Here is a 72,089-nt window from a genome sequence, read left to right as displayed (position 1 = left end):
CTTTGCTTGTGAAAGTTCATCTTCTCTCTTCATGTTAGGAAATCTTCTTTCTTGATTCTTCTTGTAATATCATTTTGGTGTTTTTAATTTTGTAATGTGTAAATACTGTGTTGTAGTGTCTGTGTCCAGTTGAGAAATTTGAAGTGTGTTTGATGATTAGTATTAATGTTGTATTTCGGAGGCATATTTCTCCATGTGCGGTTCTCTTCTCTCTTGATTCTTCATGTCATTTGTCTGAGTATTGTGGAAAAGAAGTGTAATTAGGTTTAAATTTTTATTTGTAGAGTGATGTAAAATTGTGTTCTGATCTGTTTGTGTGGGTGGAATTGTTGTGTAGAGTATATTGTGTTTTGTATAGAGACTTTTCTTCATGAGGCAAGATCTTCTTTCTGAATTCTTCGTCTAGTGTTAACGTAAGTGGTTTCATTTGTTGGGTGTTAGTGTTGAAAAGGTGTTGTATTACAGTTATCTGTTGAGAAATATACGAGTATGTATGGAGGATATGTGGTATAGATGGTTCTGCCATTTTTACATCATACATAGAGTTCTATATGTATCTGGAGACATAGAGTTGGGTTAAATCTGTAATTGAACTTTCTCCATAATTAACAGCTTGCACATTTGTTTCTGGAAACATGGTAACAGTGTATTTTCTCCACATAGAGAGTTTTCTGTCTCATTTGCATACTGACATGATAGGAATTCATATGTTTAGGTTTATTAGGTATTTTTCCCATTTTCATTTGAGTACTAATATTTGCCAGAACTGAATACATCATAAATAGTAATCCGTTTCAATACCGAGGTGTCCCATACTTTAATCCATCCATGAACTTAGCATATAAGGAGCGATATTAGTCATGTTTTATTAGTAATATCTTCTCATCCGGTTCAGTTATTTAGTTTATTAATCGCAGTATGCAACTGCACATATTCAGTTACTCTCTAGATAAATTCATGTTCACTCATTTTGAGAACAGTCAGTGGTAGGTGTCATCACCTAATATGTATAAATTTTACGATGGGAGCTAATGGCTTTGTAGGTGTCAGTGACCGTCACCTATCCTCCATTGCATTTTGTGAGTCAGTGTACTGAAGTGTGCTTAATTTATTGTTTGTGTTGTATAGAGTCTTTGCTTGTGAAAATTCATCTTCTCTCTCCATGTTTGGAAATCTTCTTTCTTGATTCTTTATGTAATTTCTTTTCTGGTCTTTTTAATTTTGTAATGTGTAAATACTGTGTTGTCGTGTCTGTGTTCAGTTGAGAAATTTGAAATGTGTGTGATGATTAATATTAATGTTGTGTTTTGGAGGCATATTTATTCATGTGTGGTTCTCTTCTCCATTGATTCTTCATGTTAATGATCTGAGTATTGTGTAAAATGAGTGTAATTGGGTTTATAGTTTCATATGTAGAGTGATGTAAAGTTGTGTTCTGATCTGTTTATGTGAGTGGAATTGTTGTATAGAGTATATAGTGTTTTGTAGAGACATATTTCTTCATGAGGCAAACTCTTCTTTCTGCATTCTTCATGTAGTGTTAATTTAAGTGGTTGGATGTGTGGTGTGTGTGTGTTGAAAAGGTGTTGTATTACTGTTATCTGTAGAGAAATATACGAGTATGTATGGAGGATATGTGGTATAGATGGTTCTGCCATTTTTAATTCATACATAGAGTTCTATACGTATCTGGAGACATAGAGTTGGGTTTATTCTGTTTTTGAACTTTCTCCATAATTAACAGCTTGCACATTTGTTTCTGGATACATGGTAACAATGTATTTTCTCCACGTAGAGAGTATTCTGTCACATTTGTATACTGACATAATTGGAATTCATATGTTTAGGTTTATTAGGTATTTTTCCCATTTTCATTTGAGTACTAATATATGACAGAATTGTATACATCATAAATAGTTATCAGTTTCAATACCGAGGTGTCCCATACTTTAATCCATCCATGAACTTAGCACATAAGGAGAGATACTAGTCATGTTTTATTAGTAATATCTTCTCATCCGGTTCAGTTATTTAGTTTATTAATCGCATTATGCAACTGCACATGTCAGTTAATCTCTAGATAAAATCATGTTCGCTCATTTTGAGAAAAGTCAGTGGTAGGTGTCATCACCAAATATGTATCTATTTTACGATTGGAGCTAATGGCTTTGTAGGTCTCTGTGACCATCACATATCCTCCATTGCATGTTTTGTGTCAGTGTACTGAAGTGTGTTTAATTTATTGTTTGTGTTGTATAGAGGCTTTGCTTGTGAAAGTTCATCTTCTCTCTTCATGTTTGGAAATCTTCTTTCTTGATTCGTCAATAATTTCATTTGTGGTGATTTTAATTTTGTAATGTGTAAATACTGTGTTGTTGTGTCTGTGTTCGGTTGAGAAATTTGAAGTGTGTTTGATGATTAATATTGATGTTGTGTTTTGGAGGCATATTTCTTCATAAGTGGTTCTCTTCTTCTTTGATTCTTCATGTTATTTGTCTGAGTATTGTGTAAAATGAGTGTAATTTGGTTTATAGTTTCTATATAGAGTGATGTAAAGTTGTGTTCTGATCTGTTTGTGTGAGTGGAATTGTTCTATAGAGTATAGAGTGTTTTGTAGAAACATATTTCTTCATGAGGCAATATCTTCTTTTTGCATTCTTCATATCGTGTTAATTTAAGTGGTTTGATTTATGGTGTGTGAGTGTTGAAAAGGGGTTGTATTACTGTTATATGTAGAGAAATGTACGAGTATGTATGGAGGATATGTGGTATATTTCGTTCTGCCATCTGGAGACATAGAGTTGGATTTATTCTGTTACTGAACTTTCTCCTTAATTAACAGCTTGCACATTTGTTTCTGGAAACATGGTAACAATGTATTTTCTCCACATAGAGAGTTTTCTGTCACATTTGTATACTGACATAATAGGAATTCATATGTTCATTTTTATTAGTTATTTTTCCCATTTTCATTTGAGTACTAATATATGCCAGAATTGTATACATCACAAATAGTAACCCGTTTCATTACCGGGGTGTCCCATACTTTAATCCATCCATGATCTTAGCATATAATGAGCGATATTAGTCATGTTTTATTAGTTATATCTTTACATCTGGTTCAGTTATTTAGTTTATTAATTGCAGTATGCAACTGTACATGTCAGTTACTCTCTAGATAATTTCATGTTCACTCATTTCGAGAACAGTCAGTGGTAGGTGTCATCACCTAATATGTATCAATTTTACGATGCAGCTAATGGCTTTGTAGGTCTCAGTGACCATCACATATCCTCCATTTCATGTTTAGTGTCAATGTACTGAAGAGTGTTTGGATGCTTGTTTGTGATGTATAGAGTCATTGCGTGGAAAGTTCTTGTTCTCTCTTCATGTTTGGAAATCTTCTTTCTTGATTCTTCTTGTAATATCATTTTGGTGTTTTTAATTTTTGTAATGTGTAAATACTGTGTTGTTGTGTCTGTGTCCAGTTGAGAAATTTGAAGTGTGTTTGATGATTAGTATTAATGTTGTATTTTGGAGGCATGTTTCTTCATGTGCGGTTCTCTTCTCTCTTGATTCTTCATGTCATTTGTCTGAGTATTGTAAAAAATAAGTGTAATTGGGTTTGTAGTTTAATATGTAGAGTGATGTAAAATTGTGTTCTGATCTGTTTGTGTGGGTGGAATTATTGTGTAGAGTATATTGTGTTTTGTATAGAAATATTTCTTCATGAGACAGAATCTTCTTTTTGCATTCTTCATGCAGTGTTAGTGTAAGAGGTTTTATTTGTGGCGTGTGAGTGTTGAAAAGGTGTTGTATTACAGTTATCAGTAGAGAAATATATGAGTATGTATGGAGGATATGTGGTATAGGTGGTTCTACCATGTTTACATTGTACATAGAGTTCTGTATGTATCTGGAGACATAGAGTTGGATTTATTCTGTTATTGACATTCTCCATAATTAACAGCTTGCTTATTTGTTTCTGGGAACTTGGCAACAATGTATTTTTTCCACATAGATAGTTTTCTGCCACACTTGCATACTGACATAATAGGAATTCCGATGTTTAGGTTTATTAGGTTTTATTACCATTTTCATTTGTATACTAATATATGCCAGAATTGTATACATCATAAATAGCAATCTGTTTCATTACCGGGGGTCCCATACTTTAATCCATCCATGAACTTAGCATATAATGAGCGATATTAGTCATGTTTTATTAGTAATATCTTTTCATGCAGTTCAGTTATTTAGTTTATTAATCGCAGTATGCAACTGCACATGTCAGTTACTCTCTAGATAAATTCATGTTCACCCATTTTGAGAACAGTCAGTGGTAGGTGTCATCACCTAATATGTATCATTTTTACAATGCAGCTAATGGCTTTGTAGGTCTCAGTGACCATCACATATCCTCCGTTTCATGTTTTGTGTCAATGTACTGATGTGTGTTTGGATTCGTGTTTGTGTTGTATAGAGTCTTTGCTTGTGAAAGTTCATCTTCTCTCTTCATGTTTGGAAATCTTCTTTCTTGTTACTTCATGTAATTTCTTATCTGGTGTTTTTAGTTTTGTAATGTGTTTATACTATGTTGTGTCTGTGTCCGGTTGAGAAATTTGAAGTGTGTTTGATGATTAGTATTAATGTTGTATTTCGGAGGCATATTTCTTCATGTGCGGTTCTCTTCTCTCTTGATTCTTCATGTCATCTGTCTGAGTATTGTGTAAAATAAGTGTAATTGGGTTTATAGTTTAATATGTAGGGTGATGTAAAATTGTGTTCTGATCTGTTTGTTTTGTGGAATTGTTGTGTAGAGTATATTGTGTTTTTAGTATAGAGTCATTTCTTCATGAGACAAAATCTTCTTTCTGAATTCTTCATGTAGTGTTAATGTAAGTGGTTTTATTTGTGGCGTGTGAGTGTTGAAAAGGTGTTGTATTACAGTAATCTGTAGAGAAATATACTAGTATGTATGGAGGATATGTGGTATAGATCGTTCTGCCATTTTTACATCGCACATAGAGTTCTATATGTATCTGGAGACATAGAGTTGGATTTAATCTGTTATTGCACTTTCTCCATAATTAACAGCTAGCACATTTGTTTCTGGAAACACAGTAACAGTGTATTTTCTCCACATAGAGAGATTTCTGTCACATTTGCATACTGACATAATAGGAATTCATATGTTTAGGTTTATTAGGTATTTTTCCCATTTTCATTTGAGTACTAATATTTGCCAGAATTGAATACATCATAAATAGTAATCCGTTTCAATACCAAGGTGTCCCATACTTTAATCCATCCATGAACTTAGCATATAAGGAGCGATATTAGTCATGTTTTATTAGTAATATCTTCTCATCCGGTTCAGTTATTTAGTTTAATAATCGCAGTATGCAACTGCACATATTCAGTTACTCTCTAGATAAATTCATGTTCACTCATTTTGAGAACAGTCAGTGGTAGGTGTCATAACCAAATATGTATCAAATCAATTTTACGATGGGAGCTAATAACGTTGTAGGTCTCAGTGACCGTCACATATCCTCCATTGCATGTTTTGCGTCAGTGTACTGAAGTGTGTTTAAGTTATTGTTTGTGTTGTATAGAGTCTTTGCTTGTGAAAGTTCATCTTCTCTCTCCGTGTTTGGAAATCTTCTTTCTTGATTCTTCATGTAATTTCTTTTCTGGTCTTTTTAATTTTGTAATGTGTAAATACTGTGTTGTTGTGTCTGTGTTCAGTTGAGAAGTTTGAAGTGTGTTTGATGATTAATATTAATGTCGTGTTTTGGAGGCATATTTCTTCATGTGTGGTTCTCTTCTCTATTGATTCTTCATGTTAATTGTCTGAATATTGTGTAAAATGAGTGTAATTCGGTTTATAGTTTCTTATATAGAGTGATGTAAAGTTGTGTTCTGATCTGTTTGTGTGAGTAGAATTGTTTTATAGAGTATATAGTGTTTTGTAGAGACATATTTCTTCATGAGGCAAAATCTTCTTTCTGCATACTTCATGTAGTGTTAGCTTAAGTGGTTTGATGTGTGGAGTGTGAGTGTTGAAAAGGTGTTGTATTACTGTTATCTGTAGAGAAATATACAAGTATGTATGGAGGATATGTTGTATAGATTGTTCTGCCATTTTAACATCGTACATGGAGTTCTATATGCATCTGGAAACATAGAGTTTGGATTTATTCTGTCTTTGAACTTTCTCGATAAATAACAGCTTGCACATTTGTATCTGGAAACATGGTAACAATGTATTTTCTCCACATAGAGAGTTTTCTGTCGCACTTGCATACTGACAAAATAGGAATTCCGATGTTCAGGTTTATTAGGTATTTTTCCCATTTTCATTTGAGTACTAATATATGCCAGAATTGTATACATCATAAATAGTAATCCGTTTCACTACCCGGGTGTCCCATACATTAATCCATCCATGAACTTAGCATATAATGAGCGATATTAGTGATGTTTTATTATAAATATCTTTTCATCCGGTTCAGTTATTTAGTTTATTAATCGCAGTTTGCAACTGCACAAGTAAGTTACTCTCTAGATAAATTCATGTTCACCCATTTTGAGAACAGTCACTGGGAGGTGATATCACCTAATAAGTATCAATTTTACGATGCAGCTAATGGCTTTGTAGGTCTCAGTGACCATGACATATCCTCCATTTCATGTTTTGTGTCAATGTACTGATGTGTGTTTGGATGCTTGTTTGTGTTGTATAGAGTCTTTGCTTGTGAAAGTCCTTCTTCTCTCTTCTTGTTTGGAAATCTTCTTTCTTGAATCTTCATGTAATATCATTTTGGTGTTTTTAATTTTGTAATGTGTAAATACTGTGCTCTCTTGTCTGTGTCCAGTTGAGAAATATGAAGTGTGTTTGATGATTAGTATTAATGTTGTATTTTGGAGGCATATTTCTTCATGTGCGGTTCTCTTCTCTCTTGATTCTTCATGTCATCTGTCTGAGTATTGTGTAAAATAAGTGTGATTGGGTTTATAGTTTATTATGTAGAGTGATGTAAAAGTGTGTTCTGATCTGTTTGTGTGGGTGGAATTATTGTGTAGAGTATATAGTGTTTTGTACAGACATATTTCTTCATGAAGCAGTATCTTCTTTTTGCATTCTCCATGTAGTGTTAATGGAAGTGGTTTTATTTGTGGTGTGTGAGTGTTGAAAAGGTGTTGTATTACTGTTATCTGTAGAGAAATATACGAGTATGTATGGAGGATATGTTGCATAGATTGTTCTGCCATTTTAACATCGTACATGGAGATCTATATACATCTGGAAACATAGAGTTTGGATTTATTCTGTCATTGAACTTCCTCGATAAATAACAGCTTGCACATTTGTATCTGGAAACATGGTGACAATGTATTTTCTCCACATAGAGAGTTTTCTGTGACATTTGTATACTGACTTAATAGGAATTCATATGTTTATTTTTATTAGGTATTTTTCCCATTTTCATTTGAGTACTAATATATGCCAGAATTGTATACATGATAAATAGTAATCAGTTTCTATACCGAGGTGTCCCATACTTTAATCCATCCATGAACTTAGCATATAATCAGCGATATTAGTGATGTTTTATTAGTAATATCTTTTCATCCGGTTTGGATATTTGGTTTGATAATCGCAGTATGCAACTGCACATATTCAGTTACCCTCTAGCTAAATTCATGTTCGCTCATTTTGAGAACTGTCAGTGGTAGTTGTCATCACCTAATATGTATCTATATTACGATGGGAGGCAATGGCTTTGTAGGTGTCAGTGACCGTCACATATTCTCCATTGCATGTTTTGCGTCAGTGTACTGAAGCGTGTTTAAGTTATTGTTTGTGTTGTATAGAGTCTTTGCTTGTGAAAGTTCATCTTCTCACTTCATGTTTGGAAATCTTCTTTCTTGATTCTTCAAGTAATTTCATTTGTGGTGTTTTTAATTTTGTAATGTGTAAATACTGTGTTGTTGTGTCTGTGTTCATGTGAGAAATTTGAAGTGTGTTTGATGATTAATATTGATGTTGTGTTTTGGAGGCATATTTCTTCATGTGTGGTTCTCTTCTCCTTTGATTCTTCATGTTATTTGTCTGAGTATTGTGTAAAATGGGTGTTATTGGGTTTACAGTTTCATATGTAGAGTGATGTAAAGTTTTGTTCTGATTTGTTTGTGTGAGGGGAATTGTTGTGTAGAGTATATTGTGTTTTCTAGAGACATATTTCTTCATGAGGCAAAATCTTCTTTCTGCATTCTTCATGTAGTGTTAATTTAAGTGGTTTGATGTGTGGTGTATGAGTGTTGAAAAGGTGTTGTATTACAGTTATCTGTAGAGAAATATACGAGTATGTATGGAGGATATGTTGTATAAATGGTTCTGCCATTTTAACATCGTACATGGAGTTCTATATGTATCTGGAAACATAGAGTTTGGATTTATTCTGTCATTGAACTTTCTCGATAATTAGCAGCTTGCACATTTGTTTCTGGAAACATGGTAACAATGTATTTTCTCCACATAGAGAGTTTTCTGTCACATTTGTATACTGACATAATAGGAATTGAATAGTTTAGGTTTATTAGGTTTTTTTCCTATTTTCATTTGAGTACTAATATATGCCAGAATTGTATACATCATAAATAGTAATCCGTTTCAATACCGAGGTGTCCTATACTTTAATCCATCCATGAACTTAGCATATAATGAGGGATATCAGTCATGTTTTACTAGTAATTTCTTTTCATCCGGTTCGGTTATTGGGTTTATTAATCGCAGTATGCAACTGCACATATTCAGTTACTCTCTAGATAAATTCATGTTCGCTCACTTTGGGAACAGTCAGTGGTAGTTGTCATCACCTAATATGTATCTATTTTACGATGGGAGCTAATGGCTTTGTAGGTCTCAGTGACCGTCACATATCCTCCATTGCATGTTTTGCGTCAGTGTACTGAAGTGTGTTTAATTTATTGTTTGTGTTGTATAGAGTCTTTGCTTGTGAAAGTTCATCTTCTCTCTTCATGTTTGGAAATTTTTTTTCTTGATTCTTCATGTAATATCAGTTTGGTGTTTTTAATTTTTTAATGTGTAAATACTGTGTTGTTGTGTCGGTGTCCAGTTGAGAAATTTGAAGTGTGATTGATGATTAGTATTAATGTTGTATTTCGGAGGCATATTTCTTCATGTGCGGTTCTCTTCTCTCTTGATTCTTCATGTCATTTGTCTGAGTATTGTGTAAAATAAGTGTAATTGGGTTTATAGTTTAATTTGTAGAGTGATGTAAAATTGTGTTCTGATCTATTTGTGTGGGTGGAATTGTTGTGTAGAGTATATTGTGTTTTGTATAGACATATTTCTTCATGATAAAAATCTTCTTTCTGCATTCTTCATGTTGTGTTAATGTAAGTGGTTTCCTTTGTGGCGTGTGAGTGTTGAAAAGGTGTTGTATTACAGTTTTCTGTAGAGAAATGTACGAGTATGTATGGAGGATATGTTGTATAGATGGTTCTGCCATTTTTACATCGTACATAGAGTTCTATATGTATATGGAGACATAGAGTTGGATTTATTCTGTTAGTAAACTTTCTCCATGATTAACAGCTTGCACATTTGTTTCTGGAAACGTGGTAACAATGTAATTTTTCCACATAGATAGTTTTCTGCCACACTTGCATACTGACATAATAGGAATTCCGATGTTTAGGTTCCTTCGGTATTTTTCCCATTTCCATTTGAGTACTAATATATTCCAGAATTGTATACTTCATAAATAGTAATCAGTTTCAATACCGAAGTGTCCCATACTTCAATCCATCCATGAATTTAGCATATAATCTGCGATATTAGTCATGTTTTGCTAGTAATATCTTTTCATCCGATTCGATTATTTGGTTTATTAATCGCAGTATGCAACTGCACATATTCAGTTACTCTCTAGATAAATTCATCTTAGCTCACTTTGAGAACAGTCAGTGGTAGTTGTCATCACCTAATATGTATCTATTTTACGATGGGAGCTAATGGCTTTGTAGGTCTCAGTGACCGTCACATATCCTCCATTGCATGTTTCGTGTCAGTGTACTGAACTGTGTTTAATTTATTGTTTGAGTTGTATAGAGTCTTTGCCTGTGAAAAATCTTCTTCTCTCTTCATTTTTGGAAATCTTCTCTCTTGAACCTTCATGTAATTTCATTTGTGGCTTTTTTAGTTTTGTAATGTGTAAATAATGCGTTGTTGTGTCTGTGTCCAGTTGACAAATTTGAATGGTGTTTGATGATTAGTATTAATGTTGTATTTCAGAGGCATATTTCTTCATGTGCGGTTCTCTTCTCTCTTGATTCTTCATGTCATCAGTCTGAGTATTGTGTAAAATATGTGTAATTGGGTTTATAGTTTAATATGTAGAGTGATGTAAAATTGTGTTCAGATCTGTTAGTGTGGGTGGAATTGTTGTGTAGAGTATATTGTGTTTTGTATAGACACATTTCTTCATGAATCAAAATCTTCTTTCTGAATTCTTCATGTAGTGCTAATGTAAGTGGTTTCATTTGTGGCATGTGAATGTTGAATAGGTGTTGTATTACAGTTATCTGTAGAGATATATACGAGTATGTATGGAGGATATGAGGTATAGATGGTTCTGCCATTTTTACATCGTACATAGAGTTCTATATGAATCTGGAGACATAGAGTTGGATTTATTCTGTTTTTGAACTTTCCACATAATTAACAGCTTGCACATTTGTTTCTGGAAACATGGTAACAATATATTTTCTCCACATAGAGAGTTTCCTGTCACATTTGTATACTGACATAATAGGAATTCATATGTTTACTTTTATTAGGTATTTTTCCCATTTTCATTTGAGTACTAATATATGCCAGAATTGTATACATCATAAATAGTAATCCGTTTCAATACCGAGGTGTCCCATGCTTTAATCCATCCAGGAACTTAACATTTAATGAGTGATATTAGTCACATTTTATTAGTAATATCTTTTCATCTGGTTCAGTTATTTAGTTTATTAATCGCAGTATGCAACTGCATATGTCAGTTACTCTCTAGATAAGTTCATGTTCGCTCATTGAGAGAACAGTCGGTGGTAGGTGTCATCACCTAATATGTATCAATTTTACGATGCAGCTAAAGACTTTGTAGGTCTCAGTGACCATCACATATCCTCCATTTCATGTTTTGTGTCAATGTACTGAAGTGTGTTTGGATGCTTGTTTGTGTTGTATAGAGTCATTGCTTGTGAAAGTTCATCTTCTCTCTTCATGTTTGGAAATCTTCTTTCTTGATTCTTCATGTAATATCATTTTGGCGTTTTTAATTTTGTAATGTGTAAATACTGTGTTGTCATGTCTGTGTCCAGTTGAGAAATTTGAAGTGTGGTTGATGATTAGTATTAATGTTGTATTTCGGTGGCATATTTCTTCATGTGCGGTTCTCTTCTCTCTTGATTCTTCATTTCATCTGTCTGAGTATTGTGTACAATAAGTGTAATTGGGTTTATAGTTTAATATGTAGAGTGATGTAAATTTGTGGTCTGATCTGTTTGTGTGGGGGGAATTGTTGTGTAGAGTATATTGTGTTTTGTATAGACAGATTACTCCATGAGCCAAAATCTTCTTTCTGAATTCTTCGTGTAGTGTTAATGTAAGTGGTTTTATTTGTGGCGTGTGAGTGATGAAAAGGTGTTGTATTACAGTTAGCTGTAGCGAAATATACGAGTAAGTATGGAGGATATGCGGTATAGGTGGTTCTACCATTTTTACATCGTACATAGAGTTCTATATGTATCTGGAAACATAGAGTTTGGATTTATTCTGTCATTGAACTTTCTCGATAATTAGCAGCTTGCACATTTGTTTCTGGAAACATGGTAACAATGTATTTTCTCCACATAGAGAGTTTTCTTTCACATTTGTATACTGACATAATAGGAATTGAATAGTTTAGGTTTATTAGGTTTTTTTCCTATTTTCATTTGAGTACTAATATATGCCAGAATTGTATACATCATAAATAGTAATCCGTTTCAATACCGAGGTGTCCCATACTTTAATCCATCCATGAACTTAGCATATAATGAGGGATATTAGTCATGTTTTACTAGTAATATCTTTTCATTCGGTTCGGTTATTTGGTTTATTAATCGCAGTATGCAACTGCACATATTCAGTTACTCTCTAGATAAATTCATGTTCGCTCACTTTTAGAACAGTCAGTGGTAGTTGTCATCACCTAATATGTATCTATTTTACGATGGGAGCTAATGGCTTTGTAGGTCTCAGTGACCGTCACATATCCTCCATTGCATGTTTTGCGTCAGTGTACTGAAGTGTGCTTAATTTATTGTTTGTGTTGTATAGAGTCTTTGCTTGTGAAAGTTTCTCTTCTCTCTTCATGTTAGGAAATCTTCTTTCTTGATTCTTCATGTAATATCATTTTGGTGTTTTTAATTTTGTAATGTGTAAATACTGTGTTGTTGTGTCTGTGTCCAGTTGAGAAATTTGAAGTGTGTTTCATGATTAGTATTAATGTTGTGTTTCGGAGGCATATTTCTTCATGTGCGGTTCTCTTTTCTATTGATTCTTCATGTCATTTGTCTGAGTATTGTGTAAAATAAGTGTAATTGGGTTTATAGTTTAATATGTAGAATGATGTAAAATTGTGTTCTGATCTATTTGTGTGGGTGGAATTGTTGTGTAGAGTATACTGTGTTTTGTATAGACACATTTCTTCATGAGGCAAAATCTTCTTTCTGAATTCTTCGTCTAGTGTTAACGTAAGTGGTTTCATTTGTTGGGTGTGAGTGTTGAAAAGGTGTTGTATTACAGTTATCTGTAGAGAAATATACGAGTATGTATGGAGGATATGTGGTATAGATGGTTCTGCCATTTTTACATCATACATAGAGTTCTATATGTATCTGGAGACATAAAGTTGGGTTTATTCTGTTATTGAACTTTCTCCATAATTAACAGCTTGCACATTTGTTTCTGGAAACATGGTAACAATGTATTTTCTCCACATATAGAGTTTTCTGTCACATTTTTTATACTGACATAATAGGAATGCAAATGTTTAGGTTTATTAGATATTTCTCCCATTTTCATTAGAGTAGTAATATATGCCAGAATAGTAAACATTATAAATGGTAATCCGTTTAAATATCGAGGTGTCTGATACTTTAATCCATCCATGAATTTAGCATATAATGAGCTATATTGTTCATGTTTTAATAGTATTATCTTTTCATCTGGTTCAGATATTTACTTTATTAATCGCAGTATGCAATTTCATATGTCAGTTACTCTCTAGATAAATTCATGTTAGCTCATTTAGAGAACAGTCAGTGGTAGGTGTCATCACCTAATATGTATCAATTTTACGATGCAGCTAATGGCTTTGTAGGTCTCAGTGACCGTCACATATCCTCCATTTCATGTTTTGTGTCAGTGTACTTAAGTGTGTTTGGATGCTTGTTTGTGTTGTTTAGAGTCATTGTTTGTGAAATTTCATCTTCTCTCTTCATGTTTGGAAATCTTCTTTCTTGATTCTTCATGTAATTTCATTTTTGGTGTTTTTAATTTTGTATTGTGTAAATACTGTGTAAGAGAGTTCTATAGTATGAATGCATTGTGTTGGTGTGTCTGTGTCCAGTTGAGATATGTGAAATGTGTTTGATGATTAGTATTAATGTTGTATTTCGTGGGCATAGTTCTTGATGTGCGGTTCTCTTCTCTCTTGATTCTTCACGTCATTTTTCTGAGTAGTTTGTAAAATGAGTGTAATTGGGTTGTGTAGTTTCATATGTAGAGTGATATAAATTTATATTCTGATCTGTTTGTGTGAGTGGGTTTTTTGTATAGCATATATAGTGTATTGTAGAGACATTTTTCTTCGTGAGACAAAATCTTCTTTCTGCATTCTTCATGTAGTGTTAATGTAAGATGTTTGATATGTGGAGTGTGTGTCTTGAAAAGGTGTTGTATTACAGTTATCTGTAGAGAAATATACGAGTATGTATGGAATATATGTAGTATAGTTTGTTCTGCCATTTTTACATCGTACATAGAATTCTATATGTATCTGGAGATTTAGAGTTGGATTTATTCTGTCATTGAACTTTCTCGATAAGTAACAGCCCGCACATTTGTTTCTGGAAACATGGTAACAATGTATTTTCTCCACATAGTGTGTTTTCTGTCACACTTGTATACTGACATAATAGGAATTCAGATGTTTAGGTTTATTAGGTTTTTTTCCCGTTTTCATTTGTTTACTAATATATGCCATAATTGTGTTGGTGTGTTTGTGTCCAGTTGAGATATGTGAAATGTGTTTGATGAATAGTATTAATGTTGTATTTCAGAGGCATATTTCTTCATGTGCGGTCCTCTTCTCTCTTGACTCTTCATATCATTTGACTGAGTATATGAAAAATGACTGTCATTTAGTTTATAGTTTCTTATGTAGTGTGATTCTAAAGTTGTGTTCCTATCTGTTTGTGTGGGCTGATTTTTTGTATAGAGTATATATTGTTTTGTGGAGACATATTGCCTGATGTGATAAAATCTTTTTCCTGCATTCTTCTTGAGTTGTTAATGTAAGTGGTTTAACATGTGCACTGTCATTGCTGAGAATATGCTGTATTGCAGTTTTCTGTAGAGTAACATAGCCTTGCTTTATGCTAGTGAGCTGGTTTCATTGAATGCCCCATATATTATTGTAAGTGGATTAATAGTTATTCTAGAGCAGGGGATTACTATGGTCTCTCAAATTAAGGTAATAGTACTTCAGAAATGAAATTGTAACACCATTGACTAAAATACTCAACAAAATTGAAAATGAGGGTTATTATCCAGAATGTTTAACAATATCTGTAGTTAAACCAGTACATAAATAAGGAGATATAGCATCAGCAGGTATCTGTTGACCAATATCACATATACCCATAGTGTGAAAAGTAATAGAATTCTGCATGAATAAGCAGATGAATGAATATTTTGTACATAATTTCAGATCTAGCCTTTGAACAGTCTAAACAGTTGAGAGTATGCTAGCAAAAACATACAATTGTTCTGAAAATAAAGATAACTGTGCAACATTGTTGGACCTCAGGAAAGCTTTTGATATGGTAGCCCACAATATTATCATTAAAAAACTCTACCACTAAGGAGTAGGAGAGAACGTTCTATGCCTAATGCAGTCATACTTGGATAATAGAAAAAGGTTAGTTAAGGTAAATAATCTGATGTCAGAATGTCTCCCAGTTGTAAAGGTGGTACCTCAAGGATCTGTACTTCGACCTTTTCTTTTTATTATTTATGTATATGATTCACCTGCAGTTGTATCGTGTATGTAGTGCTATATGCTGATGACACAACATTCACCACATGTGATACCAATCTTGAAAATGTGCAACACAGCATGGCAGTGGCAATGGAGAGAGGCATTACTTGGTTTGAGGCAAATGTACTGCAGAAGCATGATAGTAAAACTGAAGCTGTTGTATTCAACCTGAATGCTCCCAGTCATGGTAACAAAACAGTAAAATTAGTAGGATTTCGTATAGATAAAAAGCTCAGCTGAAATACTCACACAGGGAAAATACGTGGCAAATTGGCACGTGCCGTATATCTGCTGTATCAGCTGAGGAGCAGTGTCAGTAAAGAACTTCTGTTATATGCGTATTTTGCATTCTTCTATTCACACCTGAGTTATGGAATACTATAATGGGGCAATTGCGTAGGCTCAAAATTAGGGTTTAAATGGCAAAAGAAAGCCATAAGGTGCATATTGTAATTTAGTCCTTGTGAATCATGTCAAGATCAATGACAGTGCCTGGCCTGTATATTTACAACTTCCTTGTCTTCATTAAAGAGAATCTGAGAATCTGACTTGACTTAAGGAGAACAGTTCATGACCATAACATGAGAAGTGGACATACCATTAATATGCCATATGCTAGGCTTGCAAAGAGACACAACAGCTACACATCTTGGTCCTGTCTACTTCAACAAATTACTTGAAAATGCCTACACAGTGCCAGTAAATACATTTAAAACTAGTCTATTAAGGTGGATCAAAAGTAAAGTAATTTACTCTGCTCAGGAGTTCCTTGAGTATGTGACAAATGACCCACTTTGCTTATGAGAATTAACTATAAATTAACTGCAAACTATACTTATGCCACACTGTGCAACTATTTTATTACTGTTTCATGTACTTATTGTTAAATATCTGTTGGATTATTTATTTGTCATTCACTGAACTATGTAGTTCGTTTATCTTGTAATTGAGCAATTAGGAAACTTCTTGTTGTTATTTACATTTGCACAAATATATATTGCACCTGTCCTGGATTATTATATTGTAGTTAATAAGATTTGTCATGTCGATGATTATTATTGTTGTTATTATTATGTATACACTGATGACACCAATTGCATCTAAATATGCTCAATGGTGGAATAAAAAATTTCTATTTGTAGTTCACTAGTTTGGAATCTTTTGGCTGTGTTATGTCATAAGTATGTACAAGAAATAAACATTGCCCAAGAATGCTTCCCCAGGGGGACTTCATAGTTGAGTCATGTATTCCAGTTTTATTATTAGGATCTTACCTTCATTTTTATAATGTATGTTTGCACACTGTCTTCTGTCATTGAGATACGAAATAAAAAATTTGCTGCCACTCCTATTATGTGATAAGGTTCTAATGTGGGTAAAATTATTCCATGATCACTGAATCAAAGGCCTTAGCCAGATGTAGAAAAGCTCCAATTACTTTGTTTCCTTATTTTCATTATTTCACATTCTCTTACATCCATTAGGACGAAAATGAATTACTTGTTTCGAATGAAATTATTTATGCTGTTGATTCATCAATTTTCTTTGTATGCCTTACTAAAATCCTCTTTCATAATGTTTTACTAATATTACTGGATTCACTTATCTGTTCAGTGTATTACTGTGAATTTAGAATGTTCAGAGATATCTCAAGTGTCCTACATTTTATAAATAAGCTTTCCACCTCATGGACATCTTTTATGAAAACGTATAATGGAATCATAGTTTCTCTGTCTAAATAAGATATAAATCATGAAACACTACTTGTCCAGCAAAATTTCTCTGTTTGTACATTAAAGCTCAAACATTACTTTCATAATTCATTTGCCTGAACCAGAGGGCTGATCAGTAAAACTTTTATGATATTGCAAATGTTATACTTAATATCTTAAAATAACTTAACAACCTCAACTTGTCATAGAGTAAAAAAAACAGCAATTACAGTTCTGCATATGGGGAAATGTGATTTTTTCATTTGCACATGTGGCTGCAAAATCAATTTGAACAAAACATTTAATTTTTGATGAATGGGCAATATATAATATTCTGTGATGTTGTCATTTTGGTCTTTCAGACCAAAGACTGCACCTATGCACCTACCCCAATAATCTGTCCTGTGCACATATCTGCATGGATACTCCTGCTACAGACCACCCTCCCTCCTCCCCAACCCTCCTTGCATTTTCTGCAGTTAGCACATTGACAATCCCTTGATGCATCAAGATGTTCCGTATCAGTATATCTCTTTCTTTACTCTGGTTGTGCCATAAATTTCTTTTTACCTCAATTTGATTCAGTACATTCTAATTAGTTACATGATCTACCCTTCTAATCTTTATCTTTCTCCTGTAGGTTTACGTTTTAAAAGCTGTTATTTTCTTCTTGTCTGAACCGCTTGTTATTAGAGTTTCACTTCTATACAAGGCTGCACTCCAGACAAATATGCTCAGAAAAGATTTCCTAAGATTTAAATTTACACGATATTGTGGTGCTTGAGTTGTTATGAAGAACAATACAATGTTCCTTCAGATATGCAAGTATGTCTCAAGGAAATCTTACAGCAGCAACTTCAGCTGTTATGAAATATGTGAAGTTTATTTGATGTTGCAAATATGAACAACCACATGCATGAATGCATGTGTGTCCAAAGGACCATTGCACTATTCTTCTTAACAACACATGCATTGCAATATCGTATTTCTCTGCTGATATCATTCAGGGACTTTCAATTAAAATATCGTCCCCTGTACAGGTATTGCCACTACATAATATGTGTGTGAGTACAGCTTTCAGCACAAGATTGATGACATATGGAAGCTTGGATCTGGGTATGAGTCCTGCACAGGAAGCCAAAGTGGTTAAGATTACCACTTACATAATGCAGAAAATCCTTGCTTGGGTTCCAGTGCACAACAGATTTCATTGTTGAGATTCCTTATACAGCTGATGGTTGTTCATAATCACATCTGTGAGTACATTTCACGTATATAAATTTTTATTCTACATTAACAAATGTATCTTTTTTTCAGACATCCTATGTTGGTTTTGCTGTTCTGCATTTTACATCCTCTGATTGGCCATTGTCATTTATTTGTTGCTGAAGTAACACACTTTACTTCTACTTTTAGTTTTAATTCGTTTTCTAGCTCCCTCAGCAGCACCTGATTTAATTCCAACACATTTAAGTGCCCTTATTTTACTGTTGTTCATGTGGATCTTGTAACATATTTTCAATTCATGCTTTTTCCTCTGACAGAATTAGAGTTCCGTCTGCAAATGTCTGGATATTAAATTCTCCAGCCTCAACTTAATTTCACTTTACAGATTTTTCTTTGGTTTTCTTTACTGCTTGCTCATTGTATATGCCCAATATTAAAATAAAGCACTAAAGAAGATGGACCACACAAAACAGCAGCCAAGCTCTATAACAAACTACCTTGTGACATGAAAACGAGAAAAGATACTTTAGGAGTGGACTGAACAGATGCATGACAACTACTGTCTGCCATGATGAAAATTATCTGTGCATATGTAAACTTGTTTTCAATTTTTTTTGTATGCATATTTAATATACATGATTAACTTTGGCTGCTTTTAATGTCTATAGCAAGTTCCAGAAATGTGACCTGTCCAGGACCTGTCCAGTACTATAATGTACTTGATGTACAAAAAGATTAAAAGGACCAATAAACTATTTAACTTTGGCTGATAACTGACATTTTCATTTTCTCTAAGGAGAGGTATAATATGTTGAATACATACTCTCTGATCTCTCTTTTTTTACCTCATCCCTACCTTCCTGGTACTCTAAGGGTCAAGTAGTGTCAGAATTAAGGTACATCAACATCAAAGGGACAAATCACTAAACCTTATGATTAACATTCCACATTTAGTTAATAATTTCCTACTACTGCGGGAATCTCCTTTGAGCAGCAATATTTCTGCACAATTTAAAGGCTGAAAGAAAGTGAACACTTCCTAAAAGTAATTACAGGAATCTGACCCTGGGTAAGTTGAGCTCCACTGTCAATATTAGCTGAGTATAAGCTTGATAATTCACCTCTTCCACATTGTCATTGTAGGCTGTGTTTGTTGTGACTTCAGTTAGGAAGAATTGTGGTGTGTAGTGTGAGAGGGAGCTATGCCACGAAAATGAAAAACCGGGCTTTGGCTCTTTTCAATATTTGCTGCCACCTTGCATCTATCCTTTGAACTAGAACCACGTGACATAGCTGCTGCACTTTCTGCAGCAGTTGTCCTAAATCCTTGAATGCATCCTTATGATCATTTTGAATGAGCGGAAGGGCTGTGCTACATAACGATGTCTACTATGTGAGTTGCAGATGTAGCAACATAGAACTGTTACAGATTGGTTTATCACTTATATGGGAATAACATATTGTCCCAAAATATAATTGTTGCCTCTATATCCATCTTCATTTTCAATTTTAAACTTAATTTGCATTTTGTCTCTTCATTGTAGTGAACATGTTATGTCATTCTTCTGTGTATGTAAGTTGTTGCACTTCTGGTAACAATGTTTTACAATAGTGAGAGAAATATGGATCACTGAGTATCAGAAAATGTTGGAAAGGTGGTAAAAATTCAATCATAATCTGCTTAAATGAATGGCAGCAGATGTGAAGGGAAAAATAGCAGTGGACATGAATATGTGAGTGATAAAACCAGTAAGTAAGTAACAGTAAAGCAATAAGGACCTGGATGTGACTGAAAAAAACAAATCAGATGTATCTAACTTCAGCTGGAGCAGCTATTTAATGTTAGATGAAGTTTCTAAAACCTCATTATTTTGTGAGTTTTACAAGCTGCAGGACTAAAATATTCAGAATAAAAATCTCAGAGGTCTTGCTGAGCATAAGGGCTACTGTTGGAGGTATGCTAAAAAACATGATGTAGGAGTGTTCAGAAGAAAGCCGTCATTTGCTTACAAGGGAACATTGGTGACTGTAACATAACACAGAGTATGTTTTAGAAGCATTTTGAGCAATTTTTGCATCATCATAGAAAAAGGCATCAACAGCTAGAGGGGACAGGAATGGGTTTAATATTCATGAAGATTAATTAGGGATGAAAATACTGATGAAATTAAAACATCATATTTTCACATGCCATGTATAGATAAGATGTAGAAAACCTACCAGGTTGGATACTGTTCGAGGCTATATTTCAAAGTTGCAGAAATACAGATTCCATTATTCATGGAAAGACAATACAGGTTAGATGCACATTTCTGTGTCATCAATCTTCTGACTGGTTTAATATGGCCCACTATGAATTCTTCTCCTTTACCAAACTCTTCATCTCAGAGTATCATTTGCTACCTACATCCTCAGTTATTTGCTGGATGTCCCACTCTCTGTTTTCTTGTAGAGTTTTTACTCTCTACAGCTCCCTCTAGTACCATGGAAATTATTTCCTGCTGGCTTCATGACGTTCTATCATCCTGTACCTCCTTCTTGTCAGGGTGTTCCATATATTCCTTTCCTCATCAATTTTATGGAGAACCCCCTCATTCCTTACCTTAATAGTCCACTTCAGTGTACATTGTAAATGTGAAATGCACCATTTCTGTGGTGGAGAATTCCTACAAACATGAGTTTTATGTGTAAAATGGGGAGCATGTAATAAAGTTTTCAGTGCAAAATTTTTGTAAGCTTCATGTTACCAAATACAGACACATGTAAAACTTATGATGAGTACAGTGCTACTCCAAACAATGATATTCCTTTGGATGCCAGGCTACATCATCTTTGATCTGACAAAGCATATGTGATGTTGAGGTAAAACACAAAGGCTTGTTCCAGTAATGATTTCCAATAATCACTGCTGAGACCTAAAATTCAAAGAGAGGCATTGTGCTACATAAAGGCAGGTAGTGTGTGTGCAACTTGGCTTCTACATATGCAACTCCATTTCAGGTATTATGTGCTTGTGGCCAGATGATATTGCCTCATGCAGTTCATCAGAAAATGCATCATGTGACATAAAAGTGCAGAGTGATCCCTCAAATATTTATTATAAAAGAAAGTTGATTTTTTTCAGATCTTGCCCTGGACAAAAAACAAAATGCAATACCGTGTTTGGTGTGTACTCTTATTTTCAAAGGACTCTATGACACCATTCATCATTATTTCCCTTTTTCCTGGATGCACCTGTTTATGCACTGACCAAGATTCTGACACGATAAAAAAGGAAATCTGAAAAACAGATCATATATACACAGCTGACCATTGCTGTGAAATTGTGAAAAATGCTAGAGTCATAAACCCATTTAAGCTCATTCCAACAACAACAGAAAATTTCAGGGATTTTCAGTAGCTGAACAATAAAATAGTTAGAAGTTGTGTTGTAGGAAATGATGTTACCGTTAATAGTAGGAAAATTGGTGCTCCAAAATTTGATAGACAACAGAAGAATGACATGGACTGGAATGCTTCAAAAAAGTGCCAGGTCATCACTCCAAAACCAGGATAGACCCAGTGGCTGATTATCCTGATATGACTAAACTTCTTTAGGAAATATTCTATCCACACAGAAGACCTGATCAACCCTGAAGTTAAAAGACCTTGTTCCACTAATTCCATACATTTCCCCAGTTTTTCTTGACGTTTAATGAAATCGTTTTTTTGTTGAAATGGAAGCCTGATAACACGATTCATGGTTGGCCAACAGTATATCAACCAGGATAACACTTTTTGATATGTGTGTTTAACTTTTTTTAAATTGTTGTATTTGTTGTGGCATACAGTGTTGCAATCATTCCTATTTACATTAAACTTCAAATTTTTCCTTTTGCACAATGTATGTGAGAAAAAGTTAAGAAGGAAAAAGTTAACCCTTTATTGTACAAATAAGATTTTAATACAATGTTTTAGAAAACCCTATTTATTTCCATTTCTTCTCAAAATAACATAGTTCCCTCTCTCATTAGGCTCCTCACTTCACAGAGTATTTCTGAAATGTTTACTTTTTCAGTAACCATCTGCACTCTTATCAAGTCCTATGTTAAATAACCTTAAGGTATTGTGATTGGTCATAATACTGGAAAACATATATATATATATATATATATATATATATATATATATATATATATATATATATATATATATATATTATGTGTTTACCTTGTTTCATAACTTTCATTCAGTCTTAGAGTACACATACCCTAGATGACTTGGACCAGCATCTTTGCTGTGCATTGACTACTGATCCTCGTTATTATCGATACTGAACTTTAAATGAAATAAAGACAAATTTAAACATACACAGGTAGTGAATTGTAAGGAATGACTAACTAGCATGTAGCATATCAACATTACAGGATCAGGAGTGGAATTATCAACAATGATCTTGATATGACTCATTTCATGACTGCAGCTATAATAGCAAGGATGTCTATGATGCATTAAACTCTAGCTTCCCTCAGTTTAGCTGCATGTGGCCATGGGAACAGTTAATAGGTAATTATCTTCTCAAGCAAAGAAAAAGGAGTGGAGGAGGCAGTGAAGAAGTAGGACTTTGTGATTGAGCCACTAAATTTTTGTCAAAAAAAATAAATAAATAAATAAATTTAAAAAATGCTGCAGTGATGTGTGTGTGTGTGTGTGTGTGTGTGTGTGTGTGTGTGTGTGTGTGTGTGTTTTACAGTGGTGTTTTTGTTTGCTGAGATTTAGTGAAAAACAAACTTTCGCGCACGTGAAGAAGGCATGTGCTTTATTAAATATGGCACAGTGCACATCAGTGTTTGAGGGAGACTAGACTTGTAAATACTGCCAAACACTGAATACAAAAGTACAGGCTTCAGTTACTAAACAATACCAAAGATGTAAAATACATCAACACTGCAGCATTACAATGGGTCATTGCAAATTTTTATCATTGATTTGGGTATGAGACCATCTGCAGGATATGTCTATTGCATCAGCAGAGAAAGAGACTTTACGCGTCCTGCAGCTATAATAAGAAATTAAACACACTAAATGTAATACTGACCTTTCGGGAAGAACTGACCTGTTAGCTTGGCTGTCTCCTGTGGTACAGTTGCATACAGTTAGCAGACGTGGAGCCCTAACCCGCCTGTTTCACAGTTGCAACAAGAAGAAGTTGATGCACAATAATAATATTGCTGTCTCGTCTTAAAACATTCTGAAATAAAAAATATAAATGTTTTCCACAGTCTCATTGATAATTCACTTCATACAATTATACAGAATGAAATACAGAAAGTCATTTCTGTTGCAAGAATGTATAATACATTAATCATAAATTGTTATTGCCAAATAACTGAACCTTGAAATACCAAATACCCTTGAAAATGTAGCTTCAATTTTGTTAATGAACATGTATGAGTATATCTGTGACATGGAGTTTGGGTCAGTATGCACTACAGTATTGTGCCTTGTGTGACTAAAATCTGGAATGGCTTCTGCTATCACAAATCTTACAACTGTGAAAATTACACAGTCAATTTTGTCAATGTAAGAAAGGCAAACCCTTTAACCTCCAGACATTTTTGTGTAATGTACAGAGAAAAGTCAATCAATAGTGCTGATTATTTCAGAACTGCTCACTACATAGTAGATTAGAATTACCATTTTTGGGACAGGAAAAGCATATTTAGGGAGTGAATCACAACGATCATTTCAACAGTGCACAGTGAAATATTGTAAAAGTTATGAATACCAGTTGAAAGCAAGTCACATGGCCTATTAAGTCCTTGCATGGTTTTGCTGTGTAATAATTTTTGTTCACATAATGCCACAAGAAATGAAATAAAGCTTGATAAGTTAGAATAGATGTTGTTGGCCATCTTCTGTACACCCTTAACCCTTTAACTGCTATGGACGTGTTAATGCACATGCCTTGTACCTGTCCCTGTGTGCTCTGAATGTGTTTACGTGCAGCACCAGTCCTTCTACCTGGTACTCTGAATGTGTCTACATGTAGACACGTTCAGAGTACAACATAGAAGGACTGGTGGCTTGTGTAAAAATGTTCAGAGCACACAGGGACACGTACAAAGGCAAGTGCTTTAACACATCCTGAGCTGTTAAAGGTTTAATTTGGTAACCAGTGATTACTACTTCTTCCACTATACATGGAAAAAAGTAGCTTTTGTCACAGCATTTTAGTAATGGTGAGGACATTTAAGACATCACTGAATAACGGTTAAATTGATCAGTGGTGTAGCTCTGTGATGGTGGAACACGGAGGATTTTTGACATTGTGATGTGTTCTTTTACACTGCAATAAATGGTGATAGGAAGCAGTTTAAGGTTGTAAATTTAATACATATATAGTGAAGATTTTATGTATGTGTTAGTGTTTTCTTAATAACCAAGTAGAACCTAGACACAACCGCATTAATGGATGGTACAAAATACACAGTTGTGGAACTAAATTACAGCTGGAAGAACCTGTACAAGATACAGAAATTGCCCAGGACACTATCTCCCAGTAGGCAGATGACCTGGTTATTAAGACCATATCAGATGCAAAATTAGAATAAATAATTTATGTGGATGGTAGCTTCAGGGTATTTATTTTTGACTGACATGTTTTGAGTTCCATGAGCCAGCAGGCTCAGGTAGAACAGAATGGTAGAGAAATCATCAGTGAAGAATACTACCAGTTCATTTGGACATGTGTAATACAGGTAATCAGCAGTGATTTTGAAGAGACACAATTGTCATTTGTCTGACATTTTTAAGGAAAGCCATGTAAAATTAAATATGGATGGCCAGTTAGCAATTTATATTGTCCTCCTCAGTACTGTTCTTCCAGGTCTTTTTCTGTTCATGTTTTACCTCTCAAGGCATATTTTATTGTTATGTAAATTTAAGGTGGAGCAAGGTGAAAGGAAAGAACTGATGATATCAGCAGCATCAGGACTTTATGCAGAATCAGCAGCAATGAGCAAAAATGTGGGGTAGATTGGTACTCAAACATGGGATCTCCTGCTTACTAGGCAGTTACATTAATCACTGCACCATCCAGACACAGCATTTATTTCAAATGAGGGAACTTTATCGTTGTGCTCCCCAGCCCACCCAGTGCCATCTATCTGTAGTCCCTGTCTGTGTCCTTTGTGCTCACTAAGTCTAGATTCCCACAGGAGGTCAAACATAAATGTGCATTCTCACCAAAGATTGCGGATAATATCCTACCTCCTGTGGAAAATTAGTGAGTCTGGAGGACATGAACAGGGACTGCAGATACACGATGCTGGGTGGGAATGTGCATTTGCCAGGGAATGTAGCAAGATAGTCCATGCATTTGTGATGAACACTGTGTCTGGTTGTTGCAGTGGTTATTGCCACTGCATAGTAAGCAGGAGGTCCTGGGTTCAATGTACAGTCCAACACACATTTTCATGCATCTCTGCAATTCCACATAAATTCCCAATGCAGCCCCTTTCTGCATTTCCTCCTGTTGCCTTGCCTTTCTCCCCCCTCCACCATCAGTATACATAATAAGTATCTTAACCTCAGATTCTGCATGGTGTCTACTCTTTAGGATATATCCCGAAGAACAGATACCACACATCCATATAAAATTATTTTGTTGTGGTTTTTTTGACTGCTTCTATTCTACTTTCCACTTTATACTTCTACTTTTTCTTTTGGCGACTGATTATTTTTGTACATCATTCTTATTTCCAGTTTCCATGTCTCCCTTGCATTTAGAATTGACAATATCATTTGGCAATTTTGCATTCAGAAGCTTAGCAGAAGTTGCAAAACTTAGCCAACCTAGAATTTCGTAACATTCTCAAATTCTTTCCCTACTGGTACTTTATTTTAGACCATGTGTGTGTGTGTGTTTTTTTTTTTACATGCTTTTGTAGTGAAGAGACTCATTAGGACCAAACTGGGAGGTGGCAGGTATCAAAGTTATGACAATATCACACTGCAACTTACGTTCTCCCCAGTGGTTAGTAAGGAGGTGAGCAGTTGGAAAGTAAATGAAAAGTGTAATATTCACCTAGAGCCATTAAAAATTGCCCCTGTTCAGAGGCATTAGGGCAGTTTACTATACTAAGCAATCATAATGAAGAAGGAAACATCAAACAAATTCTTGCCAGTTCTATAGATAATGGTAGTTCAAGATGTCATTTCATCAAACGGCAGTCAGGGAATAATTTTGCTTCCCATATATGCCTCATGATTGTGAAACCTGGAGTCTTAAGACCAAATACAAGCAACGTATTGATGCACTGTGTTGCTGCAGAATACTGCGCATACAGTTCACTAAAAGAGGACAGATGTGTCCATTATGAGCAACTCATTATTTCCAGGCACCTTTCTTCTTGTGTCAAACAAAAATTCTCCAGTTCTTTGACCAGGTTTTGGAAACAGATGGAGAAAATAATCATCGAGGGAAAGATCAAGGACACGAGACAAAGGGGGAGAACAATTAGCAGGTGGGCAGATAGAATAAAGGTCTGGTCTACTACATCAGCAAGCTCTAAGAGAAGCTGGTAAACATCCAGGATTTAAAGTTTGATTCACAGGGTCACAACGCCTTGTGACAATGATGATGACATTCTTGATGAAGCTTTACTTAATGTACAAGACGTTATGCACATAACTGAGCCTTCTTACAATGAGATTTGTACTGTTTGCGATTTTTAACGTACTATTTTTTTTTAATTTGTGTTGTTTTTAGTAGTTACGAAACTAGATAGCGATCAAGACTATTAGTTTACGATGATTTTGAAGCATTTTCGCTCAAATCACTTAGAAAGGCAGTCGAAGGAAAGGCTATGAACGTGGCAGATAGTTCCAATTGCCAGTATCAAAAATTGGCAGTATTAATTGTATATGAAACTTACGTGTAGTTACTTGGGATAAAACCAATCATATAAAAGTTCAGATGTAAGTGTACTCTGTTAGACACATCAACTTTTAGACACTAGATGTAAGTTACTGACAAGCAAGCGGACAAGCTCTCCATCTGTCTCCATTACTTTTAATAATAGATTTATTGCAGACAAACTGGCCATTTTGTGCGCGAATTACAGGAATTATTCTCTATTCACTATTATTATTCTTAATCACTGCAGAATTTCACCAGCGATTCTGTTCTCAGCCTACAGATTAACACATGATATCACTCACACTGGTCACTGCACATGGCACATATGCAGCTCCTGCTGGGCTCATGAAAAATCTCGGTGTTGCACAGTTTGTGGTGAAATCCATGCACGTAGGGTCTTGTCACTACGTGGCGGAGTTCGTATCCTTCCTGCGTCCATTCACAGATTGTCATGGTGTCTGTCACATAGAAATCCTTCCATATCTTGCGTTTCTTCTCATGTGGTTCCGTCAATAAGACCTAGTAGGCTTTCGTCTCTGGTTGTAAGTGCTTCAGCCACATTTCTCCTATGAAGAAGAGATCCCTGGCCAGTTCATACACAAGCCACGTGAGTGTGTATTTGGAGAGACATAGCACCCTTTTTAAGTAAGTAGCCTTCAGCTTCTCTATTTTTTCGATGTCTGTCTTCTTCAGATGAATCCATATGTTTTCCAATCCGTAAATTGCAACAGGTTCAATTTTTACGTTCAAACAGTCATAGGGCTGTTTACAGAGAGAGTTTGCCTATCGACTTGATATCATTTATGGCTCTCGTTGCAGTGCTGGCTCTTTAGTTTATGTGGCGTGTGAATACTGTTCCCTGTGACTGAAGGGTAACTCCTAGGTACGTAAAACTGATGACTGACTTTAATGGTGTCTCTCCAACGTAGAAAGTGCCGGGTTTTCCTCCTCTTCTGAATGTCATAGAGACGGTCTTCTCTTCATTCAAGGATAGGTCGTGTTAGCGCCTGAGTGATTGGAATGCCACCAGAGACTGGCAACACCACAACAGTCAGCTACCAGTCATAGAGAGAGGAATACAATGAGGACCACCACACCCTCACCAGCGGAAGTGGCCAATCATAGAGAGGGAGGTTCAAATAGGAATGTCACGCTGCCACTGGCGGAGGTCGAGTAGGAAAAAGAAGAAGAAAACGAGGGCTACACTTTAGTCGAAAGGGGAAGACGTAGGAAACGATATCAAGACAGGAGAGAAAACAATGAACGTCCCTTTGTGTTAGGGACAATGCACCCAACAGGGTTAGGGCTTCGAGCAGGAGAGCGAACCACCTGACTTTATGTGGGCCAACCCCATCAGGACACCACAAAGGAGGAAATCGTCAGACACCTCAATGGACTGGAAATAGTGGGAGAAATCGAGTTCGATGAGCTGGAAACAAAGGGCCACCTAAAGGCCTTCAAAATTGGGGTGGCTTTTGACTGCCGCGAACAAGCCATACAGCCAGAGCTGTGGCCAATAGGAGTGCCAGTGAGACAGTACCTTTCTTGGAGTATGAGATCTGAAGCCCCCAGGTTGTAATACCATTCACAACAAACTCAGATTAAAAACATTAAACTGGAATATTGAAGGCCTTATCACAGCAGTAGCATGCTTTCAAGATAATTTCTTTAGACCTTATGATACAGTGTTCCTGACGGAAACTTTCCTTACAAAAGACAGTAACAAAGTAAACATACATTACGCGATCAATGTTGTGGCGGAACAGTGCCCAAAGGACAGACCTAAGGGTGGCATCACATGTCTCATCATGAAAATTTTCTCGCCCTTCTCAGTTTCCCACAAATCAAGGCACTCTCTAGTAGTAACGAACGCCATTTGTGTTCTTATATGTGTGTACGTTTAGCCTGATCTCACAGAAGTAAATATTATAGAGTAAATCAGTTTGTGTTTGGATACTACCACTCAGGACGACCCAGTCATATTGGCAGGAGACCTGAATTAGCCTGTGGACACCCCTTCACGGGAAACAACAGATGTCATGAACTACTTGGAAGAGGAAGGCTTTGCACTTGTCAATAATAAAGCAACCCACATTTACTTCTGTCATAACGGTGCAAGCACAATTGACCTCATGTTTGTGAACTCCAAACTTAAACCACTAGAACAACGCATCATCCTGTGAGTGGAAAGGAAACACCTACCACTGGAAACATCGCTACAACTAGAGAACACAGTAAAAAAGAGGCCGAAAAATTCAGTCAAGCTAAGGAGGAAGGCAGACATATCAGCACTGGGCAGTCTCGACGCCAGTGCAATAACATTGCTGCAAGGAGGGAATGTCAATGAAGGAGCATCATGGATAGAAGGACTCTTCCTAAAGTCAACTCACACAGTAGACATCGCAAAACGGAAAACTAAATCGTGGGTCCCTTACGCAGGAGATTGTACTTTTTACAGAAGAAGAAATAATCCATAGAATTATGAGCACGAAGAACAATAAAGCATGTGACCCAGACAACATCTATAGCGAGCACCTGAAAACTACGTTCCCTGTACTAGTGATTCCCCTCACAGCGCTCCTCAATGAGTGCCTGAAACGAGGAATTGTACCAGATCAGTGGAAATATTCGAAAGTGATAATACTGTACACGGGAAAAGGTAACACGGCTGACCCAAAATCGTATAGGGACATTACACCGGAGAACAATCTATTCAAAATCTTTACAACACTACTGTGCAAGCGTCTTAGAGATATCCTCGATGAGAAACTCCCGGATTCACAGTTTGGTTTCAGATGTGGGAGATCAGCGGCACAAGCTGTACACTGTCTCCAAACCGATACAGAAATGGCCGTAGCGAACCGAGGGGGAAAGCTTCATGCAATTGTCGTAGACTTCACCAAGGCGTTCGACACAATCAATAGATCCATTCTAATGAAGAAACTGGAAACCTCCTCAGGTCCAAGACATTACCTGTTGCCAGTCATTAGAGACCTTCATTACTTTTTTTACAGACTGTTGAAACCATAACTGGAACGATGAGACACTTTCCATGTATGGAAGCTCGTGGCTAAATAGCTTCCCAATATATAGATTACATATTGATGTGATTAATATCTAGTCAGTATCGACGATGTAGTGGCATAGACGTAAGTTAAATTTGCGGAAATTTATGGTTGTAATACAACAGCAGTATGATGACAGATGTATTGAAAGTGCAGTAACTCATAGTATGCTGGCAGTTAGCAGAACGTTACCAAATTTCGTAACTTTTGTTGAAATACTGTTTGTTTTCGCCAAACGTAAATCTATAACCCTATATGGTATCATCTTGTGTTACAAAACTGAACTGGATTGTAGCTGGAATGTAGCGAACTATCATGCTGCATTAACCCAATTTTACAGAAAAAAGCAAGTTGCAGAAGTAATGCTGAAATAGAGAGTTCAGCATACTGTGGACGATTTAAAAATCAGGCAAATGGGGCTGTTAGCGTGGGCCGTTCGGTAACAAGAATACTTAATCAAAAAATAAATACGTTGCTGTGACACTTCGCAAAATAACTAATAAGTACGCAGCACTGAAATTTTACAGAATCTACGAAGAGCTGCACACCACCGTGATACATTGCAGGGCAACTCTCTTTCTTGCCTGTCTCAAAACACTGTGGAGCAGATGCAAATCATTTGACTGAGGATGATTTGGTCTATTTCCGTAAATATTCGAATACCAGAGTTCAAAATCCGATGGTTAATTCTCAGATTACAAGAAAAGATTTATTTTAAAAGTGTCCTGGTTTACTGAGCTGTTCGAGTCGTTGTTACCAATGACTGTAAAATTTGCTGAATTGCTTTCATCGCCACACAAGGACGTCCCAGCGTGGGATGTGGGAGGTGGCTTTAGCACTAGGAAAAGAAAAATGGCTATTTTCGCAACTGAGAGTGAGAGATGTGTCTATACAATATCAGTTTGAAGAAAGCCGCATGTGATTGATATTTACTTATAGCAAGTGTATCTCAGATCCGTTCGTCTTGAAATCTGAAAACCCATTAGCCATTATTATCCTTCCACATAAAATGTGAGGTGGCTATTGTTTCTGCAAGCTAAAAGCAGCATTGCACATTTAATTCGCGTTTTTTTCCTTCATATTACCAGCCAATGTAAAAACTACCCTCCGGTATTAAAAAGATGAATATACCAGCAGTCGTGTGTATCAGAATTTTACCTACGTACCTAACAGCAAAATACATTAATATTTACACACTGGTAACTTATAAAAACTGTACCTTCTCAGTTTTAGTACATAGTATTAGCAAGGGGGGGGTCTACTTATTATAAAGTGGCCGCATTCGTATGTTTGCTAATTAATAATCAGTTTTTAAATGGTTTTGAATTTTATTTTGTAAGAAAATGTTTGGTTTCCTCCATCCCACCGCCTTAGACGGTGTGTGTGCTGTTGAAATTTCCTAGCTCGGCTAACATAACTATTGTAGGCACTTAAATGACCAGTGAAAACACAGTAAGCATTAAATTATATCCTCATGAATAGTTTCACTCGTTTTAAAATGAGCTCAGTAGCAGGCCTACACAATACATCAGCGTGATTTTGGCCGAGAGGGCAACATTTCGCCAATCAATGACTCGAAGCAACCATTAAATAACTTCGCACTTAGTATTTTTAAGTTGACTTCAGTTCTGACTTGGACGATTTACGCTGTAACGTAATTTCGTCAGTTCCAGCAGAGCGGACAAGAACTACGTATATTCCGTGTCAGTGGAGCGTGCGGTCAAAGACTGGCGAAACGGTGAGGAATGACGGGACTGCAGCGACGCGCAATTAAATTTCAGCCACCGTCGTTCTCTTTACGTACTTGATAGTAATACGAAAGACAATATAACTGCTGTAGTTCCCATAAATCTCACCTGTCGCGGCGCGAGCGCTGCAGATCTGCAGAGGCCTCCGACGTCTGTGTCGCGTCTCGCGGAGGCTGCTGCCGGGCAACGGCCTAATTGTCGGCAGTCTTTTGTTCTCAGCCGTGAACGCGGTTAACGAGAAACGCACGGAAGAAACACTATAGGTGTCAAGCATTTGCGACTGACGTTAAATAACTGAAACATTCAAAATGGAGTTCTCTTTTCAGCAATGTATTTTCTACGACATTTTGAGCCCGTTGGCGGATCAATTCTTCTGTTACTTTTAACCTGCAGGTTCTTTCCTTTGATACTGAACTGACAGTAACATTTGCTTCCGAACGTGTAATTCAAACAATAAAATGGCTTTCCTTGCTCCTTTTGAGTGCTACTTTTCAGCTCTACCACGTACTACTATCGTATAAGGTTACAATATTTCCTTTTGTGCAGTTAAAAAGTATTACATTCCTGTACGAATCATTTTTTGTTTAGATTTTGATAGGAGATGAGGGTTGTTTTGTGAAGGAAGAATGGTTGAAATGGCTCTGAGCACTATGGGACTTAGCTACTGAGGTCATCAGTCCCCTAGAACTTAGAATTACTTAAAACAAACTAACCTAAGGACATCACACACATCCATGCCCGAGGCAGGATTCGAGCCTGCGAGCGTAGCGGTCGCGCGGTTCCAGACTGTAACGCCTAGAGCCGCTCGGCCACCCCGGCCGGCTGTTTTGTGAAGACCCTTCAAGAAGAAAAAGTCTACTATTTTACGATAGTACAATATAAATGTAATTCAGTTTGTGGCTTGCCTTCTTGCGCGTATCCAGGATCCGACATGGTTATGGTAGAGAGAGGCTCGGCCTATGTTAGTCTGTTGGACGGGGGACGGGTGGAGGAAACGAGGTACAATTTCTTACAAATAAAACTCAACTTCAATTTAAGACCCTTTACTGGCTACCAACGCAGGCCTGCTAATGCTACCACTTCGTGATAGGTATGGCTGCTGGTAACCTACCACGTTAGTAACGGAGAGAGAATGGTTCGTATGAGATGTGAGTGTATTATTCTGCTTTCAGACAAGTTACAGCCACATAATATGCGAATACTTTCTGTAGAGCCTATTCACATTTGGAGTAGTTTTGGACATTGGCTGGTAATACGAATTGAAGGTACAGTATTGATTTAGCCCTGTGGAACTAAGAATCATGTGGCATTTTCAGTCGCAAGGAGAATAACGAAACAATAGTTTTCAAATATCGCGACAAAGTATTTGGGGTATAGTTGCTACTGCTGTAAACATGTTATCTATAGATCTTCTTGCTTTCTTTAAACAACACGCCCATGTGTGTGACATTACTGGATGCAAATTCAGTTGCCAAACATTTTATTATTATTTTTTTTTCTAACCAACTAGTTACAAGCAGGACCAGATAGTTCCTACGCCGCAGGTGTGTTTCTGTATTAACAATTAACCGTGTTTTTCCTGGACTATGCGATCGCAAACTATCTATTGCAGAATACCACGAACAAATTTTCGCTCCATGTTGAGTTTGTTTTCTCTCCCTTGGCATTATAGTAATATAAACTTTTGCATGTAAATCGTATTTTCCTTATTCCATAGCTACAAGTAGTAGTAATAGTTTACTTTTCCGTGGATAAGTTTTACAGGTATATTGCACTTGTCACACTACTGCAATTTCAGAACAGCGAAGACAGCATAATTGATATCTACAGACAGTTACGTATCATATGTCTAGTAGATAATGGTGGGACATGAGGTAGCCTTATAGTGGAAACTCTCCTGGCATTTGCCTGAAGAAGTCTAAGTTAGGGAAACCATAGAAAATCTAAACCAGGATGGCGAGATGAAGACTATAATGTCCAGCCCCAGAATACACGGCCAGTCTGTTTAAAACATTGGTAGATCTATCGGTTCATGTCGGTAAAAGTAAATTAATATAAGTAAAAGATCATTTATAAAGATTTGCACACACTGTCAGCCTGTTTCAGAGGACTGAACTGTAGTGTAATTGGAATTTAGCGAACTGCTATGCTGCATTAATCCAGTTTTACAGGAAAAAACGAGTGCAGGAATAATACTCAAATAGAGGGATTCAGCAAATATTTAACGATCTACAAACCAGACAAATGGGTAAGTTAGCGTGGGCTATTCGGTGACAAGTATAACTGAGAAGTAGATAGAATGGCAATGTTAAGGAGCCTACGACGAGTTGTAGATCACCGTGTTACATTGCGGGACAACTATTGTTTTAGCTATCTCAAACACTGTGGAGCAGATACAAATAATTCAGCTGAGGATGCTTGGTTCTATTTTCCGAAATATTCGAATATCAGAGTTCTGGAAAACGAAGGTTAATTGTTCTCTGACTATAAGACAATTCTATCCGAAGGATCCTGAGCTGTTCGTGTCTTTGTTAACTACGACTGCAAAATTCGTTAAATTGGTCGTCCGAGCGACGGATAGAGGAAAGTGGTTGTAGCAAAAGAAAAATAGTTATTTTCGCAACTGAGAGTGAGAGACGTATCCATAGAATACTCGTTTTAGTTTCAAGAAAGCCGCATGTCATCTATATTTACCTGTAGCAAGTGATGTCACAGGCATCCGTCGTAAGCTCATTCGCAGCTATTCTCTTTGCGACTGAAATACCAGGTAGCTCTGGGTACTGCAAGCTTCACGTGGCGTTGCACAAATTTTTCTTCATTTTAAAAGCCAATGTAAAAACTTCCCACCGCTATTAAAAATGTGAACGTAGACAGTAGCTGTGTGCATCTCAATTTTATCTACCTAAGAGCAAAATAGCGTTTACATAGCGATAACTTCCACAAATTTTTACTTTCTCAGTGTCAGTACATTATAGGTAGCAGGTAGGTCTACTTATTATAAAGTGGTCGCATTAAAATGTTAACTAATTAATAAAATGTTTTTCAGTGGTTCTGAGTTTTATTTTCTAAGAAACTGTTTCCTTTCCTCACCCCAAACCAGAGCGTAAGAGTACTGTTGAAATTTCCTTTCTCAGCAAACATACTGTTGTAGCCACTTAACTGGCCAGTGAAAACCTTGGAAGCTTTATCTCATTATGAATAGTTTCTTTCGTTTTAAAATGACGTACAGTGGCAGGTCGACACATTACAGCGTGGTTTTGTTTGAGAGAGCAACATTTCGGTAATCACTGACTCGAGGCAACCATTCAAAAGCTTTCGTACTTAATATCTTTAAGCTGACATCAGTTCTGACTTGGACCGGTTTACGCTGTAGCTTTCGTCAATTGCAGGTGAATGGACATGAGGTACGTACTTTTCACGTCGTTGGAAAGTGCGGTGCTCTGTATGCTCAAAGTCTCAACAAACATGAGGAGTGATAAATGGTTGCAAACGGGACTGCAGCAAAGCGCAGTTTAATGTGACCCCGTCATCGTTCACGGTAGATGCTTGATATTAATACGAGAGGGTTAAATAACTGCTATATCTTCTGGGAGCTCCCGTAAATCTCAGCTGTATGGCAGGTTGCCGTGTCGCAGGCGCTGCAGGGCTGCAGAGACTGAGGCTGCTGCCGGGCAGTGGCCGTATTGTCGGCAGTCTTTTGTTGTCAGCCGTGAACATGGTTGATGAGACACGCAAGGAAAAGATTATGACTCTTACAGTACCCCCAAAATGTAACTATTGATGTCAAGCATTTACAATGATTTATTTTATTTTTTACATTTTCTACATTTAGTTGTTGCAGGACCAGCAACCTCTTTTATATACGCATATTTTCATTAACGTTTATTAAAATGCTGTCGCAGTTGCAGTACATATGTTTGGCGACTAGTTTCGAACCAACTGGTTCAATCTCAAGCACGACCTACAGAGAATGCAACGAAAGCGCCTGACCTTTATAACGAACATCAAAATGGCAGAAGATGGTTTACAAAGCAATCGTAGATGACTGCCAGAATTAACATGTGTCTATTTAGCAAGTCAGAATTAAACAGTTTGATATTGACTTCCTAATTAGGTACGTGTTGAATCCGAGAGTCAGGTACGATTACCTTTTAGAGCTTGTATAGTCATTTTGATATTCGTTATTAAGATAAGGCACTTTCAGTGCAGCCTCAGCAAGTCATGCTTGAGATTGAACCAGTTCGTTCGAAACTAATCGCCAAATATGTGCACCACAACTGTGACAGATTTATTGATAAATACTTCCCGGCTTTAAATAATGGACATCTATAATGAAAGCCTATTTTCAACAGTGTTTCGATACAATGAACTTTGTACGACATTTTGTGACTATTGAAGGATCAGCCTATTACGTTAATCTGCAGGTTCTTTCCTTTGGTAATGTTCTTGTCTTTGACGAACACTTGTGTCCTAACGTGTAATGCATGCAATAAAGTGGCTTTTCAGTATTGTTTTCCAGCTCTACCACTTACTACTGCCGTATTTCAGTTAATACGGTTAAAAATTATTACATTTATGAACTTCCTGTTTCAATATGGAGAAGAGATGAGAAATTGTTTTGTGAAGACCCTTCAAAAAGAAAAAGTCGAGCATTTTATGAAAGTACCGTGTAAAAGTATTTCAGTTTTTGGTTTGTCATCAGTGCGTATCCTAGATATGAGATGGTTAAGGGATAGGAGGATTCGAGTCATATTAGCTTGTAGGAAAGGTAGCGATGGAGGAAGCGTAATTTCTCACAAAAGAAATGCTCAAGACCAACGTCGGTCTACTACCACAACCACTTTGTGATTGGTAGGACTATTTGCAATCTACGATGTTCCTAGCTGAGAGAGAGAGTAGCCTAATATTCATCAAATTTGTACATGTTATTTTGCTCCCAGATAAATGATTTTCAGATGCGATAGGGCCTATTCACATCTGCAGTAGTCTCAGATATTCGCTGATGACAGAAATTGAAGGTACTAGTTTAGTAGTATGGAACTCAGAATCATGTAGCATTTTCACTTGCGAGGAGAATAATATTTTTTTCGCGTCAAAAGACTATGAGGTACATTTACTATTGCAGTAAATAGGTTATCTACTACAAGCTTTCTTCAAGCAACACCTCTGTCTGCGTGGCATTGCAAAATGTGAGTTCGGCTGCCGAACGTAATTTACACTGGTCAACGGTGAAAATGCTTCGGACTTAAAAATATCTATTTCTTATTAATTTGAGGGCTCTGATAACGATTATGACATAAGCTTTTAAGGGTTGGTTCGTGTGTCGAAGTAATATGATACCGCCAGATACGCCCATGCGCGCAAAATAAGTGTTTATAACAACAGCAGTTGTCTGCTTCTTTAATAAACATCCATTTTTTGGCAGTTAGTTATATCGCTGATTATATTGCTAGCACTATAACGTCGACAAAGGAAAATCAACAACCTCGTCAGTGTTGCCAATTTATTAGTTTTTCCATTAAATTTGCTGGATTTGGGATATTCTTCAGACGGAAAAATCTTTCTAAATTAAGATTACTTTTATGTGATAGTTTAGCCGGTTTCTAACTTATTGCTAAGAGGGAAAAAGTATATTTTTACATTGAAAACTAAAAGCGGATTTTTTTACCACCGTTAGGTGCTTTTTCTTGAAATTAATTAACCACACTGAAAGTCATACTTTAGTTCGTATTAAAAACTTTATCTGGGAAAACATGTTGCATAGAGATCTTGGGTAGCTATAATTTGCATTCCCAGAGGTGATGGTGGTAAGATATTAGGGTACTTTGTTGTGTTATATCTCTTATCGTTATCTGAACTGGCTAATTTGACATATATTGCCTAAATGTGTTAACAGTGCACAGAAAATCGATGTTTGAGATAAGGTGACCCTAGACCATCAAAAAAGTAATTTCGTACCTGTCAAAATGAAGGACTACCAGAACTTGTATGTTTATAGTGGTGGAAGTGAGAGTTTTCACTGTGATCATTGCTACATAGTGGGCGAGTGTGATGCTGACCAGAAACATGTCGCATAAGTATGTGAACAGTGCACTCAATTTTTGATATATTTGCTGTGAGGTAACATTCGCCACTCAAAAGAGAAATTAATGCCAATAATAAAGAACGCCAACTAGTGGCCTTCCATTTTTCCCAACATTCCTTCAGCTATTCGTCCTGTGCCACACTCTCAAGAACTACCTGTCCCACAACCTCACGCATTTTACTACAATGGCTTACCCGATGAAGAGCAAGAACCGGGCAAACTCGATACACATGTGCCAAAAGCTGTTGTAGTTTCGTCGTCATCCACTGATCCTGACTGCAAAGCCAACATATGATTATCTAATCGCCATCTGATCATTCAACAAGAATCAAATGATTTTGTGTGCGCCCGGAGGCTCTCAGAAAGTGGCGCAGAATTGCTGGCATCTAGACTCAAGCAGTGGGGAGCTGCTGCTGAAGACGTTAAGGTATCTGTTTTTCGGACACACCAAAGGCTCTGAAATGTTATTTTTCAGTGGGAAGTGATCTAGAGTGTCGTAAAATTGTAAATGGCCGCATGAGTAAACTTAACATAGAACAAAATTCCGATGAACGAAAACTTAAGTCTGAAAGCGGTGTTAGTGAACAACGCAATTGTGTTGCCAAAAAATCTAATTGGTTATGCAGTGCACTTGGAGGAGGCCCAGGCCAACGTGGAAAACTGTTGAGAACTGTATATTATAGTGAACACTATTGAAATACTTAAAGAGTTCAGCCGTAATTCTTGGCCTGCAGCTCGGTTATTGCCCTTTTCTGTGCGAGTGGGATAACTAACATAAGGCTTCCCATTACGTAAAAAAAACTGGCCACTTCTCGTAGACTTCTTCCCTGAAAATTGCGGAGCCGTCAGCGATGAACAAGAGGAACATTTCCACCAAGTGATACCTACAATGTAAAAACGATGTCAGCGCCATGGGAGCAATTTTATGCTTATTGATTATTGTTGAACGATCGCTACAGATGTTTCAGACCTACAGTACAAGCAAAAGACAAAACCGCACCGTTTGTAATATCTAGATAAGTTGTTTTTCACCACTTCCACTGTGTGCACTCCTGTTTATTTCCCACGAACACTAGATAAATCAGACGCATTACAATCACCTTAAACTCGAACCAGTTCAGGATTTTTATTGTCATTTTCGTATTCAGTTCCCTCGATTTCATATGCAAATTAACTTTGTTTCTAAAGCATGAAAAAACTTAAATTTGGTTGTCCCGTGTTATTATTATCATTATTATTACTTTTTTTCCAAACAGGTAGGAGCTGAGACTTCCAAGGCAGTAGGCGTGTACCATTGTTAACAAATTGACAATGTTTACATTGCCGAACACTTGCAGTATGAGAATATCGGTGTCTTTACGCCTGCACACTGACATGAACAGAAAAAGTAGACCGGGTCGAACTTGGAATATGTGTCATGTTGCACAAGGGGTTCGACGCAAACGAATTTATGGAAGTGTCTACTGGTAATGCTCTGTCAGATGGGATTTTTTTTTTTTTTTTTTTTTTTTTTTTTGCAGAACTAAGCAATCTCAATGCTATCTACTGCAGAGTACGAACAAATTTTCGCTCTAATCCACTATGTTGCGTTCGTTTTTTTCTCTATTTTCACTGTAATAACGTGATCTTTTACATGTAAATTGTCTGCACTTCACCCCACAGGTACAAGTGGTTGTAGGAATGGCGTTCCGGCACCTCCCAGGGTATATTTTTTAACTCAGTGTAACAAGTCGGCATTGAAGACTGAAAATAATACACGATTATTAAAGCTGGGATCACTCACGTAGTTAACATGAGGCCACAGCTTGTGGCCTTCTGTAATAGTACCATGAGCTACCATTCACAAAGGATGCAACAAATTTTGTATAGTTTCACAGCTTTCAGCACAGTGTCAGTTGAAATAATATAGTTGGGTGTCGATGTTATAGCGTAGGTTGTGGAATTACAGCTGCAAAGAGTTAAATACAAGTAAGACTAAATCCGAATGTTGTAGCCAAAAATAGATTTCATGAAGGGACAAATCAGAGGCCACTAACACATTTATAAAAGAAATAACAAGCAAAGATGAAAATGCTGTCTGCTATGGTAAACTAACCAACAACTGGCAAGTAAATATCACCTGAAAATGGTTCAAATGGCTCTGAGCACTATGGGACTTAACATCTGAAGTCATCAGTCCCCTAGAACTTAGAACTACTTAAACCTAACTAACCTAAGGACATCATACATATCCATGCCCGAGGCAGGATTCAAACCTGCGACCATAGTGATCGCGCAGTTCCAGACTGTAGCGCCTAGAACCGCTCTGCCCCCCTGGCCGGAAATATCACCTCTGATCTCACACTACTCTTCCAAGATATTAGAATGTTATTGGTTTCCTGATTAACTAACTTGTAGTTTAACACATGCCACATTACACTCGGGCACCATTTCCCCACATATAATCCAAAATTTATACAGTGCTTGCACTCACATATCACAACTCACATTTTTGGTTTCATATTATTTATTTAAGGCCATTTCACACTGGCTGTCATGGCATTGTCACATCATGGCAGTATCACGTCAAGCTGTATTCACACTGTCCGTCATGTCATTGCATGTCAAGTCAATTCAAGTCACATGATATCAACCCATATAACTGTCCTCAACTGTTTTTTTTTTTTTTTTTTTTTTTTTTTGGGTGAATTGCGATCTTTGCAATGATATTCAATTTTTTGCAAGAAATGCACATACACAACACAGGAGCTTATATTCGTGGAAGCTGGAACCCACATTTGTATGAAAATGGCAAACGTTCATTGCATTGGTGATCAACATACATGCCTAAAAATTTTTTGCTAGCTACAGACTCTATGGTCTCATATTGTGCTTATTGTATTAGGTTTTTTACTTATATAGTATTGTATTAGGTTTTTTACTTATATAAGTTCTTGTTATTAGTCTCTTTTATATTATGAGTAACCATCTGGGACTGATATAAGTGCCTTTGTTAGCTTTTACTCATAACATTTCCGGTGTCCATTTGCAATTATTATATTGCTGTTGTCAGCAAGTAACACTCTTCACCTTCTGTGACCTGAAATGGGAAACCATTAATGTATGAGGTAGTTTGAAAAGTTCATTGAATGGAATAGAAATAAATGACTCACGCCAGGGAAACTTTTTTATGATTCAATGTTGTCTTCTGTATACTAGTACATTTGCCCCAGTGATGTTCCAATGCCTCTCTTGTGTCAGCTACAGTGGGAGTCAGCACCAACACAGACAAGGAAGGAGAGAACTGGTGATGGCTTGTGGCAGGAGTACAAAATCATCTGTACAAAACACTTGAATATTAATGTAACACTTTATTTCTACAAAGAAGAGAACCATAATATAACTTGTTGTTCCTCTTATCATGCAAATACGTTGACAATCTATTACTACTCACAGAACACAGGCTAAGTATAATCTTCCTAATTTCCAGTACTGATGCTTTCAAAGTCTGCAATCACACTGAGCTGACCAGTGATGGGCTGCAAGTTAAATCAGTGTTGACAGGGGGCACCGAATCCTGTCTTCCTGGAGGTGTGGCACTGCCTGCTCTTTCCATTCACATATGGGTCACTGCCTTCTTGATGTCATTTCATGGTGCTGCTCTGCTCAGTGTACAGTCAATTCCTTTGGACTGCATTTCCTCCCCCCAGAATGCTGTGTCATTATCATGTAGGGAGCCATCTTACAGCAACAGGTGATGGGGGAGAGGCAGGAAACTGGATGGCATGGCAAGCAGGGAGCCACAGTTGGGACCAACATGAAGTCCCTGGCCACATCCCCAACATTTGTCCTGCAGTCTGAGGGAATGTCAGTTGGAAAACGCTGGAAAGGTGCCCATTCTCTTCTTGAGCTGTTGTGATGAAAAATGGAGATATCAGTGATGACAGCTGTGTCCGGTCCATGCTGAGCACTGGGATGAGTGCTTGGAAGGTGAGATGATGCAGTAGTGAGGACAATGGAGTCCAGCTCCATCGATTTTGCAGGCATTGCTGGAGAGGCACCCAGGGATAGCCATGCCAGCCACAGGATCCTGATAGGATACGAATCTGAGGACAGAAAATCTGTGGAAGATTCTCACAAGTGACAAGCACAAATCTTGTTCTGATGGTGGCACAGCAACCCAGCAGGCCCTCAAGTTAAATATATGCAAGCACACAAGTTTCAAAGAATTGTTTCCCTCTTCAAGTGCCTGTTGCAACCAAAAATTAAGAAAGGATGGAAGCACAAAGCGGTACTTGCAGAGCATGGGAGGTGCCGTGCACTGCAGTGGGTGCACCAACTGGAGCAGTTTGCAGTGGCACTGGCACTGTAGAAGCCCCACCAGTGATGCACCATGGCTACATGGGTGGGAGGGGGGGAGGGGGTTGGGAGTGGTTAGCTGTGAGGAAGAGCAGTAATGCATTCTCCCATGTGTGGGAGGCACATAGGTTGGTCATCTGTTACTTGAACATTTTCAGAAATCGCTTAGCCTCTCCATTTGACTAAGGATGAAACAGAGCACATGTAATAAGAGTGATATCATTGGCCACATAAAACAGTTCAAAGTCCTGAGCAGTAAACTGTGGTCCATTGTCTGTAACCAACACTTTACGCAAACCTTACAAGCAAAAAATAGGTGACAAAGGCTCCATGGTACTAAGCAATTTAGTGAAGTACATGGGCACTGCAAATGGATATTTGTTAAAATAGTCCATAACAATAAGCTGCAACATGGAGTGGGTGCACAGTTTCAGGCACCATGTCACAGACTGCATGGCATCTCCTGCCAGAGGTTCGAGTCCTCCCTCGGGCATGGGTGTGCGTGTTGTTCTTAGCATAAGTTAGCTTAAATTTTGTGTAAGCCAAGAGACTGATGACCTCGGCAGTTTGGTCTCCTAGGAATTCACACAAATTTGGATACTTTTTAACAATAATCCAATGAGTGTTCCAAAAGGTACCAGCAAAGTCAATGTGCTCTCATTGCCATGCTGATTGAGACTTTGGCCAAGCTGAAAACATTTGCGGTGGGACCGACAGAGTCTCGGCTTAAGCACTACCCTGTGACATCATTTCATCAATGTGGGCATCCATGACCGGCCAAGTACTGTGCCAATATGCTAACTGTTTTGTGCATACAATTCCTCAATGTCCTTGGTGAACTAGTCACAACACATCATTTTTCTGCACTTTAGGAACAAGCCCACACAATTGTCCAGAGATTTTGCAATAAAATCATACTGTACTGGATGGAGAGGCTATACCTATGAACAAAATATTGGCACACAAAAGAATTGTGAATATTTTTCACTGAATGAAGCCAAGTAGTAGGGATGTAGTGCAACAAAGGGTTCAAGTCAGGGTCTGCTTCTGTGGCCTGTGCAATTTTCATATAGTTCAGGGAAAAAGTTTGTAAAAGTTCAGTACCCTCCGCATCAACCTGACAACTAGATGTGGCAGTACCATCGAATTCAGAATAAGGACCAACAGGAAACTGAGAAAGAGCATCAGCATTTGTATGCTTTGATGTGGGCTGGTACAATATTACATACTGATACTGTGACAACAAAAAAGCAGCTTCTAATCTGTGCATGGTAATCAGATGAAACAAAGTCTGAAGTGGCTTATGATCCATTACTAGGTAAATCTTCAGACTAAACATATAATGGTGAAACTTTAACATGCAGTACATAATAGTGAACAGTTCCTTCTTGATTTTGGAATAGTTCCATTGAGTCTTGGTCAATAACTTGAAAGCAAAAGCAACTGACCCGTCCTGTGAACAAAATCTGTATGAGAGCACAGCTGCCACTTCCAAAACCACAGTTTTAACAGGATCAAAATGAACAAGAGACCTGTCACTCAAGAGGGCAATTTTAAGTTTCTGGAATGTATCCTGACACTCTTAGGTCAAGCAAAGGGCACATTCTTCTGGCACAAACAATGCAGTGGAGCCACAACCTCTGCTGCATTTGGTATAAACTGGGTACAATATGTCAACTTCCCAAGAACTGACAGCAATTCTGTCATGTTCTATGGGGCAGAGAGGTCCTGGATGGCCAACAAATTTGATTGAAGGAAATGAACACCTTGGCTATTAAGAACGTGGCCTAAGTACTGGAATTCAGTCTGGAAAATGGCACTTGTCCAGGCAACACTTCAAACCTGCAGCTGAAAGTACTTGAAAAAGCATACGAAGGTTACTGATATGTTCCTCCAGTGAATGTTCTGTAACCACAGTGGCATCCACGTAATTTGAACAGTACTGAACTTTTGCAGTAAGCTATTCTAAGTAGCGCTAGAATACGGCAAGTGTGGAAGCGCTGTCAAAGGTAAGTGCAAAAATTTTAACAACACTAAATGTGTGTTGGTTACAAAAACTTTCTGAGATCCTCATCTAGCATAATTTGCAAATAGGCATTGTGTAAGTCAGTTTTTGCACATAGCCTGTCAATCAATTCCTCAGGGTGAGGCAACAGATAAGTGTCCATTACTGATTGTGGATCCACAGTGGATTTAAAGTCATCACAAAGATGAAGTCTTCCAGAAGGCTTTGGTAAGATTGTTAAGGGAAAAGCCTATTGACTAGCCTGGATAGGAGCAATAACATCATTGTCTTACAATTCTTTAAGTTCCCTTTCAACATTGTCTCTAAGTGCATGATGGATGGGATGCACCAAGAACTGTTGGGTTGCACATTGTCCTTCATTGTAATATGCACCACAAAATTATTTGCTCTGAAACATCCTTCAGAAAATAAATCAAGAAGCTCCTCTATCAGTTGGGTAATGCTGTCTTTTGGGTTGAAAGCAGAAACAGAAAGTACAGTGTCCTGAATACGAGGACTAAACAGATCAAATAAATCTCACCCAAAACTATCTTCACAGTCTTGCTAACGCCAAATTGCAGATGTCACTGGTCTGGTGTGAAACTGGAATGTGGCAGGCAAGCTACATGTACCAGGCAGTGGAATATCCTGACTGTTATACGCAGTTAGTTGCATGCAAGATTTTGTCAGCTGTTGTGAGCCCAACTGTTGATAAGTGGCTCGATTAAGCAATGTAACGGAAGTGCCAGTGTCTAACTGAAGTTGCTTACAGCGTCCAGCACTGACAAAGTTCACAGACAGTTTATTTGACTGTCGTTGTACAGCACTCAGGTGGGGTGAAGGAACATCCTGAGTTTGGCCATTACCAGTACCAATAGCTGGTTTAGAAACATCTCCATTCATTGAGTAAGCTTACAAGAGTGAATGTGGGTGGAATTCTTTTTCTGTTGCAAGCACACAGACTGTATATGACCTGGCTTTCCACAAGCAAAGCAAGTCATATTCTCTGAAGCGTAATGTTGTCTATTATATGTGGAAGGCAGTGGGGACATGATTTCACAGCAGACACACTGGTTGACATTTCTTTACTCTGGTGACAGCAAGGTAGCCTATTTGTGTGTGGTGGTCAGTTGCAAGGCCATAACTGTTTGTCAGTTTGCATAACACTGCAAATTCAAGCTACCTCAAAGTTTTCCATGGCATATCATGAGTCCTGATGTTCAATAATTTGTCTCAATTTAGGATCAAAATGTTTGAGAATTTGTTAATGAATCCAATTCTCTGGCATATTGTGGGTAATTGCATCATAGATCATTGCATCTCTATAGTACTGTCCACAGCTACAATGAAAAGGACACTTGTGTCAAACCCTGAGATTCAGTGATCCACTGACAATATGACCGTTCTGGCTTTTTCCACAAGCAAAAGAACTTCTAATGAACTGCAATAATCCATACCTGGTTCTCATATTTAGTGAGGGAGGAAACAATCTTCAAAATCGAGCATCTCCAGCATACTAGTTAGGAATAACTTCTGGGTGAGGTGATAAACTCCTAGGCCGGCAATTGACAAGAAATATGAAAGTTTCACAGTACCTCACATTTTATGTTTGGCACAGTGAGCAACAAACTGAGCATAGTACTCATTCCATTTCTGTTGTTGTGCATCAAAAGGTAGGAATAGTGGAATGCATGGAGGTGGTGTTGTAGATGTGGCTGGCTATAGTGGTCGAGTTGATGCAGCAGTGGCTTGTTCAGCAATGAGCTGCTGGCCTACCATCATCAACTGTGACATTTGGTGCTTCTGAAACTGAATAAAATGGATTAGATCAAAGCCAGCAGCAACCAGAGGGGTAGGCATGGGTTGTGTTGGAAGGTTAGAGGCCATTTTAATGAGAGGAGCACCACAAAAAATTATAAGTAGAAGCAAGGCAAAAGAAAGAACAATTAGTTGCAATGTGTCTCTCAAAGAAATGGGAGACATATTAGTGCCAACCTGTGATGGAGCGGAGTAGAGTGAAGGCAGGTAATAGGAATCCAAAATGCTTGAAGATTAATATAACACTTTACTGCTTGCTCTTTCCATTGGCATGTGAGTCAGTACCTTCTTGATAGTGTTTTCAGTACTGTGCTGATCATTGTGTGATCAGTGCTTTAGGACTGCACAGCCTTGATCTCACCAAAAAAAAATTAGATCCCATATACCTGCAAAATACTGACAACTATTGCAGCCTGTACTTTGTATGTGGACAATCTCTGTCTACCATGGAAATTGTTGAGCTTAAGGAAGAGATGGAAGTCTGATGGAGCCAAATAAGCTGAAAATACATATCTTAGTCCACATGTTTTTTTCATGGCAATAACATTGGTGTGTGTGTACACACTGTCTTGATGAATGATGACTTTCATTCTTGCCAAACCTGACCTTATTCACATATTTTTTGCTGTAATTGGACCAGGAAGCTAGCATAGTCTTATCCTTAATTGTTTGTCTACAGTAAAGTAATCTATCAGCAGAATTTCTTCTGCATCTCAAAAAGCTAATGCCATGACTTTTACTGCTGACTGAACTGCATTTGATTTCTTCACTAGTGGTGTATCATTATGTTTCCAGTGCTTTGACTGTGATTTTGTCTCTGGGTTGTAGTAATATACCCAATATTCATCTGTGATCACAGACTGGCACAAAATTCTTGTTGGTTGCTCAGAAAAGGGGTCAAACATTGATCAGACATTTCCTTAATGATACATTTCTGATCTTCCATTAAAGAGTCATGGCACCTGTCTAGCAGACAATTTCCTCATGTCCAATTCCTCTGTTAAAGTGTGATACACCCATTCACAATTTGCACTGCCAGTTGGTGTCCCTTGATGATAATTTTATGCTCTTTTGCAGTTATTTCTGGTCTATCTACTGGTGTATCTTGGCTGATAGTTTCATACTGTTAGCAGAGGCACTCGCCTTACTTGTCTGCTGCCATAGCCCATTAACGCCAAATTTTGCCACACTGTTCTAATGAAAACATTTGTTGTATGTCCCACACTGATTTGTGCAGTTATTTCAAGCAGTGTTCCTCGTCTGTTAACAGCAACAGCTCTATGTAAAATCGCTGTTCTACATCATTAAGTAAAGGCCACTAGCCACTGCCTTGTCTGTGGTGCGAGGTAATGCCTGACATTTGGTATTCTTGGCACACTATTCATACTGTGGATTGTGGAACACTGAATTCCGTAATGACTTCCAAAATGGAATGTCCAATGTGTGGAGCTCCAACTACCATTCTGGATTCAAAGTCTGTTAATTCCCATTGTGCAACCTTGATCACATCAGAAACCTTTTCAAATGGATTGCCTGAGTACAAATTACAGCTCCACCATTGAAATTTGCTTTTAGTCCTTGTGTACGTAATACTCCTACCGTGTGCATATTGCTATCCCGTCGCTTTTGTAACCTCAGTGCCTGTTGAAATATCTGAATTTCTACAACACACATGTAACCCACCACATCCATTATAGAGTTTTGGAGTTTATGCCTCTGAGTCAGTTGAGATGTTGGGAGACCAGAGGCATAAACTTCGGGGTTTGAAAATTATTCCAGATAATGAATGTGGATACAATGAAATCAACGTAAGGACAGCATTTACCCTTGGGATAGGGTCTCCAGTGTGATGGACTGTTGACAGCCCCAGCCGTTGAGAATTTTCACTTACTGGCTCACTTAACAACTGTGAATAAGTACTCACTTAGTAAACTGAAAGTACCTCTACTATATAAACACAAGCTTAGTGAAGTTATTTTGTCTACTCATGTAAGAGAACTGGACAGGAAATCCTGGGAGGGTAAAGTTCATCTATAACCTGACAATTGAGCAGTGCTCACAGTCAAGAAACTCGCCTTTCCCAGAAGAACACTTCAGCTGCCGTACAGAATGACTAAGAATCAGTTTCCTTTCTGGCAGTGTAGAACAGTGTGCAGATATTTATGTACATGATGTCCGTGTGCATTCCTTGTGTTAGTGTTAGTAGTAACTCATGTTTGCATTTCATGTAGTGTTACTGCATTTTGTTTACAATAAACATCCTCCATATATGTCTGCGTGTTGCATCACCAGTGGCTGATATGGGCCACTGTGGAGGGTCAGCATAATTTCATGAAGCTTCCTGCAGTTTCTTCTTATGATGTGGTGGGGTAGATACAATGGGGAATAACTTGCTCAACATTCAGCTTGCAAATTTTTGAAGGAAGGAAAACCCCGAACACAATCTGAAAACCTACCTTCCCTCGTGCTTCTACTCCAGATATTCTGCTTTCACCCTGTTACACCCAAGGAATACAATTCATCCATTAATAGGGCTCTGTGGCACTTAGATGTTGCACACACATTTAATGTATGTTTTCAACCCACACCATTTAAAAATAAACATTAATTGTATGCTATTAAATCAATATTTTTGACAGTATATGATTTTTCCATAGTTTTCAATGCAAAAACTACTTGGCCTAGACGAAATAATGAATAGGAACTTTTCTGCAGGAAATTTAATGTAGTTTGATTTTTCACTGGGAAAGTTTTCACTAGCACCCATATTTTTTTATTTATTTGGGAAAAAGTAAGAAAGCAAACTTTCAACAACCCCTCCACCCCCATCCCTTACACCGCACTGCTCAGAATTTTTAATATGTTGTTCATAACACTCTCTTGTACCACTATAGAAAAATTGGTGACTACATCATTTCGTTCCTCTAATCAATCTTTCTTGTTGTCCATTTACTGGGCTAAGAAAGACACCTGCATCATGGATCTCTACCTAGAGCACTGACACATCATGTGATTACCCATAACGGGTGACCTATTATTATGTGGGCACATCATTTTTCTAGCACTGATATGTGGTGATGACTTCGAAGTTTTAAAACTAGCATCATAGATGAGAAACATTACTGCGCCTAACACACTCCCTTGAGGGACACCAGTGTACAATTATTCTGTACTTGAAAGATGTTTCACCATGTAGTGACTGCAACTGACAGTCACATAGTTCAGCCAGCTATAGTATTATAATCTACTGGGCAAATTGTGAACTTACAGCACAGCCCTACACACGGCACTGGTTAGTCAAGCAGCAAGCTTACAGCATTGCCTAGGGTGCAACAGTGCTAGTATGAGGATGTGCCATTGTGCTTCAGAATATAACACTTGATCCCAAATGACAGATGCTGAGAGTCTTGAGTCCAATTTATATCAATTTTTTCATACCACTGTACCCCCAATTTAAGTGTATGAAGTAGAGGTTTCAGATGTTTAACTGGGTAACTTCTTTTGATGCTAGTCAATTGTCAGGATGAGCATTACTGCAAAGGGCATTTGATTCTAAAGCATTATGTCAGGGTGAAAAACACTAAATAAATTACTTCCTCGGCTTGGGTATGAGGTAGAATGAAACAGCATTTTTACATAAGATAACTTTTATTGAAAGATTTGTATGATGGTTTCCTTACTGGATTGTTCTGGCTGGGAGAGCGGCAGCTGTGTCGATTGCGAAGCCTTCTGCTGCGTGAGGAGCGGTGTCTGATTACGCCTCACGGTGTGTATCTTGTGTCACTGTTTTGCCCAGTTGACTGGAGACGTGCATCGTGAGGTGGCCCGTTTAATTATTGACAACAAAGTCGTGAATCAGTTGGTGATACCTTGGATGTGGCGTCCCATTGTTTCTCTTCTCTATGCGGCTGCATGTATCAGTGTCGTGCGTCGGCCAGCGGAGCGGCGCGGCAGGGGAAGGCCAGTGCCCTGGACTTGAACAACAGACTCCAGCTTGCCAGTCTTTGGCTGTCAGATCTTCATCACCAGCTCACAGGTGACTGCTGATGTGAGGCTGTCTCCTTCCTGTCCTCACGAGTCACCCGGGTACATAAAAATCAGTCTTCAAATATCTTCTAACTTCTGTCTTCTGACGGCGAGGCTGCTGCTTGCTATTCCTTTACAGCAGGTGGACTTGGTGTTTCTGTGTATGATGTAGTCTCTTCCTGCATGACGATCTTCAGCTCTGACTGAACTGTACTGGAACTGAACTTGAACCGAAACTGAACTGAAAACTACGGTCGGGCCTGCTGCGTCTCGTGTATTTATTTACTTCAGTTCACTGGAGGTGAACGACTTCATGGTCATTGTCTCTTCTGTCACATTGAAAAGCTTCTCAAAGAATCTTCTTAACATCAGTCATTGGCTCTTGGAATGTAGGCGAGGGCCTTTGATCACATGTGACAATTGAGAAACACATGAGCCGGTCGGGCGATGCCCTGACGGCTGAACTGACAGCTTCCGCTTATGTGGGGAGGGCAATGGCTTCTCCTGAATGTGCTGACTTGCAAGTGCTGGCCGTTGCCACTGCTGCTCTGCCCAATGTTTGCCAGTGTGTAACTCTTCTAAACTAAACTAAGTTTTTCATTTATTTTCTAATTTCTACTTCACATTGCTTTCACTAATTTATTTACCTATCTTAAGTACCGCTCAACAGATGTGATCCTAATGCTGCAACTTTACTTTACCTGCATATAATGCTTAATCACACAGACACAAGGCAGAATGCATTGGTTTGTGATGTGTCTTGTGTTGGTGTCATAATTTCAGTGGCTGCTTGTGTGATGGGGTCTGTTGTGGCTTCAGTGGTAGCATAAATACTGGTCATTTGAGCGATGGACTGTGTTAGTTTGGATGTCACATATTTTCCAAATTCAATATTTTTCAGTATTCACCCTCCAATGTTGTTTGAATGACTCTAAAAACATGCCTGTACAAAATTCTGTTGCAATCAAAACACTGCATACGGAATTACCAAGTTCAGATTAATTTGATGTTGTTGGGGAGGGGGGGTATGAATGTATTTCTGAGAGTAGTTCTTTGGGCAATGCTGCAAGGCAAGGTACCAAAGATTACAATACTGAAAAATTTTGGGCTGTCTTGGGTATGTTACATTTTCAGACAGGCAACAGCTTTTAGCATTCCAGAATTATGAAATAACTCTGGTAAAGAGCAAGCAAATTGTGTTTGAAATTTATTAACATACTGGTGCATTGACAATAATGTGCAGACTCTCTGCAGTGACAAAACTGCCTCGAACAGTATCCATCTTAATGGGACAGGTAATTTTTGTGAACACAAATAGGACAGAGAGACATTGTATTTCCCATGCTGTCATCACTTATGTAAAACTATTTTAAAAACGGTATTTGCATATAAAGTACCATGATGTAATACGTTATTGTGGCTTACCAGTTTTTCAACAGTTGAGAGCAGACTGTAGAAGTATCAGTATCAGGAATTTTCACACTGCTAAAAAGATTGTGGATTTATTTTTAAAGATCTAGATATTATTGGAGATGTTAGACACTTATGTAAGTGAGTTATATAAACCAACAGTGAGACATGAAACTCTTAGAGCTCTGTGTAATATTTGTGAGAGAGGAATTTGGAAAAAAACTGAGAATATACCCTCCCAGAGAAATGCATCAAACACAGTGGATGGAAACAGCAATTCATTGCATAAAAACATTCCTTCTAAGATCACAGTTTGAAGTATTCTTTGAAAATAAAAATGCATTGAGAGCTGTCTCTGATTTCATTGTTAAGTGTTTATGTCACTTCAGTGCATTACAGCTGTAAAAACTCCTCATGTGGCTCTCTGCTATGTAAAAGATGTAAACTCATATAAATGGGTAGATTCCATGATTTGAGAAGCAGCTATAAGAAAATTTAGTTATTATTTGAAATATTTATCAGAAGAGTTGTATCTCTTGTCACTCTTTGGTGATGATGTAGATGTACAAACCGAAGTCAAAATGGTAGCAAATTTGGACAGAGAAAATCTACAAATTTGAAAGAGATTATTCCACTTTGTGGAGAAGTGGATGGATCATTATAAGGAAAGTTTAACATTATTCTTATTACCGTTTATTATTGATTTCATTCATCAATTTACATCTCATAATTCAGTCTCATCTTCATTTGAAAGAAAGCATCAACTGACTCCTGTGTCAAGCAAAAGCAGAGATCTGTCCTTTTGCCTGTAGTTTATGAACACCAGTTTTATTCAAGAATGCCCCTTCATCATGGACCAGCAGCATTTCACATCTACATGCTAAAAGAATAGTACAGGAGTGAAAAATGTTAATGATGCTGCTGAAAGATGTGTTAATTTAATATAAGGTTTTCATTAGATGAGGAACAAAAGGAATTTCCATTCTGATGTCTTCAAGAATATCATAGACTGCACCCGGAACGCAATAAAAATTAAAACAATTTGAAGAATAGTAAAAACATCCTAAAAAGTAAAAAGATACACTATTTAGTCGTAATTTTATGCAGTCCTAAATAACATTTACACTGTCTGAAAACTACAAAACCTAAAATTCCTAAAATTAAATTTTGGTGCTCTAGACAGCATTGGTTAACATCATCCTACGGAGATGAAATTTTGTTAAAAATTAAATGTAATCAAATAGAAAAAAATTAAGATATGAGCAAAAAACTTATCGAATAACTTTTTAAAGCAAAATAAGTGGCACCCTATTGTCAGCTAATGCAGTGGTCACCCGAGTGATGGACTGTTTACATGTTTTTCAGTGGTTGTTCCTGTGACAGACCCTTTACAGTGACTAAGCATTCACTCCCATGATGGGTGCTTTGTAGCATTGTGATTGTTTCTGTGACTACTTTCTAGTATGGTTCTGTGACTACTTTCTAGTACAAAAAGTTCTGTTAGTAAATGTACCTGTACTTAGTGAGCCATTGTGTTTTTATGTCCCAGAATATGTCTGTTGTGCTAGCTATGTAAATTATCAAAAAGAGGCGCCACCTACACGCGTCTATTGCCAAATGCTTTACCTTTTTGAATACGTCACAGTTATCTCAAATGAGGCCCTTCAAACTAACTGCCATGCTGCTGCTGAAAATGGAACTTCATCATTGTCCAGTGAGCTGCAGCCCACAGTCTGTCAAGTTTCCAGCTGACCAGCCGCTTTTTGACATACACATTCACACTCTTGTCCAAGCAGGTCAGTGGTTGCTTCAACCGCAGTGGCATGATGTTGGAGCATACAAAGTATGCCTGTGTTGTCAGCCAGCTTGACCAGCACTACACCAGTGAGGATGCTGACATCTCTGTGCCACAACCCACTGAGCCATACCAGCATCTCAAGCGGGAACTCATTTGCTACCTCTCTGTGTCCCCAGCTGAGAGCAAACATTGGCTGATTACTGGTGGCAACATTAGCAGCAGAACTTCTTTGCATCTCCTGCACCACCTCTACAAAATGATCGACATCAGAAAGGTTCCAGATGAGCTGCTCCATGTGCTTCTGCCGATCTGGCTGCCTCGGCAGGCGTGCACGAGCCTTGCAACTGAGCAGGCACTTGCATTGTAAGAACTAGCATCCTGCACTGACACTGTAGCTGCGCCCTAACTGCAGCCACATCTTCTCATGCAGCTCATGTTGCCACTACCAACCCAAGCAACACTGCCTCTGACATGATAACTACACCACCTTTCTGCACAGTGGACCGCGATACTTCAGTAACCGCCAGGTCAGCCAGTAATTCCAGCTGGTTACAACCCAGATTGAAGCCCTCACAGCTCAACTGTCTGCAGGTTACGGACAGCCAGCTGCTGTTCCCACGCCACCTCATCCTCACTGGCACACCCCTTACTGTTGTCCTTCCAAAGACCAACACACAATGTGTTGGAATCACTCCACATTTGGCAAGCAAACTTCCCAATCTCACCCACCGTGCTACCACCCAAATGCCAGCAGCATCTGCAAATGAGCATATACAGTTGTCACGCTGCCTCAAAATGCTTTTTCATCTCGGACAGAAAATCTGACCCTTGTTTTCTTTTAGACATATGGTCTAACTTGCATGACCACCCACACACACTGCTCATTGGGTGTTGACCAACACTATTTTAACTGTCAGCTCCCAACAACTCACCTGTCACCACTTATGGTGCCTATTCATTACAGTTGGATCTAGGATTGCAATGAACCTTCAGCTGTAAATTCACCATCAGAATTGTCACTGAACTAGTCATTGGTGCTGATACTTTAACACATTTTCAGCTGCTCCCTAACATTCCTGGCTCTCATCTCATTGACAAGGACTCCAGTGGCATAACAGTGGGTTCTGTAGCACTGTGCAATTTTTTTGCTGAAGCTCATCCATGCTGCAGTAGCAGGATCTTCTTGACCATTATCCAGCCATTGTACTCCCACCTGGAGCACCAAGGGAAGTGTGACACAGCGCAGTGCATCATATTCACATCACATGTGGCCCTGTAGTTATCAGCAGGTCCAAACACCTCACACTGGAGCAACTTGTTACTGCTAAAGCCAAATTCGAGTTTATGGATTGTAATGGCCTCATTTGCCCTCTCAACAGAACCTATAGTAGAGACAGCATAAGAAGGTCCCTGACTGCTCTGTTGCCAGCTTTCAGCTGTGAAGCACTAACAGCTGCAGGTGACCACAGTAGCCATCTACTGAGGCATTGCCACAGACATGTTTACAAAATGGCATTATGATATTGGTTGAGAGAGGACAGTGAAGGTACCATACCTAGCCCACTGCAACTGTCAGGGAACAACTTACAGCAACTCAACTGTATTCCTCTCTTCTCCGCCTCACACCTAGAAAGGGTACATTTTGACAAATTTGTGGCAAATGTTGCACTCCTAATGCATGCACCATCCCAGACATGTATGCTATTCTAGAACTTTGCTACTTCAACCATTGCCCTAAGGTGCACTTCAGTATTCTTGACTGAACTAACACATTCATCCAAATACCAGTCACCACGGGTGACAGTCCAAAGAAAGCCTTCAACACATAATTTGGTCTCTTTGAATCACTGTACATATCATTTTATCTCCAAAATGCTGCACAGATGTAGCACAGATTCATTGATGGTGTGCTTCATGAACTTTTGCTTCCGTACCTCAGCTTTCATCCTGGCACTTTCTTCTTCACTGTAGCAACACTTAACTGCTCTTCTTCACTGTAGCAACACTTAACTGCTGACTTCTAAGAAAGTGTCTTACCTTCACAACAATATCCTCACTGAATAATAGTTTGGGGTTTTACTGTGTGAATCGCAGTATTTTCTGATATAAACTGACATTTTATGGGATTGATGATACAAATAGCCAATGTAGTCCAAGGACATAATTCTGACAGGAGAAAATCAAATATGGTGTTCCCCAAAGCTCAGTCTTGTGTCCATTATTGTTTCTTGTAAATATAGACAATATGCTGGCAAATATACAAAAAGCAAATGACAGTAGTACTCCAGGGTGTATACACCCCAGGGCTAGTGGATGAAACCTAGGAATTTTTTAGACTCCTGGGAATTTTCATTTTATTAGCTTTCAGGTAAATTTTTTAATGAGAATGGCAGTAATAGAGATCTCTAAGAAAGAATTTTACTTTAGACCAATGCTGCAGAATAATATTTCAGCAATAAAACATAAATGAGATAATAACTCCAAAACAAAACTTTAATTGCAAAGAAAATGTGCCATTTACAAGGAGAAAAATACACAGTGCACGCACAAGTTTCTGCCAGCAGCAAAATGGGTCAAAGTCTATGCAGTAATTCATAACAACAACTTGCCTTCAACATGTTTTTGTCATGGCCCTTGTTTCAATCAGTGTGGTGTTACAACTGCTTAAATTTGAAACAGGTTGTGGGAAAACATAATGAATGGTGGTTGAAGAAGTATTACCTTCAAAATAAATTTTGTTTTATACAACATGAATTATGTTATGTGTGAGAATGTGTATTGAATTTCTTAAATCACAGAGAGTTAGACACTAATTCAAAACTTAACATTGAAGACCAGACATTTATGCTGTTATTTAATATTTTACTGCCACATTTGTGGTTTGGTATATCTTAAAGGGTAAAGCAATCTGAAAAACACCAGGATTCAAGGATAGTTCTTCATATTTATTTTAGTTCTTTCATAGATTATGAATTATGCAATAACATTGGCAAAAAGTTTAATTCTCCTTAAAAAAATGTGAGAAGTGAGTTCTTAAGCAATTACATCCATAACTGGCTTTTATATGCAAGAGTCAAAATGCTCAGCAGACCACATTTAGACAGGTAACCCATGAATCATTTGATGCACAGAAATTACATTTATAGTAAAGCTTGCCAGAAATATTCAGCTGTGCAATTTAAGCTGTGTTCTTAGAATCCTGTATAACCATATCACCAGAAAAGAAAAACACCTAAATTTTTTTGAGGAGTAATATTATATGTCAAAGCTTAGCTATTATGGCAGCTATGCTGTATGTACATTAACTTAAATCATCAACCTTTCCTATTTGTGTGTCTGCACTACTTAACAGTAATGCCACTAGTGGCAGAGCACATCATATGTCCTGTGCTCTGAATATCTGCTGTCATTGGCTTGCGAGATCATGTGACATAAACTACTACTGTGTGACAAAAGCATATCTCAAACTTGATTTCATTTCTTCAGTAGTTACCATGCTGTATTTGCAGGAGTTCCATAATGCAAAAATATACACTGTAAATATTGTTGTGCATTAAAGATCTTTCCAAAATGCATTGTTTTTTGCTGGGTTTCATTTTCCAAAGTGCTGGGAAATTGTTTGCCACTGTATAGCACGTTCACCATTCAAAGGACTGGAAAGGTTTACAGTTCCAAGCCAAAGCATATTGTCACTTAACATGGAAAAAATGTACTTTCAGCAGAGGTATAATGTATTTTCACTCCAGAAATAGTGTATTTTTAACTGGAAAAATCCTGGAATTTTTTTTTTCTTATCCATATGCACTGCCTGTGTTGTAATCAATCCCATCACACATACAGAAACTGAAAAAATGGTTAACAAAGTTTTTTAAAGTATCATGGACTGGTATTCTTAAATTGTCTCACCATTCATTTTTAAATGACATGAGATATTCAGTTCTACACATCTAGTTGTACTACACTGGTGATAAGTGTAACAAAGTGCAAGAAAATATTAAATAGGTGTCCATATTGATGAGAATTTAAACTGGAAAAAGCACATTTTGGAATTCCTAAAACTACTTAGTTCAGCCACTTTTACACCTACAATCATAGCAAAACTTGTGGCGAGACTAATCAGTAAAGTGACACATCTTGCATATTTTGATTCAATAATGTCACATAACATTTTGGGTAACTCATCTTTAAGAAAGAAAGTCTTCTTTTCTCAGAAAAGAATAATATGTGGTGCTCACCCACAAACATCTTGTAAACTGTTTAAAGAGTTGGGCTTTCTGACTACTGCTTCATAGTATACGAGTTTCTTCTCTCATGAAGTTTGTTGTAAGTAATACACTACAGTTCAAAAGGAACATTCATATACAGAATTACAATACTAGAATGAAAAAGACATTTATTATGTTATGTTAAGGTTGTCTTTAGCACAAAAAGAGATGCATAGTGCTGCAACAAAAAATTTTAATCACTTTCCCAGTGGCATAAAATGTCAGACACAGCAAAACTTAATGTGAAAACAAACTTAAAAAGTTTCTCCTTCACATCTCCTTCTATTCAACAGGAGAACTTATTTATTTTAATGTGTGAAATGTAGTGGATAGAAATTAAAATTACTAACTCAAACAGGTATTTATTAAAAAAACCCTTATAAAAGTTCAGCATGTAATGTAAAACTTCTCATTCATCATTACAAATACTCATGCTAAATGATCCAAGGAACACAAAAATAACTAACTAAATAACTAAATCAAACAATGGGAAATTCAGGCTGGAATAATGACAATATTATGAAAGGATAGTTTGCTATTCACTATATTGTGTAGATGTTGAGTCACTACCAGACACAACAAAAAGACTACTCAACATGTAAGCTTTCAGTCAGAAACCCTTCTTCCAAAATAGACATTATACAAACTCATGCAAATGCAGCTCACACACACATGACCACTGTCTCTGGCTGTCGAGGCAAGAGACAGTGGTCATGTGTTTGTTTTGTGTTTGCCTGAGTACGTGAGTGTGGATTTGTGTGTGTGTGTGTGTGTGTGTGTGTGTGTGTGTGTGTGTGTGTGTGTGTGTGTGTGTGTGTGTGTGTGTGGTTTGTCTATTTCAAAGGAAGACCTTCTTACCAAATGCTTATGTGTTCAGTAGTCTTTTTGTTGTGCCTGTCTGCAACATAATGTCTCTGCTATATGGTGAGTGGCAATATACTCTTTTCATAATATTGTAACTAACTAACTGAATATCTCTCAGCAGTCTTTCAATGGCTAAATAGTTTTGGGGCTACCATTAATCCTTCCAAATGTATCTTTGGTGTCTTTCAGGTGACATTCTTGGGCCCCCAGATTTACCTCCCTAGCATAACCTTGATTCAAGAGCAACTGAGAAACACTCTTCCTGGTCTTTCCATTCATTGGATGGACCAAATTAATGCTGCCTTCACTGCTGCCAAGAACAGCTTTGTCCATTCTGCACTTGTGGCAGCACATGATGCCCAGTCAGCACTGGTGGTTGATGCTGGTGACTATGCGTTAGGTGCAGTTTTGCAACAACGCCTCAGTGGTTCCTGGCAGCCACTTGTCTTCTTTTCAAAGAAGCTTCTGCTTACAAAACACCATTGGAGAGCCAATGATGGGAAGCTGCTTGTTGTCTATGAGCCAATCTGCTACTTCTGCCCATCACTGGAGACCAAGAATTTAATTACATTTCCAGACCCCAGGCCCACCATGTACACCTTGTAGCAGTCAACAATCACTGCTCACCATGTCAGTTCCACCACCTGGTTTATATCTCTCTGTCCAGCATAGACATTTGGTGTATCTCCAGAATGGACAATATTAATGCAGCTGTCTGTCATGTGTCACTGGGTTCACTGATTGCATCAATTTCACAACAGTCGCTGCAGCATAAGAGGTTAGTATGGAGCACGCCTCTTATTGCTGAAACCAAAACACTGGCCTCAGACTCACACAGCCACAAACTGTTCTGCAAAACCTCCACTGCCGAATTACAAATTTTACTAACAGCCACTTTTCCCCAGAAGGCCTTTGACGCCATCCACAATCTGTGACATCTTGATATTAAGGCTACTATCAGGATTCATCACTATGTGTGGCCTTTCTTCTGCGCAGACTGTAGCAGCTGGGACCTATTCTGTGTTGTGTGTCTGCTTAGTAAGGTTGACCGGCACATCTATGCCCCTGTTGGGAGGCTTACTCATGTCCATGTTAATATTGTTACTTCCTCATCTCTGATGGTCTGTGGTATCTTTTGCCACTCATTGCTTATATCCCACTTTGGCCAGAGGTAACACCAATTCCATACATCTCAGCTGAAACTGTGGCAAGAGCATTTGTCAGTTAGTAACCACTCATTATGTCTGCCCTCTCTGCATCACCACAGGATGTGAATTCTCTGCTACCATTTCTGTCTCTGACATTCCAGCGTTCCTGGATGGCCTGCACTCCTATATTGCACACATCTCTCCTCAACTTTACTCTCGGCATGGGACCCCAGCTTGCTTCATTCATTCAGATTTGCCCACTGCCATGCATGTAATTGTCAGGGTTGAGGAGGTGAGGCCTGGCCTCCAATGTCTATACTGCAGTCCTGATAAGACTTTTAGACGAGGTCGTCATATCCTGCAAATTTACGTAAATGGGAACACTCAGGCAGAGTCACTGGGCCATGTAAAGCTGATATACACTTTCCCATCTGAGCCCACCTCTATGCACTCCCCTCAGATGTCATTGCCACTATCTCCCCAGTTAGCACAACCACTGGTCCAATCAAACTCTGGGTGTCAAGTGTGTTAACCAGGCCAATTTGCCTGAACATTCTGCTACTCCCTTGTTTGGGATAGTGACTGCAACCAGAAACTTCACAGTTTGGCCAGACACAGTACTGTGATCTAGCCAAGTCATGCACTTACAGCACAGGCCAAAAGGTAGCACTGAAAATACAGTTAGTCAGGCTGTGAGCTTACAGCATTGACCACATTGCAGCAGTGTTAGTAAGCTGGTGTGCCACCCTTCGTAGAAATAGAATACAGGACCCAAACAACAGAGGCTGCAAGTTTGGTGTCTAGGTTATATCAAAAATATTTCCATCCCACTGTGTGCCCACTTTGAGGGGGTCCAGCATGATTAGGGAGCAGAGGTTTTAGTGTATTCCTGCTGCTGCAACTTCACTCGACCGACCTGCATGTAATGCATATGCACACACGCACAAGACAGAATATGCCCATTCATTGTATGTCCTCGGGCAGATTAGTGATTGTGTAATAGGATGCATTGTGATTTCAATGGTGTCCTAAGTGATGGATTCTGTAGTGTATAAGGTGGTTACTTGTGTGATGTGATATGCTGTGATGTCAGTTGTCACACAAGTGACAGATCTTGTACTGGAACTAGTGTTAGCTTGTGTGACAGGATGTGTCAATGAGTGCAGTGGTCACCTGAGCAGTGGACTATTTACAGTGTTTTTCAGTGGTTGCTCTTGCAACAAGCCCTTTACTGTGACTAAGTGGTCTCCTTACAATAGATATTTTGTGACATTGTGATCTTTCCTGTCAAGAGCTTCTTGAATCAACAATGCTGTCAATAACTGTTAACTTAGTGAACAATTGTGTCTATTATGTGTAAGAATGTGCCTGTTGTACTTCCTATTTAAATTATCTCAATACCAAATATTTTCAGCCATCTGAAATTTCAGAGATATGTACTGCTGCACCCTGTTTGCTAGGTAAGATCTAAACCAAACCATCCTTTCCACAGATGTTGATCTTTATTTAAATAATCCATAAGTCAGTTTTTCAAAATATTTTCTATTATTTTTGAAAATGAAGACAGTTGGGTTGGAGTTGTCTATATTTTCCTTATAACATTTTTTTTTTTTTTTTTTTTTTTTTTTTGTGGATGGGAAGAACTTTTGCTTGCTTTATGTAACCAGGGAAGCAACTGAATGTGAATGATTTATTTGTAATACCTTTTAGAGATGCTTTTATGCTGCTAATGCAGTCTCTTAGTAGACACACAGGAGCCTCATTTAGAAATGTGGAGAATTTATTCTTAAGTTAAGGCACGGTCACAACGATTTCCTCTTTCGTTTCAGCAGCAGCATTATGTGAGGCACATAGTTATTTGTAGCTATATATTGTATGTTTGGTAACTTTTCTTGCAGTTTGGTTGCTACATTGCTAAAGTAACTGTCTATAAAGGCATACAGATCCTTAGGCTTATTTATTTAATCACCATTATTTTTTTGTTTTTGTATTTGTCTGTTTTGGCTTTGTGCTACCAGTTTCTTGTTTTATACTATATTTACTGCTGATTTGCTCTTATTGTTGAACACTTGTGTGCCCTTACTAATTTGAATTCCTTTTGCATCCTGCAGCAATTTCCTATATGTCCTTTTGTGTTTGAGGAAAACCTGTGAGAAGACTGGGACCCCTCATTATCTTTGTTATAGCTGAGGTATTTAAGTGTTGAGAGGATTCTGTTACTTTTGTTACCCAGTTTTCTCTGGGAGGCTCCCCACAGTATGTGTTATTTTAGGAAATGTTTCGTCAAATTTCAGTTTGAATATGGTCATAAATTTGCCGAATTTTTCATTTACATCTGTTCCTGAATATACTCCAGACCATGTCTGGCTGGTGAGGTATATCTTTTTATATTTTGTCTAACATGCACATTCTTTGTTCCAGGTATGTCTACTGCCTTGGAGCAGACAAGGTGCCCATCATTTTATGCCTCGGCTCTGGGGGCAAAGAAAAGAATTTACTCTCAATCATTAATCACCTTGTAAGGTAGACAAAAAGGCATTTAGTCTCTTTTTAATGTGATGCAAAACAAGTTATAATCATTCTAAACTGTCTGATTTGTGGACAATAGTAATATTACTCACAATAGTACTAGGCCAGGAAATAGCATTATTGTATTTTCTCAAGAATAAAACTCAAGATGAGATTGTTCTTTCAACTTCTAATTACCATTACCTGCACCCATGTTCACATGCAGATGTAATTTGCAGGTCAGAGGGATCATTGGAAAGTGGATCAGCAACAAGAACCTACACTTTTTATCAAGCCCTGTTGGAGAAAATTTTCATTTAACTTCCTGAAACACAGAATTGCAGCTGTGGCCATTAGCCAGTGACAGGGCATTGTGTTGCATAACATGTAAAACTGTGGTTTATGTAAGATTGGAATTTTTTCATATAAGGTAAGTAATTTGCAGCCAACATTTTACCTACCACATAATGTAGGCTCATAATGTTCCTAATATTAGTAAATAAGCAGATGAATCTAGTAATCAAAATTATCAACATCATAAATAATAATATATTTCTGGAAGAAGAAATCAGAAACAGCGTGGATTACAGAAGTAAGAAAAGATCTTGAAAGAAACAACATCAAAGAATCAGAAATAGCAGAAAGAAACTGTTTTAAAAACAAAATACTAAATTTGGAAGGCTTTCAAAGCAGAAGAAATAAAAAATCGGGAACAACATGGACAGAAGAAATGAAGAGACTTCATGGGGAGAAAATGAGGGAATACTGGAAAAATAGGAAATAACAACAAAGGAAGAATAGGAACTGAAGTTGTTAACGTGATCCTAGTTGGTCAATACGACTGTTAAAAAAAAATAGCAATGATTAAACCTTCAACTTTTAAAATGCATCAACTAAGTTCTAATGGGTCCATTTAAAAAGATCCAGAGGAGACATCACTTTGTATTGTATTGTGGTATTCTATTGTTAACCATTTATTGTATTTTTTGTTGCAAGTATTAAAAATTCTCTGGCTGGAGGTCGGGTGCAATCAGTTTTAAGTCCATGTCCATTACAGATGAACTTCACAATGCAGCAGCAAGTAAAATCAGAGCATGTAACTCTTGCTTTCTTGACTAGATTGTTCCTGTACCAAGCTGTATGATTTTAGGTAATGTTCTAGGATACAGATCTGGCACAAATCACCAAACTTTCTGGGATTTTTCTCCATTTTCAGAGTAGTATTCATCATAATATGTATCATAGGAAACTGTATTTCTGATCTATTTTTAACAACAATTATCGTTATAGCATCCTGTACTATCTGATGATATTTTGTGTGCATATGTGTTAGGGATAAACTGAGTTGTAATCTGATAGTAGGCACAAGGTTCTCATCTATATCTACATCTGCACCTACATGGTTACTCTGCCAGGCACTTAAGTGCTTGGTGATTGAAATTTCATAAATATATCTCGCTGCAAAGAAAACTGCTGTGTTTCAGTAACTGCCACTCCAACTCACATATCATGTCAGTGACACTCTCACCCCTATTGCACGATAACATGAAACTAGCTGCCCTTCCTTGCACACTTTCAGTGTCCTCCGTCAATCATACCTGCAAAGGATCCCATAATATGCAGCAATATTTCAACAGAGAATGGATAAGTGTAATGTAGGCTGTCTCTTTAGTGGGTTTGTCACATCTTCTAAGTGTTCTGCCAAAAAAGCACAGTCTTTGTTTCGCCTTCCCACAATATTATCTACATGGTCTTTCCAATGTAAGCTGCTCATAATTATAATTCCTAGGTATTTAGTCGAATTGACAGCCCGTATATTTGTGCGATTTATCGTATACCAAAGATTTATTGGATTTCTTTTAGTACCCATGTGAATGACCTCGCACTTTTCTTTGTTTAGTGTCAATTGCCACTTTTTGCACAATAGAGAAATTCTCTCTGGATCATTTTGTAATTGGAATTGATTGTCTGATGAATTTCCTTGATGGTAAATTAGAGCACCATGTGCAAACAATCTAAGGGGACTGCTCAGATTATCACCTAGATCATTTATGTAAATCAGGAACAGCAGAGGGCCTATGACACTACCTTAAAGAACGCCAGATATCACTTCCGTTCTACTCGATGATTTTCTGTCTACCATTGTGAACTGCGACCTCTCTGAGAGGAAATCATGAATCCAGTCACACAACTGATATGATATTCCATATGCACGCAATTTGATTAATAGTCACTTGTGCAGAACGATATCAAAACGAGAATGAGATTTTCACTCTGCAGCAGAGTATGCACTGATATGAAACTTCCTGGCAGATTAAAACTGTGTGCCGGACTGAGACTCGAACTCGAGACCTTTGGCTTTCGCGGACAAGTGCTCTACCAACTGAGCTACCCAAGCATGACTCACGCCCCATCCTCACAGCTTTACTTCTGCCAGTATCTCGTCTCCTACCTTGCAAACTTTACAGAAGCTCTCCTGTGAACCTTGCAGAACTAGCACTCCTGAAAGAAAGGATATTGCGGAGAATTTGGTATCAAAACCGTTCTGGAAATCTAGGAATATGGAATCAATCTGAGATCCCTTGTCGACAGTGAGCCAGTGGGTTTCTGGCACCAGGCAATATTGATTCTTACTTCCATCTTTGATCATTGTCCCTGTGCCTTGTTCTCTTTGCGTCTTTGAGGCTAGCTATTTATGGGGACTCATGTGCGCAAGTCGAGGAGAGTGGGTCCATGCAAGAGCCGAGTCAGTCTGTGACGTGATGTGCTTTTGATGTTGTCATTGCGGGGAGCTGGCAACACCATGTCACATGGCACGGCCATGTGCCATGAGGACCAGTTGAGTTGGAGCAACGAAGAAGCATGGGCCGCTGCCAAAAAGTATTAAAGTTGTATTGACACGGCTGGCCAGTGGCGATCAGGATTTGCTAATACCTTGAGAGCTACGTGGATGGATGGTGTGGGAATCTCACATGAAGAAGAAAAAATTAATCACCAGGCTTTCATGGTGGGCTTCTCCTTCTATATACAGTGAATATTATTGTGTACTTAAGGACTGTTGACTGTTGCAGTTGCTTGTGCTAGTGGGCAGCAAAACATTCACTGCAATGGTGGCGATGTGAGTTATTTTCTGGAACGGCCATGAAATTATGTTACTAAAGTGGCTAGAAATAGTGCCTCGCATTTGTAAGTTTGGATTTGGTGCTTAGTGGCATGCTGAAAGTGGCTGGTTCACTTGAACATCATTTCTTAATTTAGTTATAGATTTAGAATTTTCTGGTTTTACAAATTAGTGGTAGTTGGTGTTTCTTAATAATTTCTTGTGCATATGGATTGTCACGTTAGGTACTTAGTATCTAGATTTTTTTTTCATCAAAGGAAACTAAGCTCCTTAATTCTGTTCATGGGATAGCTTGTAATATGTTTACATCAAGGTACGGCTTTTCTATATATATATATATATATATATATATATATTTGTGTAACTTGTATATACTACAGTGTGTCTGCCACTCATATTTTCCTGTTTTCAGAAACGTGCATAGTGGTCGACGCGAGTAAACCTCGCCCTGCGAGCTTGCAGTGTGACAGAAATCTCAGGATTTGAACTCAGGACCATCAGGACGCTGTTAACATGTGATTTCTCTGTTCCATTCAACGAGAGGCTTGTTTTAGGCAGAAGATTTTCTACTGCCCAAAGTTGAGTATAAGTTCACCCTTTGGATTGTGTGTTTGTAAAATCATAATAGATTAACGTTTACTCGCGTCCATCAAATGTTCATCAAATTGAATAAAAGAAGTCAGTAAATTTATGAACATAAACACACACAAAGCTGTTTCTCTGCTCTACAATGTTTTATGCTCATTTTGTGCATTTTTAAATACTAATTGTGGATAGGGCCTTGATTTGCAAATTATGTTAATTCCTTATTACTGCTGATGAATTCAGGTGTATGTGTAATCAATAAAGAAGTGTTGCAACTACAGACTGGTTGTGTTACCGGTATACAAGGTTAGAGTGTGTACTCGCCATACCAGACAGCACTCATTACTTCATGGGAATAAAGAGCTAGCCATTTTCCACAAGATCAAAATTTTCTGAATTAGCGTTGGTTATGTATCAATACCCCCCCATGAACCATGGACCTTGCCGTTGGTGAGGAGGCTTGCGTGCCTCAGCGATACAGAAGATAGCCATACCGTAGGTGCAACCACAACGGAGGGGCATCTGTTGAGAGGCCAGACAAACTTGTGGTTCCTGAAGAGGGGCAGCAGCCTTTTCAGTAGTTGCAAGGGCAACAGTCTGGATGATTGACTGATCTGGCCTTGTAACAATAACCGAAACGGCCTTGCCGTGCCGGTACTGCGAACGGCTGAAAGCAAGGGGAAACTACAGCCGTAATTTTTCCAGAGGGCATGCAGCTTTACTGTATGATTACATGATGATGGCGTCCTCTTGGGTAAAATATTCCGGAGGTAAAATAGTCCCCCATTCGGATCTCCGGGCGGGGACTACTCAAGAGGATGTTGTTATCAGGAGAAAGAAAACTGGCGTTCTACGGATCGGAGCGTGGAATGTCAGATCCCTTAATCAGGCAGGTAGGTTAGAAAATTTAAAAAGGGAAATGGATAGGTTGAAGTTAGATATTGTGGGAATTAGTGAAGTTCGGTGGCAGGAGGAACAAGACTTCTGGTCAGGTGACTACAGGGTTATAAACACAAAATCAAATAGGGGTAATGCAGGAGTAGGTTTAATAATGAATAGGAAAATAGGAATGTGGGTAAGCTACTACAAACAGCATAGTGAACGCATTATTGTGGCCAAGATAGATACGAAGCCCACACCTACTACAGTAGTACAAGTTTATATGCCAACTAGCTCTGCAGATGACGAAGACATTGAAGAAATGTATGATGAAATAAAAGAAATTATTCAGATTGTGAAGGGAGACGAAAATTTAATAGTCATGGGTGACTGGAATTCGTCAGTAGGAAAAGGGAGAGAAGGAAACATAGTAGGTGAATATGGATTGGGGGACAGAAATGAAAGAGGAAGCCGCCTGGTAGAATTTTGCACAGAGCACAACATAATCATAACTAACACTTGGTTTAAGAATCATGAAAGAAGGTTGTATACATGGATGAACCCTGGAGATACTAAAAGGTATCAGATAGATTATATAATGGTAAGACAGAGATTTAGGAACCAGGTTTTAAATTGTAAGACATTTCCAGGGGCAGATGTGGACTCTGGCCACAATCTATTGGTTATGACCTGTAGATTAAAACTGAAGAAACTGCAAAAAGGTGGGAATTTAAGGAGATGGGACCTGGATAAACTGAAAGAACCAGAGGTTGTACAGAGATTCAGGGAGAGCATAAGGGAGCAATTGACAGAAATGGGGGAAATAAATACAGTAGAAGAAGAATGGGTAGCTTTGAGGGATGAAGTAGTGAAGGCAGCAGAGGATCAAGTAGGTAAAAAGATGAGGGCTAGTAGAAATCCTTGGGTAACAGAAGAAATATTGAATTTAATTGATGAAAGGAGAAAGTATAAAAATGCAGTAAGTGAAACAGGCAAAAAGGAATACAAACGTCTCAAAAATGAGATCGACAGGAAGTGCAAAATGGCTAAGCAGGGATGGCTAGAGGACAAATGTAAGGATGTAGAGGCCTATCTCACTAGGGGTAAGATAGATACCGCCTACAGAAAAATTAAAGAGACCTTTGGAGATAAGAGAACGACTTGTATGAATATCAAGAGCTCAGATGGAAACCCAGTTCTAAGCAAAGAAGGGAAAGCAGAAAGGTGGAAGGAGTATATAGAGGGTCTATACAAGGGCGATGTACTAGAGGACAATATTATGGAAATGGAAGAGGATGTAGATGAAGATGAAATGGGAGATATGATACTGCGTGAAGAGTTTGACAGAGCACTGAAAGACCTGAGTCGAAACAAAGCCCCCGGAGTAGACAATATTCCATTGGAACTACTGACGGCCGTGGGAGAGCCAGTCCTGACAAAACTCTACCATCTGGTGAGGAAGATGTATGAGACAGGCAAAATACCCTCAGACTTCAAGAAGAATATAATAATTCCAATCCCAAAGAAAGCAGGTGTTGACATATGTGAAAATTACCGAACTATCAGCTTAATAAGTCACAGCTGCAAAATACTAACACGAATTGTTTACAGACGAATGGAAAAACTAGTAGAAGCCAACCTCGGGGAAGATCAGTTTGGATTCCGTAGAAACTCTGGAACACGTGAGGCAATACTGACCTTACGACTTATCTTAGAAGAAAGATTAAGGAAAGGCAAACCTACGTTTCTAGCATTTGTAGACTTAGAGAACGCTTTTGACAATGTTGACTGGAATACTCTCTTTCAAATTCTAAAGGTGGCAGGGGTAAAATACAGGGAGCGAAAGGCTATTTACAATTTGTACAGAAACCAGATGGCAGTTATAAGAGTCGAGGGACATGAAAGGGAAGCAGTGGTTGGGAAGGGAGTAAGACAGGGTTGTAGCCTCTCCCCGATGTTGTTCAATCTGTATATTGAGCAAGCAGTAAAGGAAACAAAAGAAAAATTTGGAGTAGGTATTAAAATTCATGGAGAAGAAATAAAAACTTTGAGGTTCGCCGATGACATTGTAATTCTGTCAGAGACAGCAAAGGACTTGGAAGAGCAGTTGAATGGAATGGACAGTGTCTTGAAAGTAGGATATAAGATGAACATCAACAAAAGCAAAACAAGGATAATGGAATGTAGCCTAATTAAGTCGGGTGATGCTGAGGGAATTAGATTAGGAAATGAGGCACTTAAAGTAGTAAAGGAGTTTTGCTATTTGGGGAGCAAAATAACTGATAATGGTCGAAGTAGAGAGGATATAAAATGTAGGCTGGCAATGGCAAGGAAAGCGTTTCTGAAGAAGAGAAATTGGTTAACATCCAGTATTGATTTAAGTGTCAGGAAGTCATTTCTGAAAGTATTCGTATGGAGTGTAGCCATGTATGGAAGTGAAACATGGACGATAAATAGTTTGGACAAGAAGAGAATAGAAGCTTTCGAAATGTGGTGCTACAGAAGAATACTGAAGATTAGATGGGTAGATCACATAACTAATGAGGAAGTATTGAATAGGATTGGGGAGAAGAGAAGTTTGTGGCACAACTTGACCAGAAGAAGGGATCGGTTGGTAGGACATGTTCTGAGGCATCAAGGGATCACCAATTTAGTATTGGAGGGCAGCGTGGAGGGTAAAAATCGTAGAGGGAGACCAAGAGATGAATACACTAAGCAGATTCAGAAGGATGTAGGTTGCAGTAGGTACTGGGAGATGAAAAAGCTTGCACAGGATAGAGTAGCATGGAGAGCTGCATCAAACCAGTCTCAGGACTGAAGACCACAACAACAACAAACAACAATGTATCAATAAATCATTTTCTTCAAGGTGATTCATGTTTGAGTACAGTATATGCCCCAGAATCCTATTGCCAATTGAGGTCATTGATATGGGTTTGTAATTCAATGGTTTATTCCTATTTCCTTTCTTTAATATTGCTGTGACCTATACTACTTTCCAGTCTTTAGGAATAGACCTTTCGTCAAGTGAGTGGTTCTATATGACTGCTATTGTGTCTGCACACTCTGTAGAGAAACCGATTGGTATACCATTTGTACCAGAAGACTAGTCTTTCTCTAGTGATTTCAGTTGTTTCACAACACCTAAGACATCTACTTTTATGTCACTCACCCTAACAGTTTATGTGTTATGCTAAAAACCTATGCTCAGTATAAGGTAGAGTTGGTGGACTTGTTCATTAACAAACAGAGATGGACACTCAGGTTGCAGCATAAGCCACAAAGCAAAAAGAGAAGACTACTAGTGGGGAAACAAGGCCCTTTAGACAAGACATGGCTGCAGTGAGCACCTCAAATTATGAATCAGCAGAGGAAGACAAAGGTAGAGTGAAGGAATCCGAATTCCTGGATCTATGGAGAAGCTACCAACAGAAGTGAATGTGAACCATGGTTGGCAGGAATCGATAGGCTGCTTTTAGATTGAGTGATGAATTAGTCATTAGAGCAAGAAAAAAATGATACAAGAACAGCTTACCATGCACAGGCAGCAAGTCTCAATAGAGATAGATGCTTAGCCAAAGTTTAAGAAAGATCAAATTTCGAATCTGTGAATAAGGGAATCAAGACTGCGATAGCAATCTCATGATAAAGTTCCCATCGACAGTGGGCTAAACAATGAATTACTCCAGATCAGGGAACAAGCTGGATACAATTTTTCTCAGTAGAGATATAAAATAGTTGAAACAGTCAGCATTGTGAAGAATAGATTAATAGTTGACTGGGAGGGGGGGGAGGGGGGCAGTTCGGGAATGCCAAAGTGAATAGAATGAAAACAAAATGACACTGACCTTGAGTCCCAGATGAAACTGTAACGATCTGGATGCATATCAACCTGTTCAAAATATTTCACCTTCTACACATGACATGCTGCTGGCAACAACACTACCCACAACTGTAATGATAGAAGATGCTTAAGAATAGAATTTTTAAATATTTTCATCAGATAAGAAGATGGTATATACTGTGGTATTCATTTGTGGCTTTGCAATTGTGTTGCCATGATCATGGAACAAGACACAAAAAATAAGTTACGTAAACAAATATATAAATGGCGATGGGGCCCTATGGGTAACTGAAACAAATCATTCATATGAAACCTACACTAAGGTTACAAAAGTCGTGGGATAGAGATATGAACATATATAGATGGCAGAAGCATCACATACACAACGTATAAATGGACAAGTCATTGGCAGAGCTGTCATTTGTATTCACATGATTGGTGTGAAAAGGAGTCTGATGTGATTATGGCCACATGACAGCAATTAACAGACACTGAACATGGAATGGTTGTTGGAATTAGATGTATGAGACATTATGTTTCAGAAATCAGTAGGGAAGTCAATATTCTGAGATCCACAATATCAAGAGTGTACTGAGAATATCAGATTTCAGGCATTACCTCTCACCTTGGAAAATACAGTGGCTGATGGTCTTCACTTACTGACTGAGAGCAGCGGCATTTGTGCAGAGGTGTCATTGCAAACAGGCAATTACACCACATGAAATAATCACAGAAATCAGTGTGAGGTATACAACAAATGTATCTGTTAAGAAAGTGCTGTGAAATTTGGTGTTAATGGGCTTTGACAGGAGACTCTGCTGACAGCACAACATTGCCTGCAGCGCCTCTCTTGGGCTTGTGAACATACCAGCTGGACTCTAGCTATGATCTGGTCATATGAGTCCCAATTTGAGGTAGTTAGAGCTGACAGTAGGGTTCAGGTGTGGCATATACCCCATGAAGTCATGGACCCAAGTTGTGAACAAGACACAGTGCAAGCTGGTTGTGGTTCCGTAATGGTGATGACTATGTTTACATGGAATGGACTGGGTTCTGTAGCCCCTCTAAACTGATCATTGAATGAAAATGTTTCTGTTCACCTACTTGGAGACCATTTGCAGTCAATCATAAACTTTATGTGCCCAACCAACAACAGAATTTTTATGGATGACAATGTGCCATGCCGCTGAGCCACAATTATTTGCAATTGATTTGAAGAACATTCAGGACAATTTGAGTGAATAATCTGGCCACCCAGCCTGTGCAACATGAATCCTATTAAACATTTATGGGACACAATTAAGAGGTCAGTTCATGCACAAAATTATGCACTGGCAACACTTTTGCAT

General features: G+C 38.0%; 1 long non-coding RNA gene across 1 annotated transcript; it reads left to right on the top strand.

Moving 5' to 3' along the window:
- The first annotated feature begins 18,205 nt into the window (after window positions 1-18,205).
- Window positions 18,206-62,714, top strand: LOC124724325. The gene is made up of 3 exons (XR_007006598.1): window positions 18,206-18,360; window positions 62,225-62,326; window positions 62,551-62,714. It is a non-coding gene; the product is annotated as an uncharacterized LOC124724325 (long non-coding RNA).
- The last annotated feature ends 9,375 nt before the right edge of the window (window positions 62,715-72,089 follow it).

Source organism: Schistocerca piceifrons, chromosome 1 (genome assembly GCF_021461385.2).
Source record: "Schistocerca piceifrons isolate TAMUIC-IGC-003096 chromosome 1, iqSchPice1.1, whole genome shotgun sequence".
Classification (NCBI taxonomy): Eukaryota; Metazoa; Arthropoda; class Insecta; order Orthoptera; family Acrididae; genus Schistocerca; species Schistocerca piceifrons.
The sequence above is the reverse complement of the archived record's forward strand: the minus strand, read 5'-3'. Positions and strand labels throughout refer to the sequence as shown.